Raw genomic sequence first — 72,089 nt, 5'->3', positions numbered from 1 at the left:
ATGTAAAGCCAGAAGTGGAAGAGAATAATATGAGGGGAAAATATGACGAGAAGTTATGGACTATAACGGTGTCATGATTAGTGCAGCAGAGCTACTGGCAGTGAAATGATTAAGGCTGGGAATAGAGTCTGGAGAATGTAAAAAAAAAAAAAATGTATATATCTACATTAAGTTTTCATGGTTAAAGGTGGAATTAAAGGTTATAAGCCAAGTTATGGTCCAGATTAAACCTTTCTATAAATGGCATAGCTCAGGCAAAATCCAAAATTAGCTTAGTGGATCTTATGTTATTCATTGCTGTCGATGGTGGGAACAAATGTATAAAAGTTTCATGAGCATCTGATGTAGCTCTTCCATGACCTAAGGTTAGGTTGCAGGATAAAGTGTGGCTCCCGACGACGGACGGACTGATCACAACTACGAACCAAGTGATTCCTAGGCTGCCGGTAAACATACACTCATAGGCTGCTAGTATACACTGTGCTGGTAATATGTACGTCTGGCGGATTGCATGACGTGGGGGAGGGGAAGGGTCAGTGTTGACTTCGGTAACCTAAAATTTTATTCTTAACTTGTTTAAGGAAGGCAAATGCAGCTTCAGAGACAAATGTTGATTCTACCGACTATAAAATTGGAAACCATCATGAAAGAATTTATTGCTGTAACTTATACTGTTAGGCTCACCACGCGGCAAGGGCAGCAGGACGCATATCTTGAGGTGAACAAGATTAAAACTTTAATATAACCCAAAGAAACAAGGCCACGCAAACACCAACAAAAATCTTTGAGCACAAAGATGGAAAGAGACGAAGAGAGGGAACAACAGACAGAGAAAAGACCTTCAGTGCCTGCAGTAAGACCATAAAGGAACTGACACCTTACCTCCTAGCACGATAAAGTCTCAAGTCCTACGACGGTCGGCACAAGCCAGAATAACGGTAAACCTTCTAGAAAAGTTCCCCACAAGCAACTCGTGACTAATAAATGTAACGACCTTCATATTTACCAGCGTACGAAGACAAGAGTCACGTAAAGATAATAAATCTCTTTTACAAGTTGTTAACGACTGAGACACGACAGAATCATCAGCCTTTACGGATACTTATATTAACATAAGATTTTCTACCACTGGACTCCTCATATGATGCAGAAGTCTAAGTCAACAAGACTGAGAACTTTAATTTGGGTATCGCAAGCAATTAAAAGGCGCTAGATGCAAAACACAAGAATCTGTAAAACACGTAAGAAATAGAGAACCTCATCTCGATGACGTCAAGATGGCCATCTCAAAAAAATAAAATTCAAGAATTCAACCTATCTCACTTACCGTGCATATGGTTAAGGAAAAGCATTTTGGACGGTTTTACTGGTAATGGTATAGATGAACAGTTGTACAACGAAAGGAAAGCAAACCTTTCGAATGAATTGAGGAAACATTACTCTTCAACTCACAATATCACACGAAACTCAAAGAAAAAAGGAAGGCACAGATTGATCAACGAGACTGGAAGAATCTCAAAATGTTTCCAGTCATGTGCAAAACTCAAATCGAGGTTCTCAGGTACCAGTGACCCACTAGGAACATAAAGAGGGCGTCGTACACATGAATGAGAGCGAGGAGGTGAGTGAAATAAGTTGAAGTGTTCTGTGGACTAGAATAACATTGTTATAATTTCTCCCTAAACGGCATTCCCACCATATTACACACAAATGATTTCATCACGCTGCAGGACTTTAAGAGGGACACAGACGGCATGCCCATGTGTTCTGTTCCAGGAACAGACTCTTGGAACTCCGTGTTTTCAAAGAAATGAAAAATGCAATACGTACGACACATACTGTGGAGAGAGAACTTGGACTTCATCGAAATCTAACGAATTTGAGTCCGACTTACGTCGCCCCACTTTATATAGCCTTGGAAGCAAAACAGCTCCAAAAAGCAACTAACCAATTAGCACCGACATTGCACGTCATTAAAATTTTCGAAGAGTTCTAATATGTACGTTTACTGGCTTCATGGCGTCATGTAATCTAAATAAACCAGGGCGTTTCAAGGCAAGAAGATATCTCTCACTTTCTTGATCACTACGGTATAAGTGTAAAAGCGCAGAAACAAAATGCTGACCTTCAAACAGACCTTCAAAAGCCCTTGACAACTTTAACCATGATGTCACGGCGCAACAAAATGCGTAAAATGGGAATAACTGAAAGAGAAGAAATGAATATACAACTTAGGAAGCAGATAACATCTCGTTTTTGTTTATCACGCTATTTTCCCGATGCCTATACGGTAAAAGCTTTTCCTCAAGTAACACTAGCACTTTTAGGGTATCTCATGCTCATTAACACAAACTACAGCTTCATGTCATCCTTAGTTGCTGATGCTGAGGTACGGAAATCCTGCTGCAGGAGACACTAAGAAACTATCTGTGAGCCTTCGAAAACATGCTCTTTAATGGTGGTAGGTTTTAAGTACCCCTTCATGGTGAAGCTAAGAACTAAAACTAGTGCAGAAAACAGGACAAAAACAAACGCGATCATATTTCAAAAAGCCATTGAAGAAGCCCTCGGAGTAATGATTTCTGATGATTGAAACTTCAACGAATATAACAGAGTAACAGTGGTCTATTCTGGAAAGATGATGGGCTGGATATAATTATATGGAGGTAAGACTAATGATTACGCTCTTCGAGAGTCTTGCGCTTCAAACGATAAATCGTTTGTTTTGGTCCTCCCAGGAAGACGAACACAGGACTGAGCTTTGAAAAATCCAAACTACTGGGAACCACTTGAGAGAACAAACGAAAAACATCAGAATGCACATAATGGAAAATCTTGAAAGGCATGGTTGGTTCTCAAGCTATGCCCAAGCACAGTTCCCTGTTGGTCCAACAGTTTCGGACGACTGCAAAACATAACGCTGAAAAAGAAAGGCGTCATAAGCACTCTCAAAGTGTAAACAATAAGGATCTAAAATTTAAATCTAATAAGAGAACCAGACTAGGAAGGATATGGTGGCTACATAGGCCCCCGGGGTGCATTCTCAAACCGCTGACTTTTCAAGAGAGCAAAAGCACAGCTTTGGTCCCATACAGAGATGTGGGGGTGGATAATCCTCCAAGATCGACGTTTCGTCAAATGCCACAGACGTAACCGTTCATGAACCATATATTCGGACGACATCCAACTCGTACCACATCGGTTTACCACACCATAACTGTGCCATATAAGGTATAATCTAGGCAAGTGCACTAGCAATGGATAAGGGAACTCTGCGAGAATCATCAGTTTAAAGGGTGATCGAGCAAGGAAATATTAGCCCATCTTGTATGTCATGAGGCTATGTGACGACCGAAGTGCTCTACTCCCACTGCTTAAAAAATCAGCAAGTTTGGCGATAGGCGAAAAATGAAGCACTTAACTCTTCGTGTATAGTGTAGAGAGTGAATAACCTTCATGGAGAATGTTGTATTATATTCACAGTGGTCTTCACTGTTAGGATTCGTCCTGCCTCGAGCGTAACACTAGTCGATTAAAACTTGACTCACGCATTTCCTTTATCTATCGCTAATGCACTAGCCTACAGTAAACATTATATGCCACACGTACTGGTACCACACCGATCCCACGGATGTGAGGGGAGTGACCCATCAAGTAATGTGTCTATGAAATAAATACATAAGGAATATGACACTACTGTCCATACACGAGTGTACTGACCCAACAAGTGACTTGTATGCGTCTGTGAAATACATACATGGAGTCCTCAGGTCACCTCTTTAACCTAAAGTACATCACTCTACTGTCCAAAAATATATGGAGAAAGGACCTATCCTTTACTGGGCTTATAATATGGGGACCCCAGCCCATCTCTTCATCCTAACTCCTAACTCGTATATCAGGCTACCCTCCATATATAATTATGGGTAATGACCCATCCTATGCTGTTCTTGTATTATATGTTCTTATGACGCCCTCAGCCAGCCCCTGTAACTTGCTTCATTCGCATACCTCTTTATATTCACGTCTGTCTACTGCCTGTAATGTCTTGCTCACGCCATAACATTTGAGCTGGTAATCAAAGGGATTAAACTAGGGTAGTAATTTAGTTTTTGCTGCTCACTTGGTTACAGTGCCGTCCAGGCTCCATCCGTGTGCGGTAGCGAAAAAGGATTACGGAGGTCACAAAGAGTCTCTGTCAGACGGCAATGACTGCCACCATTTACCCAACCCAATACCCATATGCTGGTGCCGTAAATCTGTAAGCACTACTGTGACATGGTTTTTGCATAATCAATTCCTGAAATACAGAAGATGCCATATAAGTAAAACATGGTGTACATTCATTTTCTTTAGTGACACTGTGAAGAGAAACATAAGGATGTATGGCGAGGTCACGGGGTGTGATCTGGCGTACCTTAGGTCGGTGTGGGGAGGGCGAGAGGCGGGTAGATCCTGCCCGTGGCACAGTTCTGGCGGCCTTGGTACCCCGGTAGGCCTGCGGGCCTCAGCCGCTCCTCCTGATTCGCCCAACACCCGTCGCCCTGAACCACACAGTTCACTACTACCACTCGAACCACTCCCTTCCAGACATCGAGCTGCTCTACACAGCGAAACTTTCCATCCTTGTATTAGGTTAAAACATCACTAATCAACTTGGCACTAACGGAAATTGCGAGCGACGAGAGTTTGTGTTTCGTCCGGGAAAGTGAATTGAACACGAATATCACTTCACATGGTCTCACTCGAACCCCACACGATGCTGGTCAACCATCGATACACACGGGCACTGCCGTCACCGCCAGCCTGACAGACGCCAGGCCTGGAGCCCCGCCATGTGGAACACTGCACCAGGCAGGCCAGGGGTAAGAAGCTCAAGCAACGCGTACAGAATACCCACGAGACGCCGCGCCACCCTCCGCTGCGGCCCAGGACACTGCCCTCCCTAAACTGGTGGTGGTAGACGCCCGGCACCGGCGGCCACTGACTGCCGCCTGGGAGAGGCACTGGGACGCGGCACTAATGCCACTCATACGGGTGGGTGGGAGGGCTGGTAAGGGCCGCGGGGTATGCGCCGTGCCCGCACAACCTCACCGCCTCAGCCAGTGTATCCTGCAACCGTCTCAGGTTGTGGCAGCCTCCAGTTCAGTCTGAGATCTTGGCGTGAATTGTTCAGAAAATCAGGAACGCCTTGTGTCATTCAGGGGCTCAACAGTATCTTCATCATCTTTCAACCTCGGCCTATGCCCTCCCAGCAACTTCCTCAGGCAACCTCCTTAGCCAAACAGAAAGTTTGGAAGTCTTGTGCAAATACAAAATGAAGCTATGAGAATCATCCTCGGCTGGCTCAAAAACATTTCAAACAGGAGGAAAGAACTTGGTCTCCCTAGTACAGACACAGAAAAAATTAAAATCAATCTTCTTGGGATGCGGATGCTCAGACTCACCCCAATCCATCCAAAGAAGGCTGCCAGACCTTCTTCTCACATGGGACACATCCCTCTAGATGGGTTACTACAACTGCTAATGAGGTCAGAGTGTAGGGTACGCGAGACAGAAAACATACCACCGCATCTCATGTGAAACTAACCTATTTGACATCGCTTTGCCCCAGAACCCCTGCTCAGATCACAGTCCGAGTCGACGGCGAGTCAGTAATGACGCCTATATCACACTGACATCATCACCACTAAACATGATCTCGTAAAAGGTACTCAAGCAGATGGTGCCCTACAACACACCTCTGATGCTGATGGTTGTGTCGTAGTTGTAACTCGCACTAATGGCTTTTACCAAGAATAGGGAGCCAGGATCAATAACTGGGTCTCCCTACTCCAAACTGAACTGTTTGGTATCCTTATAGTTCCTAAACTTGTTGAAAGCTCCAGGATAAACAGGCTGATTATTAGTGATCATAAGTGTTGAAAATAAAACGTTTGAAAAAAAAAAATACGTATTGTGAGGTGGTTTTATCGAGTAAGTAATGAAAGTGTAAGAGAGGTGAGTCGTAACAAAAAGAGTAAGGTTGAGAGATCAGAAGAGGGTGTGCTGATTGGTTTAGACACTTAAGAGAGAATCGGTGAGGAAAGGTTGACAAAGAAGATACATGTGTCAAAAGAGGAGGGAACAAGGAGAACGGGGAGACTAAACTGGAGACGGAGGGATGGAGTGAAAAAGATTCTAAGCGATCAGGGCCTGAACATGCAGGAGGATGAAAGGCGTGCACGGGATAGAGAGAACTGGAACTATGTGGTAAACTGGGTTCGACGTGCCGTCAATGGACTGAACCAGGGAATGTGAAGCGTCAGGGGTAAACCAAGGAAATGTCTGTAGGGCCTGGATGTGGGTAGGGGAGCTGTCCATTAAACATAACTAGAGAATGATATAGTATGAATACAGTGTGCCTATGGAAGCGCGCGTTTCAATGCAATGTATTCATTGTTCATATATATATATATATATATATATATATATATAATGAGAATACTTCACATCCTTCCCAATTTGTTAGGTCTCAGAGACTGGAGTGAAGCAACAGCACATGACTTCTGCCACAGTACCTAAATCATTTTTTTACGTTCGAGGCTTCAGTCACGGACAAAAGTCCACACCAAGGCCGGAATTTACATGAGATATAGAGAGGTTTATGAAAGGGTACAAGAAGAGACAAGGGAAAGTATTTACGAATTATGGAGGAAGTGAAAAGCTTGTGTTTTAAAACAGGTCAGGTCATAGTTATTGGGGAAGACATGAGAAGGTACAGACTTCCAAAGCTACCCTCAAAACCTTCTGAAGAATCATAAACAATCTTCCTCCAACTGCCTCGCGTGTGCACCGATTCATGAGAAAAGAAGAGAAAAAAAAACTTTAGACATACATAACAAACACACAAGTCCCTGCACTGCAAATAGGGTCTTCATTACGAACCATCTGCTCTCTGATTTTCTACCCAAGGCACAAGTGACCACAGTGTGTGGTAATTTTCTTGTCTGAGACTTACAACATTGACAGTGTTGTCGCCAGACAAGGGAGGAACTTGCCGGGCACCCGAGGCGGGATCTGGGAGCGGTGGGCAGCCACCATGCAGCGGCGTGTGTTGCCCTCCAGCCGGAGCTGGTATACCACATCCCCAAGCCTAATGTTTCTCTTATCGTTTTGTATGGTATGTAAGAGATAATGGATGACAATGGGTGATTGGGCAGCATCATAACTCGTTCAAGGATCATATACATCATCGAATACTCTGATGGAAAGTAGACTTGTTTCAAGCTAAATACGAGATGATGGATCATGGATGTTGTGGACAAGTTCACTCCCGGGTAACAGGAACTTCTCAAATAAGTAAAAAATGTGACATTTTCATATGATTCCAAGTACTCCTCCATTTCGTGTTATTGCATATCTGCTATATCATACAATAGGTTTATTTCAATTCGCTAAGATAACAAGACATATGTCTAGTAGGACTTGCCAGTGATACCGTCAAGCAGATATATATCTGTTCGGTAAGGCTGCTTTTGAATTGAGCAGATGCAAGAGAACAAGAAGAGATATCGTCTCTATAATGTGCCATCTCTTCCTAAGAACTGTAGCGGACATAAGTACAGTGTATGGGCATAGTACGTTAAGGGCAAGCAGTGAAGATAAAGAACCAGAGATCATTAGGCTGTCTGTGGCTGTAATTTTTACCTAATCAAGGCCGATAAGTATGGTGAACAATTCATTTGTAGAGCAGATGCCCAGTTGTTTATTCTAACATTTTTCTCTCATCTGTTACCATTGAGCTTGATCACGACAGAACTGCCTGCCCTTCCAGTGGCAGAGTCGCAAGAACCGTCAGTCTGGAGTTTCTATATATATATGTTCCAGAGCACTGGTCTTAGCCAAGTGTTGAGGGTAAAGACAATAAGTAATTAGTGTCTTTGGTGGATAAGCGGGTGTAGTGACGTCAAAGGGAGTTACCTGCCAGGCAGACAGGAAATGGTGCTGCTTCCTTATTTTATACAAATCATGTACACCAAACATTGTCATGTGGTTGGCTGTTATTTGGATCCATTTAGATTCACTTCTGCCATAGCATATATGGTTTAACAATTCTTTAGAGACAACACTACCTGGATCACCACGCAGAAGTTTCAGTCCTATCATAAGATTGATTTCCAGTATTCTGTCTTTAGTGCTGAGAGTACCAAATTCTTTCTGCATGCCGAGTACTTTAGTGGACTTGTAGAAACCCAAGCCCACACTAGGAGGGCCCGTATCTCACCTCCGCATTTCTATCACAAAATCTTTTTTTTTTTCCGAGGGTGACATCAAAATACCATGATGAAGTTGGCTCGTACGTCTGACATAAACGCTAACGTCACCGTTTACTGACCGAAGATGAAACAAAAGGTTGATCAAAAATATGTCGTTATACTGACGATTGAAATGAATAATACATACTCCGCGCTAGTTCAGGCTAGCCACTTAAGTTACAGAGGCGTGAAATAAAATATGTTAGAGTGCAGAAGAGAGATAACTGTCATACTATAAGCCCGTTCGTGAAAATCGAGGAAACGAAACTATAACTAAGGGTAATACAAGGGGGCTTGCTTCAGCCCGACATAACAAGGGGTTCATACAGCCCACTAGGAATTACAGTGCCCGTCTGTACCCAAGATAATGTTAATGTATGGAAAACTACATATCAAATGGAACATCTGTAATGATCGTGTCAGGAATGAGTCGAAGGTCGTGAAGGATAAGACTCCACCTGAACGCGAAAATGAAAACAAACGAGTGGTTGCCAGAGTGATCAGCGAAGCGAGGCTAGTGCGTGCAGTCTGGCAGGGGAGGTATGGTGGCGAGTGCAGGGTTGTCTCGCAGGTGGGGAACAAGCAACAGGATACCTTACCCTCCACTTGACTGAAAAGTCCTCAAAATCTTAGAATAAGAAGAAATCACTGAGCAGAATAAGGTTAACGACCATCCACAAGCAGACCAATATGGGTCGCTGGCCGTACATGAGACAGACGATAATTTCCTTTTCTCACAATCTTCGTGACGTAAACTCGCGCTCCCTTTTCATAGATTGATTCTTGCAATTTGTTTCCACCAACACTGCAGTTACAGACTGTTCAAGGACATTTTCTGGATTAATCATATAATAGAAGTTTTGCAATTATCGAGATTCTCATGAAAAAATTGGTGGCCGCAGATATCAACAAAGCATTTGACACTGCCCCGTGCCCCGCCATATCCTCACTCAAAAGATACTTGACGCCACACTGCTTACACGTATGTTTTCTTAGATCATCCTTAACACCTGAAGGCGCTAAAGGTTTTTCGGTTGGTGGATGTAGCTTGTCGGTGACGGCCTTAACAATCCTCGCTGTTGATAGGCCTGAAGCCTGAAGAACCGACCAACCAACTTGACACCACCCAAAAATAACAAAAGGTGGTTGGTCAACTTCATAGCTGGACGCCAGATCAGTCTACTCTGCCGTTTCACCTCTAAAATTCTTAAACTCTTAACTGGATTTCCTCAAGGAACAGTTCTTTTTCTAGCTCTCTTCAGTCTCTCCTTACATGACCTCTCATTACCTCCTGCAGACCACAACATGAAAGTCCTCTCATATGCAGACGACCTCACAATCACATCACAACGACACCACAGAAACAACTAACATTCAGAACTACATTATACAACACATTCTACACCTAACATAAAGTGTGTGCATCTTCTCCTCTAACCTCAGACAGACATGAACCAAAACTGCACTCTCCCATCCCCTTGGATAGCCTATCCCTCCCACTCAACAAAACACGAACTACCCTGGCCATCACAACGGCACATGCATGATATTCACTCCTCACACCACAAAGTTCAACACAAAAGCAACAGACTACATATCCTAAGAACACTGCCAGTACTAGATCTGGAGAAGAAAAATATTTACTTAGATTCTACAAACACTGCATGCAGCCCCTCGCCCCTAAACTACGCCTCGCCTGCCCGCTTAAAAGTATATGAAACAAACCTCTAAGCCAAATAAAAAGAGGGCAACGACCATTACCATCCAAAACACATCATAACTAAAGGAACAGACTAACAACCCTAAAAGAGAAATAAAAAAAAAAAGCTTACTTCTGCTTCACACTTCAGCATCCAGTACTCACATCCCAACAAACACATTACCCACAAAACATATGCACTCCCCTGATACATACGAGTTACACCGTCTAGTCAGTGTTCTGGACATCATCCATCCCCACAACACTACAAACTCAGATTAAACATACCTCAAAGACCTTCATACCCACGCTGCAACAACCGCATCGAAGACGCTGAACAATTACTCCTCATTGACCCGCGCTCTTCCTAAGCACATAAACTCCATACATCAATACTTAGCATTTTGACTTGTGTCACGCTCTGTAAGAGCCCTGGGGCAGGAACATATTATGTATATACCTAGATAAATGCTTTTGTAGTCCGTAAACAAACAAAATACAAAGAAATGCATTTTATATGCTGGAATTCGTTTGTCACGTTTGTGGGGGAGGGGGGGGGGTTACCGTAACTGTTAGGACGATAACCACCCTCTTCTGATGTGGAGATTCTTTTAATAGTACCAAACATGTAGCACTCAAAATGAAAACATTGTAACTAAACACAGATCAGGTCAGGGGAAAAATTAAAATTAGAAGCGGAGGGTGGAGAGAGAGCCTTCCGTTCTCCTGCCTATGATTACATGAAAGTCCAGACAAAGACCGTTTTATACGGCTTTCTAATTTTTGTTTCTCACTCGAAAGCGCTGGTGGCGGCTTGACGACTTACTTCAAGCCGCCGACAATGGGCACACCATGAACAGGACAAGGAGTTGAAATATGATAGAAGGTTTAGTGATAACAAGCAGGAACAGCCGTTAGCCACCTCGCGATAACACTACGATAATCAACTTTTCCTGTAAAATGAAATAGTTTCGAGTATCGGTAGACAAACGAAATAGTGACAAAATTAAAATACTGATCTTTTAGCATGAATCGTATGGTAGGAAATTTTTTTACTTAGGGTGAACTACCATTAAGTGGTTCTCTGAAAGTAGTTATTTCTGATAGACCAGCCACATAAAAATGTTTCGAAGTTTTTTTTTTCTCTAGAGCCTCTTTTCATAAAAGCAGATCCTTCGAAGTCTTATATTTCCCTTCCATAAATTTAACAGGGGCATTTTTGTAATGTTCTTGAATGGTTGTTGTATGTTAAAACGTCTTTTACGTTATCAATCTCTTATCGTTTTGGATTGTTTTCTTTTTGAAGAATTATTCTGGAATTTTGGTTGTCGCGTATATGTTTTCACATGCGATGGTTATATTTTTCCTTTGTTTCTAAAGAAAAAATATGGTAGCCTTGCATGGCATTCCTTGAATCATTTCATTATATCGTTGCTGAGCATTTTTATCGCGACACAAACTTCTAAACATGGGTTTCAACAATATGTCAGAGAAGTCTGTGTAATAAAATCATCGTATGGTTCTGGTAAGAGAAACGGACCTCAACATACTATAAAGCTGATATCGGTTCAGTGTAAATGTTTCAATAGAAAGTTTGCTATTCTTGCCATTATCATCACAATTCCAGGAATCTTTGCTAACTGTCGTGACCCTTTATCCATCAAAATCAGAACAGAATCATGCCTCCATAAAGTGTAATAGGTTCATTTCCCTTCAACTAAGCTAGTTCGGTATTTGCGCTAGTCTGTTATCAGTCACATGCGTCTTATTTCTGCAAAACATCTGGTGTCCTGAGATTTGTTTCTTATCTAGATATGACAACACAAGTAAAACAAAATGAATCCATATGCACGGAATTAGACTAAGTTTTTTTTGGTTGCAATAGAACTGTTTCCGGACGTTGGCTAACAACTTGTTCACAAAGTGCCTCGTCAGCGACAACGACTTGAAAGTTTCGTTCGTAAGGGAATGTTGATCTAAATTTCGCAGTGTTACTTTATAAAAATCTGCTCGCTACAAGGACTGGTATGTCAGGTTGGGTGGGTTACACATATATATATAACGTATGAACCAAGAAATATCAACTCATGTTTCTTAATCCTGCGCACTACCCGATAAACAGCTTACGGGTGATAAGTGTTAACAGGGTAAATCAATCAAAATAAACGATGCGTATTCCACTGTATAGCTATTAAAGCACCCATTACTTAATGGAAATATTCTAGACATTCAGTTATTTGACCAACCATTTTGATGAAAACATACATCAGAGAAAAAACAAATAATTCACCATTATACAGTACGGTAATTTGTTACAACTGGAGTGTACCTACCTTACCTGAGTCCTGGGCCCTTCATCGGTCCTGCCAAGACGCTCCTCCACAAAGACCACCTCAATCCATACACCCTCTCCCGGGTCAACGAGCACAAGTTTATACCCATAACATTTGTATTATAGACAATATGCCTGCCAAAACTTAGCACTCACCACAACACAAGCACCACTTGACCAATGACCGAAATGGGAGGTCGGCTCGCTTTTTGCACTTTGCGGCAAGGAAGAGTAATTTCAGTAAATTTGCTTTGTTCAAAGTATGATGTCGAATGCCATCTGTATACACAGTGCCATCTAGGGGCACAACACACTGCCTAAAAATGATTAACAGAAAATGGTACAATGCACTGCAGAAAAAGGCAGTGTAGGGCTAACTATAATACCAAATTATTTCTTTCTTTTGGAATGATGGTTTGCGAAATATTATGGTCTTACTTAAAGGTTCGGACTTTAACTGCATGTTGTTTGTATAACTTAGATGTTAGCAGTTTATCAAGGTAATTTCGGATATGTTTACTGTCTTCATTAAGAATGATTTACACATTACTTTTCCACAGTTGTGTTCATTTTATATTTTCTTTCATACTCAAACTTTTGAACAATGAAGTGTGAGGTCGGATTAATCAAGTCTTAATAAAAACAAAATCTCGAGTTAGCACAGTTCTCCATGAGGTATGAAAAATTCTTGCATAAGGCATTTTTTTTTTTTTTCGTAAAACACTTTTAGAACTGTGTACATGTATAGCTTGCCATAAAAACAAATTGGACACGTAAGGTGACACACATGTACCTCTGAAGCCATCACTGTAAGAAACACTGCGAATGAAACAATCGGGGGACAGTGGCGTCCCCATTGGTACACGTCGTGTGAAGTTTGTGAGTTTGAGCTTTCTTGAATCTGTCTTCCACGGCAAGTGACCATATATATTTTTTCAAACTTAAAAGACTTCATATTTTTCGACTTTGCAGTCTGTCTGTAAGCAGAATGAGAACATACCCACTTGATGGAGGGTTTATTTTCATTTTTTAAGTTTTCTTTAATACGTTTACAGGTTACTTGACGGAGAACACGAATCCGACTCCTTAGTGGGTCGATTCCTTGGAGTTACAGTGAATATTGAACAAAGTTAAATAAGAATATTGGGTATGACAGTGGAAAAATGGCGAAGACCATTTTTTTCATGGTTTCCTCCAAAAAGATTACAGAGAAAGACTGAGATTAAGGACCACTTTCCTTGCACCATGTGCTTTTAGCGTTAAACACAGGTTGTCACTGTTGTATCGGTTAGCGTGTCTGACCGTGATGCATTCACCGGCCGTCTAGAGTCGAGATCATGTGTTTGAATCCTGGTTGTAAATGCGGGGGCTGGAAATCCTACGCTCTCGTTTTTTGTTTTTTGTTTTTCCAAAAGAAGGAAAAGAGAAGGGGGCCAAGTGAGGATATTCCCTCAAAGGCCTAGTCCTCTGTTCTTAACGCTACCTCGCTAACGCGAGAAATGGTGAATAGTATAAAAAAAAAAAAAAAAATATATATATATATATATATATATATATATATATATATATATATATAATGTTATTACATATTACTTTGCTTTGTCGCTGTCTCCCGCGCCTGTGAGGTAGCGCAAGGAAACAGACGAAAGAAATGGCCCAACCCACCCCCACACACATGCACACACACACACACACGTCCACACACGCAAACATACACACCCACACATCCCAACCTACACACATATATACACACACAGACACACACATATACACACATGCACACAATTCACACTGTCTGCCCCTACTCACCCCCATCGCCACCCCGCCACACACGGAATAACATCCCCTCCCCCCTCATGTGCGCGAGGCAGCGCAAGGAAAAGACAACAAAGGCCCCATTCGCTCACACTCAGTCCCCAGCTGTCATGCAATAATGCCCGAAACCACAGCTCCCTTTCCACAGCCAGGCCCCACAGAACTTTCCATAGTTTACATATATTTATTTTATTATACTTTGTCGCTGTCTCCCGCGTTTGCGAGGTAGCGCAAGGAAACAGACGAAAGAAATGGCCCAACCCCCCCCCCCCCATACACATGTATATACATACGTCCACACACGCAAATATACATACCTACACAGCTTTCCATGGTTTACCCCAGACGCTTCACATGCCTTGATTCAATCCACTGACAGCACGTCAACCCCGGTATACCACATCGCTCCAATTCACTCTATTCCTTGCCCTCCTTTCACCCTCCTGCATGTTCAGGCCCCGATCACACAAAATCTTTTTCACTCCATCTTTCCACCTCCTATTTGGTCTCCCTCTTCTCCTCGTTCCCTCCACCTCCGACACATATATCCTCTTGGTCAATCTTTCCTCACTCATTCTCTCCATGTGCCCAAACCACTTCAAAACACCCTCTTCTGCTCTCTCAACCACGCTCTTTTTATTTCCACACATCTCTCTTACCCTTACATTACTCACTCGATCAAACCACCTCACACCACACATTGTCCTCAAACATCTCATTTCCAGCACATCCATCCTCCTGCGCACAACTCTATCCATAGCCCATGCCTCGCAACCATACAACATTGTTGGAACCACTATTCCTTCAAACATACCCATTTTTGCTTTCCGAGATAATGTTCTCGACTTCCACACATTCTTCAAGGCCCCCAGAATTTTCGCCCCCTCCCCCACCCTATGATCCACTTCCGCTTCCATGGTTCCATCCGCTGCCAGATCCACTCCCAGATATCTAAAACACTTCACTTCCTCCAGTTTTTCTCCATTCAAACTCACCTCCCAATTGACTTGACCCTCAACCCTACTGTACCTAATAACCTTGCTCTTATTCACATTTACTCTTAACTTTCTTCTTCCACACACTTTACCAAACTCAGTCACCAGCTTCTGCAGTTTCTCACATGAATCAGCCACCAGCGCTGTATCATCAGCGAACAACAACTGACTCACTTCATTTATTATACTTAGTCGCTGTCTCCCGCGTTAGAGGGGTAGTGCAACGAAACAGACAGAGAAAGGTCCAACCCATCCAAATACATATTCATATACATAAACGCACACACACGCACACATACATACATATACATATATACATATGTTGATATTCATACTTGTTGCCTTCATCCCTACATATATCTTTTTCTTTCATGCTATTCGCCAATTTCCCGCATTAGCGAGGTAGCGTTAAGAACAGAGGACTGGGCCTTTGAGGGAATATCCTCACCTGGCCCCCTTCTGTGTACCTTCTTTTGGAAAATTAGAAAAAAAAAAAAATTGAGGGGAGGATTTCCAGCCCCCGCTTCCTTCCCTTTTAGTCGCCTTCTAAGACACACAGGGAATACGTGGGAAGTATTCTTTCTCCCCTATCCCCAGGGATCCTATATATATATATATATATATATATATATATATATATATATATATTATTAGGTACAGTAGGGGTGAGGGTCAAGTCAATTGGGAGGTGAGTTTGAATGGAGAAAAACTGGAGGAAGTGAAGTGTTTTAGATATCTGGGAGTGGATCTGTCAGCGGATGGAACCATGGAAGCGGAAGTGGATCATAGGGTGGGGGAGGGGGCGAAAATTTTGGGAGCCTTGAAAAATGTGTGGAAGTCGAGAACATTATCTCGGAAAGCAAAAATGGGTATGTTTGAAGGAATAGTGGTACCAACAATGTTGTATGGTTGCGAGGCGTGGGCTATGGATAGAGATGTGCGCAGGAGGATGGATGTGCTGGAAATGAGATGTTTGAGGAAAATGTGTGGTGTGAGGTGGTTTGATCGAGTAAGTAACGTAAGGGTAAGAGAGATGTGTGGAAATAAAAAGAGCGTGGTTGAGAGAGCAGAAGAGGGTGTTTTGAAATGGTTTGGGCACATGGAGAGAATGAGTGAGGAAAGATTGACCAAGAGGATATATGTGTCGGAGGTGGAGGGAACGAGGAGAAGAGGGAGACCAAATTGGAGGTGGAAAGATGGAGTGAAAAAGATTTTGTGTGATCGGGGCCTGAACATGCATGAGGGTGAAAGGAGGGCAAGGAATAGAGTGAATTGGAGCGATGTGGTATACAGGGGTTGACGTGCTGTCAGTGGATTGAATCAAGGCATGTGAAGCGTCTGGGGTAAACCATGGAAAGCTGTGTAGGTATGTATATTTGCGTGTGTGGACGTGTGTATGTACATGTGTATGGGGGGGGGGGTTGGGCCATTTCTTTCGTCTGTTTCCTTGCGCTACCTCGCAAACGCGGGAGACAGCGACAAAGTATAAAAAAAAAAAAAAAAAAAAAAATATATATATATATATATATATATTTTTTTTTTTTTTTTTTTTTTTATACTTTGTCGCTGTCTCCCGCGTTTGCGAGGTAGCGCAAGGAAACAGACGAAAGAAATGGCCCAACCCCCCCCCCCATACACATGTACATACACACGTCCACACACGCAAATATACATACCTACACAGCTTTCCATGGTTTACCCCAGACGCTTCACATGCCTTGATTCAATCCACTGACAGCACGTCAACCCCTGTATACCACATCGCTCCAATTCACTCTATTCCTTGCCCTCCTTTCACCCTCATGCATGTTCAGGCCCCGATCACACAAAATCTTTTTCACTCCATCTTTCCACCTCCAATTTGGTCTCCCTCTTCTCCTCGTTCCCTCCACCTCCGACACATATATCCTCTTGGTCAATCTTTCCTCACTCATTCTCTCCATGTGCCCAAACCATTTCAAAACACCCTCTTCTGCTCTCTCAACCACGCTCTTTTTATTTCCACACATCTCTCTTACCCTTACGTTACTTACTCGATCAAACCACCTCACACCACACATTGTCCTCAAACATCTCATTTCCAGCACATCCATCCTCCTGTGCACATCTCTATCCATAGCCCACGCCTCGCAACCATACAACATTGTTGGAACCACTATTCCCTCAAACATACCCATTTTTGCTTTCCGAGATAATGTTCTCGACTTCCACACATTTTTCAAGGCTCCCAAAATTTTCGCCCCCTCCCCCACCCTATGATCCACTTCCGCTTCCATGGTTCCATCCGCTGACAGATCCACTCCCAGATATCTAAAACACTTCACTTCCTCCAGTTTTTCTCCATTCAAACTCACCTCCCAATTGACTTGACCCTCACCCCTACTGTACCTAATAACCTTGCTCTTATTCACATTTACTCTCAACTTTCTTCTTCCACACACTTTACCAAACTCAGTCACCAGCTTCTGCAGTTTCTCACATGAATCAGCCACCAGCGCTGTATCATCAGCGAACAACAACTGACTCACTTCCCAAGCTCTCTCATCCCCAACAGACTTCATACTTGCCCCTCTTTCCAGGACTCTTGCATTTACCTCCCTTACAACCCCATCCATAAACAAATTAAACAACCATGGAGACATCACACACCCCTGCCGCAAACCTACATTCGCTGAGAACCAATCACTTTCCTCTCTTCCTACACGTACACATGCCTTACATCCTCGATAAAAACTTTTCACTGCTTCTAACAACTTGCCTCCCACACCATATATTCTTAATACCTTCCACAGAGGTGTGGGCATTTATGTTTCCTAATGCTACCTGTTTCCTAATGCTACCTCACTAACGCAGGAGACAGCATATACATACATATACATATATACATATGTAGATATTCATACTTGTTGCCTTCATCCCTATATATATCTTTCTTTTTTCTTTCATACTATTCGTCATTTCCTGCATTAGCGAGGTAGCGTTAAGAACAGAGGACTGGGCCTTTGAGGGAATATCCTCACCTGGCCCCCTTCTCTGTTCCTTCTTTTGGAAAATTAAAACAAAAAAAAACGAGGGGAGGATTTCCAGCCCCTCCCCGCTCCCTCACCTTTCAGTCGCCTTCTACGACACACAGGGAATACATGGGAAGTATTCTTTCTCCCCTATCCCCTATCCTCTATCATATATATTCGCCATTTCCCGCGTTAGCGAGGTAGCGTTAAGAACAGAGGATTGAGCCTCAAAGGGAATATCTTCACTTTAGAAGAGAAGTCAGTTTTGATATTCATGTCAAATCTAATCATGTTATGGTCACAAGTGCCTAGATGTTCTCCAACATGCGTATTAGTTACCAAGAACTCTTGGGAACAAAAAATAAATCAATTACATCTGCTCCCCTTGTTGGCTCAGTGACAGTGTGGTAGAAAATATTATCTTCAAAGTTGATAAGTCTAACAGATTCACTCTATACACCTGAGATAGCTTATTAGTTGATTTCTGGAAGATTATTATCCCTAAGAGAGAGAGAGAGAGAGAGAGAGAGAGAGAGAGAGAGAGAGAGAGAGAGAGAGAGAGAGAGAGAGACCCAAGCTCCAAGCAAGGTGATCTACAAAAAAACATAAGCAACAAAAGAAAAGGATAGCAAAGCAAAGGCTCCCTCCCAACCCTCGTCTCCCTCTGGCACAAGCTGGCAACAAATCAGTTAGAAAAATTACCTTGCAGGATTAATAAGGCTGAAGGAAATATTCACAGTAAAGTCATCAGGTAGAATGAGCATGAATATGTCATGCATCCCATCATCATCGACATGTATCCCTTCACTTTTTGTTTTGAAGAGAGAGAAAATAAAAGGTCATATATTTTACACAGGGTATGCTGAAAAGTAGGGAGATTTTACATGTGCTATCTATTTGTGATTAATGGAGAAAATACAACAAAAGGTAGACATATAAAAAAGATTTCCAATATCATGGGACTTAACATACACAAAGTTTTTAAACTAGTTTGATAATACCAACAAAGTTTTTCAAAATAAGTATGTTCACAAAAAAGTATAAGGCAATATCTTCTTACTTCTATTTCAATATAATCACATACTTATTCAAAGATAATTAACTATTTGTTCAAAATTTGTACAGTATCACAATGCATTTGATGGAGGTTAAAAAAAATAGCCATTTTCTTGAAAAGAAAAAAAATTAAAGGTTAGCTTTAACTCTATCTCTCAACAGTATATCTTGCATTTCCAGAAGACTCTGTTCAAGAGCCTCACGGAAAGTGGCTGAATCAGTTTCAGGAGAGGAGTTGAAAGCTGAAGTCCCGAAGAAAATTGCATCACTTCGAGGATTGTAACAACACCCATAGCCGTCAGGTACAAGTGGGCCAAAGCACATAAAGGCCTCACAACGAGCAGGAACCTGAACCCAAAAAATAATTACATGATTAAAATGTGAAATATAAAAGGCTCTCAACTACAGTACCATCAAACAACAAAATCCATTAGGTATAATACTGCAGATAACATAGAATCTTCCTCTCAACCAGTGCATTTCCGCTGCGTTTCTTCAGTTATAGTAACCTATCATATAAGCAAACATTGCTCATCAGTAACTTAAGTTTTTTAGAATCAAATCGCTACACTTGAGCCTGTAATTTTGTGCTCATACATAAACAATTATGAAGTGTTTGAATATCATACAACCTATCTGCATGTGAGATGCTTCTAAAAGCATATACTGTGCAGTCTGTGGCCACTTGAGAATTCTGTAGACAGTGCACCATATAATGATTTGTAGTGTTTAAAGTGGATTTAATAGGGTCGATTATACCATGACATATGTGACATATCACAGTCTGCATCAAAAAACAATTCCTGAAGTTTTATTGTGCTGAACAAAACACAGAAAGTCTAATTTTTTCTTTATGTTGAAGGCTCCATTCAGAGACAAAAGTCAACATCAAGGCCAAGCCATAATTGAAATATAGAGAGAATGATTATGAAACAGAGAAAGACAAGGGAAAGTACTTACGAATTTTGGAGTAAGTGAAAGACCTGTCTTTTGAAATGTGCTAGATCATAGTTATTGGGAAAAAACATGAGAAGGTATAGAGTTCCAAAGCTTCGATGTGTAGGGAAAGAAGTAGGTGTCAAAACTGCTCACCCTCGAGTTGCCGATGGCCACACAACAATCATGTGATGCAGCAGCGTGCCAAGTATTGCATGGTCTGGTAAGTGGGTAATTGCTTCGGCTTAGGGCAAGGGAGTCAAGTTTGAAAGTTAGCCTGGGACAGTTTATAAGTCAGATCGCTTTCGACTAAACTCTGTCAAGAAAGGATACACAGCTAGAACCACCCCAAATGTGAGAGCAATAATTCATACAAGGACGAATCAATCCCTTGTATACATAGAGCAACTGTTCAAAAGAGAAGTTTCAACATCCAAAACAGGACACCCAGTTTCTTAGAGGCAGACTTAGCTGTTCCTGTGATGTGGGGTTTCCAAGAAAGACTGGATGTTACAGTAATACCAAGTATGTTCACTGAGTCAAGAGGTGGAATTACAGAACCATCAAAGGAGAGACGAGAGTTGTGAGGAGTTTTTGATGGAGAGATGGGAAGAAATTGGGTCTTGGAGGCATTGAACTTTTCAAGATTTTGTCTAACCCTTTTGAGATATCCTGTCCAAGTCTGAGTTTATTCAGGAAGCTGTGTCAAGATGCAGACTGATTAAGAGAAGAGGGAACAGCATTGAAGGATGTGGATAAATGTTGTGTTGAGTCGTCAACGTCCGAGTGCACTGGGTTATTTGTAGAAGAAAGGAAATCAGTGAGGAAAAGGAGAAAAAGTGTAATGGACAGGACTGAACCTTGAGGAACGCCGCTGTTGACTGAGAAAAGGGAGATGACTGATCCATCAACAACCACAGAGATACATTGGCCAGAGAGGAAGCTAGATATTGAGCAAAGTGAGGGAGAAAAGCTAGAAGGGGGGAGTTTAGAGATGAGATCCCAATGCAAAACCCTGTCAAAAGTCTTAGATATGTCAAGGGCAACTATACATGACTCCCCAAACTCTTTCAGGGATGATGACCTGACATTAGTAAGATAGGAAAGAATATCACCTATGGACCTCACCTTATGGAAGATATACTGGTGATCAGAGAGAGGATTGTGATTTTCAAGGTATTTAAGGATATGGGAGCTGAGGAGGGATTCAAAAACTTTGAAAATGGTTGACATCATAGCAATAGGATGATAGTTTGAGGGTTCAGAACAGCCAACCTTCATAAGGATGGGATGTATCAATGCATGTTTCCAGGGAGAAGGAAAAGTTTTGGTTTTTAAGCAGAAACTGAACAGACGAGCAAGTAAAGGTGCAAGTTCAGAGGCACATTCTTTCAGTACATAGGGATGGATGCTATCAGGACCATAAGCCTTGCTTGAGTCAGAGAGAGAAGTGCTTTCTGGACAGTCCAAAAAAAGATTATGGGGAGGGGCATAGGATTAATAAGAGGAGCATCAGGGGTGAAGGAATGCTAGAGTCATATGAACTGGAGTTAGAGAAGAAACAGGAACCAAAGGGAGTTGCTTTGTCCATGGGAAAGACAGCTATGACACTGTCAGAATGGAAAAGTGAAGGAAAGGTAGAGCGGCAGAAGTTGTTAGAGATGCCTTTAGCTAAAGACAAGAAATATAAGGAGAGGTTATTGCACTTCCACTGAATAAACAAAATCTTTGCTTCACAGTTAATGTGCTTGCAGAGATTATGGGCAGTGATAAAAGCTGAATGGAAGTCAAAGGAAGGAGAGTTTTTCCAAGCCTGATATGCCTGATCCCTTGCCTGAATATCCTCAGAACAGGAAAGTTGAACCTTAGATCGGATGAAGAGTTTGTCTTGAAGGAAGAGGGGATAAATGCTTCCATTCCCACAAGAGTAACCTCTGTTATGCATTTTGTGGAGAGAGAAGCATCACCAAATAAAAGACAGTAATTTACCAAAGGAAAGTCAGAAAAGTTACATAAGTTATTCTAGTCAGCTTTGTTGTGGTGCCATTATCTATGCTTAGAGGGGGCTACTGAAGATACATTTATGAGAGTGTGATCTGATGAACCAATTGGGGTGACTTTATGTACTTGTACTTACAGCAGGAAGAGCTACAGGAGAAAAACACATCCAGAATATTATGTGGTCACAGCAGTCAGAAATATGGGTTGGGCAGGAAACAATTTGCTCTACATCATTGAGAATGGAGAACATGAGGTCTTCAATCCCTCCATCATCCATATGGGAGGAATTCAACCATACCCTCTAGTGAATGTTGAAATTCCCGAGTGAGAGGATGTCACAGTCTCATGGCAGAAGTTGAGATAGTTGAGAAAGATATAAGATTTGGAGAATTAGAAGAGCAATAGGCAAAACAAAGGAAAAGTGTGGTGGTTGAAAGACAGACCTTGAGGCACATAACATCAAAGTTTGGGGACTCAGGGTCCTTTAGGTGTGCAACAGTTGTGTTGATGTTGGAATAAGCACAAACACCACCTATGAACTGGAATCATAAGTGGAGATTATAGTTAGATATGACCAAGGGACTAGTGAGAACATCATTAGACAACTCTGTCTAAGACAAAAGTAAGATATTAGGAGAGCTACTAAACAGATGGAGTTCAACAGAGAAGTTACCAGAGAGACCACAAATGTAGGCATAGTGAACAGAAATAGAGGAAGGTCTAACAATATGAGAAAAGTCATGGGAGGGTCCAGTACTACTCTTGTCAAAGCTCTCACTCTCTCATTGGCACTAGAGTCAGGTGGGAACCCAGAGATTCTTAGCACTCCATGATACCAGGAACATGGAGCCATAGAATTGTTTGACTCCGTCATGATAATACTTAAAAATGTTTGAGAGGACAGGAGTTGGCAAGAGTACTTATATAGGGAAAAAAAATGGCAGGACTAGCCCAGTAGTCCTGTTTTGACGAGTGAATATGGAGTGCTAGCTTTCAATATGTTTTCATTGATTAGATGAGATATTTAGTGTTATTTAGTTATTTAGAGTTTGAGCTTTTTCTCTGATTTGTACTGATGATGATGGTTGTGCCTGAGTTGGTTTCCTTACTTTATGAAGTATGTAACATGTGTGAAGAAATTTGGGTTATATTTTTCTTACCCCTGTTTATGCTTTTTGCTGGCTTAGTAGGAGATGCTGATACAACATGAGACTGCAAGATCTAGGGAGGAGAAATCATCTATATTGAAATTTTGGAGCTTAGTCTCCAAGTACTGCTTTCCTACAGTATATTTCAGTTTTACGTGGTTTTGCTGCCTGGATGGGTTGGATGGCATGTCATGATGACTAAGTGGTCAAAGGACTGTTTGTGTAATATGGCAGAAGTATTTTACATGATAGCTTGATATGCTGTCAGGCCTGTTTCAGTTCTTTAAGGTTTTAATTGTACTACTCGTTCAATGGGAGTAAAATGTGGGTAGGAAGTTGTTTCTGAATGGATTTTCTGTAGGTTTTTCCAGCTTAAGGGCGAGGTTGGTCTGTGGGTGATTTTCAAGTAGTCTCTCTAGTCTATGCTTCTGTGTTCTTTGAGAGAAGGGATGCACTGGAATGGGTCAGGAGTGCTTCATGAGCAAGGACTGGAGTGGCAAGTTAGTATGGATCTTCTTTACTGCGTGCTAAAAATGGTTTCTTTGGGTCTTGTGGAGCACTGAGCTGAGAATAGAGTGCCAATTTTCAGTTTCTTTCAGTGATTAGGTTAGCAATGGTGTTATTTAGAGATTGAATTTGTTCTTTGATTTCTGCTGATGGTGAGTAGGTTTAATCTGAGCAGGTTTCTGTACTTTATGGGGTTGTTTCTTTTTATGTTCTTGTGGTGTGTTTTTTGGCTAGGTTGGAGCCACACTTTCTCATCTATGATCTGGACATCATCCAACTGTTCATTGCTACAAACTGATTCAACACATCTCAGAGCCCTTCATGCCCACGATACAACTACCATAATGAAGACACTGAACACTTACTGCTCAGATGCCCTGCAATCTTCCCACTTTCATACACACACACAAAACCAATACACTTTATATCCTATGGCCCTATCTTGAGGATGTGGCTGGCTTCACGAGTAAGTAACCAATTACTGATCAGCCCTAAGAGGAGGATGAACAACAACTTAGTTGTTGTGCTGTAGTGCTGTGCACAAGATTCAAACCTAGGTGGGCTCGTATGTGACTCATGGTTAGCAATGCTCACCAGTAGCTACATGATAAAGGCCCTCAGAGTTTTGTATGCAGTGAAAATGAGGAGAAAGATACCTTAACATCCAAAAGAAAAAGAAAATTTGTGAAAGGAGCATAACTTACAACCAAGACTATAAAGACTATATCATGCCTACTCTTGCTATCATTCCTTGGATCCTCACACCCTCCACCACCCAGCAGCGTATGTTCCCGAACTTCACAATATTCTTGTGGGGTGGGATTTTGATACAAAATCTATCCTTGCAATGTACATCTTTTATGCTTCTACTCCTGAAATTATTAATGTGGCCTTACTGATGATCCCTGTGAAGCCAACTTCTGTTTCTTTATATATCACAACCAAGTTGATCACATACACCAGAAATATAATTAAACAATAACTGAAATAAGGAAGCTAGAGGGGAAAAATAAAGAAACAAGATGGGACTTTTGCAACCACCTAGTAATGAAGACAAAAGATTCTCCTTGGTTTAGCACTGATCATGGCTTGTATCTCAAAAACAGAATGAAAGATTGATGGGTCACAAAATCTCATGCCAAAGATTCACTCTCTTGAAATCTTGCAATTCACATATTTTCTGGAAAAAAAACTCTTGAAACCTTGCAATTTACACATTTTCTGAAAAAAATCAAGAATTAGCAGGTACTAGTTGGTATGCAGCCACCAACCAGGTAGGTGCATTATCAGTACTAGCCGCCTAGGTACTGGGAGAGTTCGTCAGTAGTTGTCAAGTTGCACTCCTTTGACCCTAGTGGCTACCTTTTCTTCCTGCCTCACCCACATGTGGATTGCTGTCATTCTGTACTCAAACATACAGCCTCATCTTGTCACACATGACACTTCGCAACACATAACTAACACAACTCTTTCTTTGTAACTCTAATTTTTTCTGCTGTGAGTGCTTTGTGCTGGACCTGCCTTTTAGCAAAATGGTAGGAGCAATAGATAAAAGTAAGTAGGAACATCAGGCAGGAGCATTAGGTATAAACACTCGGTAGAAGTATTGGATAGGAGCACTAACTGGGAGTATTAAGTAGTAGTAGGTTGGTACATTAGTCAGAAACATTAGGTAAGCAATTTAGGTAGTAGTTGGTAAGAACATCAGGCACTAAAGGCCAAGCAGCAGCAATAGAGCTCAACAATGTTGGAGACTCTTTGCTTTGGTCATCCCCCTAAGGGAGTTCCCAAGGGTATGGGCATCAGAGATATACACAAATAGACTCGAGAACATCTTTTAGGGAAATCTTAAACCACTTCCAAGCCCCATAAAGAATGATGCATCAACAGGTCTTTTTCTTTTCTTGTTGTTGTTGTTGGTAATGGCTGAGCTTTCAGCAAGCTTCACTGGTGTGGAATAAGGTATTCTGTAGTGACTACTAATGAAACAGGTATGATCCTTAACATTGATGTATCAATTAATACTGTAGTGGCCCAGAAGACAGTGTGCAATTTAGGGTATGTTGCAGCAGTGGTGCACACATTATTGTCTAAACATTATGAAAAAATTATGTTCCATACCAATATAATTTGTAACCAAGCCCTAACTTAATGACTTCCAATATTTACATGGAATGGAAGAAGAAGGAATTGTTAAGGTAACCTACAGATACAAATACTCCAGTTCAGGGAACTGAAGAGAGATAGCTTCTGCACATTTATAAAGTAAGTCTGCTTTCTAATCACCATACATGAAGCTGTGACAACTGAAAATGGTAAGGTAGACCTGGTTACTATTGAAATTGTAAAGATACCTGAAGCTGATGATGACTAAATAGCAATACTAATTGTCAATGCACTCATATTTTTCCTAAACATATATCATTTGAAGAATGTTGTGAAAGTCTTCTATACAGTATATCATCATGCTTTTGGATATAATCAAATGAAAGCTGTTGAGAGCGTTGGTTGCTTCTTAAAAACATAAGTTGGTACAATATCAGTAAACCATGCTTGAAAATATAGTTCACATATTCTAGTGTTCTGCCTAAGGTGATACTCTATTAGGGAGAACATATGATAATAAAAGTTCAAATGATATTCAAGTCTTCTGTCTACGGAAATAGTTTACTGGAGAAAATGTATGATAGATATGGAAGGATGGCAAACGTGGAGAGGTACAAACTAATCATGAGGTTTCAAAAAAATACTGAATAAGCTATTTACTTACTCATAAAGCATGAGCCCTTTTCATGGGGATCCTGCATTGCAAAGAAAACCAACTACATCTACCGGTCAGAAACATAAGTTAAGAAGTGCAATGATACAGTGTGTTTGTCTAGGTGAGGTGAGTCCAAAGCAGCTTAGGAGTAAGTGTTCTGTGTCTTTGATGAAGAAAATGCTTCTTGGATGTGAGGAGTCTCGTATTATGTTGAATCAATACTTGTAATGTTGAAGAAATGGGTGTTCCTCAAGTAAAGATGACAAAGTACGACTCATAAATTTCTGGAAAGTTTAGTTTCACATGGGGCTGCTAATGATGGAATGGTGTTCAAATGTGATTTTTATCCATGTAGTGATTGGTGCGAGTATTTGCTGCTGAAGCATAAGGCTAGGGTATGAGCTTTTTATTTCTGTACTGAGGATGTTGGATAGTTATGAAGTAGATTGGGTAGAAAGCATTTAGTGATGTCACAAAAAATAAAGAGACAAGCCAGTTGAAGTGGGAATATTTTGCCAGTATATCTGTTTCATTGTTTTCATGGTTTGAGCTGTTCCAAAGACGAAAACAGCATAACTATTGTAAATACATGAATGAATAGGTAAATTCTTTACCTGACTAGTGGACAGACGCATATGTGAGCTGCGTAAATACCCAACATCCATGAAGAGGGTTGGTACATCCATTCCAGCTTCAATAGCAGCTAACTTCAGCCCAAGAAGGTGGCGGTCAACTCCAAGTCCATTCACAGCCTAAAAGGTCCATCTAATTGTTTATGAAAACATCATGAAAATTATGTTAAAGAAATATTTTTTCTACTGCAGTCACCTCCTCACATACCAGTTTTAAATAGCAGTCACCTCCTCACATACCAGTTCTAAACAAAGTCTTTTTTTTTCATACTTGATCACCATTTCTCACATTAGCAAGGTAGTGCCAGGAAACATACAAAGAAAGGTCACATCCATTCTCTAACTGCCATGTGTAATTCACAGAGGCCACAGCTCCCTATCCACAACCAAAAACCACGGATCTTTCTGTGGTTTACACCAGATGCCTCACATGCCCTGGTTCAGTCCACTGGCAGCATGTCAATCCTAGTATACCACATTGTTCCAATTCACTCTATCCTATGCGTATCTTTCACCCTCCTTCATGTTCAGACCTTGTTTGCTCAAAATCTTTTTCACTCCATCCTTCCATCTCCAGTTTGGTTTCCCCATTCTCCTTGTTCCTGCCACTTCTGACACATATATCCTCTTTATCAACCTTTCCTCACTCATTTCCTCCATATGTCCAAACCATTTCAACACACCCTCTTCTGCTCTCTCAATCACACTTTTTTATCACGACACATCTTTCTTATTTTCATTACTTACTCAATCAAACCACTGAACACCATATACCATCCTCAAATAATTCATTTCCAATACATCCACCTTCCTCTGCACACCTTTATCTATAACCTATACCTTACATCCATATAATATTGTTGGACTACTATTCCTTCAAACATACCAATTTTTTACCTCCCCAGACAACTTTTGTCTTTCCACAGATACTTCAGCGCTCCAAGAGCCTTTGCCCCCACCCCAACCTATGACTCATCTCTGCTTCCACAGTTCCAATCACTGCCATGTCCACTCCCAGATATCTAATACAATTCACTTCCTCAAATTTTTCTCCATAATAAACATCACATCTTTCTTGAAAAATTACTTATTTTGAAAAAGTTATAGACTGAGAAGGTTGGTGAGCATCTTTCTTTGTAATACAAAGTGAAGACATTCTACAGAAAAAATGTCAGAAAATAAGGCTTCACATTATGAAGAGAATAGCAGCATGGATGGTTATGTAAAAGTACAATAACTGCTATGCATTTTCTAAAATATAACATGGAATTGGAAGAGCAAACAAGAAGAAATATAGAAACTTAGGGGACATAAAACCGAAGAGGCAAACAGATATAAAAGATATGAAGTGGACCATTCATCTACTTTCTATATAAGCTGCTCACGGAACAAATATGATAATATCAGTACTTTCCTTTTTATGTCCAATCCTACTATCATGAACAGATGTCCTCATAAAGGCGAAGCATCAAATGAAACATTAACTGGGTTAACTAAATGATTAAAAAAGACAGAATGAAGAATCATCTAAGAGAACAAAAGGAAGTGGAAAACCTGCCTTTTGGAAATGGGCAGGCTGTAGCTGTAACAGTTCTTAATTTAGTAGTGTAGTGTGAGAAACTGACATCCCAACAGTCTGCCTGAGTTGTCAACAGCCATGCTGTAATCATGCAGTGAAGCAATCTCCTGATTAATATTCAGTAGTCAAATGGTGCGAGTCACGAAGTGAAAAACAAGTAAGACTGTATCAACTTACATGGGAACCTAAACAGACTCCAAAGTTGGTGTGATACTTAGTTTATGAAATTCAATCCAAACAAATGAAAAATAATAATAATAGGACAGGGAAAGAAGGCTTAAATATAATTATCATCAAGGAGAACTAAGCTTCAGGATTGTGTGTGTGAGAAGGACTTGGGAGTCAGCATTATCCCTAAGCTGCTGCTAAAGTCCTACATAAGAGGAATGGTAAAGGAGACTATGTCTTCTGGCAAATATCTGAGCAGCCTTCAAGTTTATGGATAAGGAAATATCTAATAAATGGTTTATGTCTTCTGGCAAATATCTGAGCAGCCTTCAAGTTTATGGATAAGGAAATATCTAGCAAATGGTTCATATCATACATGCTGCTAAAACTAGAATATGCTCCTCAAGTTTGGTCACAGCATCTGATGAAGCACAAAGAGCTAACTAAGAAGGGCCAGACAAAGGCAACACAGATGGTACCAGTATCAAGAGAGCTAAGTTTTATGTAAAGGACAGAGGCTCTAAAGTTGCCCAGCTTGAATGTAACAAGAGTGAGGGGTGACATGAAAACAACTTTTACGATTTGAAAACAGATCAATGATGTGGACAGTGAATAGCTATATGAGAGGCGTAAGAACAGAGCAACAAGAGGACAAAAACATGCAATTAAGCAACAAACCAATCATAAAAGATGCAAAGAAGTACTTTTATAGCATACGAGTGGTAAGTGAATGGAAAAGATTGACTAAGGTCACATTTAATACAGAAAGCATACGTATATTTAAGAAGTTTTATGATAGAGAATGTTCAAGAGATGGGGCTAGCCGAGTGTAATACTTCAACTCTGTACAGGACAAATAGGTAATGAAAATATTCTGCATTATTCTGTCATTCAATAACTAAAATTTTCATGAAGTTTACCTAGTTTTAAAGGCTGACATATATAACAACTTTCTAACATTACATTTTTAATTAATAATGTAATTAATTTCAAAGGCTACCAAAATGTTCCATTCTAAGTTTAAGTTGGTCATAGTTTACTCAGTTTTAAAAGCTGTCATAAAGCACTACCATTCTTTTCTTCTCTAATCATATATCAAAAACAACTGCACAAACTTAATACATTTCAAATTTAATAATAATAATAAGAATAATAATAATAATAATAATAATAATAATAATAATAATAATAATAATAATAATAATAATAAAGCTGAGAGTAAATGTAAATAAGAGCAAGGTTATTAGGTTCAGTAGGGTTTAGGGACAAGTCAATTGGGAGGTAAGTTTGAATGAAGAAAAACTAGAGGAAGTGAAGTGTTTTACATATCTGGGAGTGGATTTAGCAGCGGATGGAAACAAAGAGGAAGTGAGTCAGGGTGGGGGAGCGGGCAAAGGTTCTGGGAGCGTTGAAGAATGTGTGATAGGCAAGAACGTTATCTCAGAGAGCAAAAATGGGTATGTTTGAAGGAATTGTGGCCCCAACAATGTTAAATGGTTGCGAGGCATGGGCAATAGACAGGTTTGTGCAGAGGAGGGAGGATGTGTTGGAAATGAAATGTTTGAGGACAATATGTAGTGAGGTGGTTTGATCGAGTAAGTAATGAGAGAGTTAGAGAGATGTATGGTAATAAAAAGAGTGTGGGTGAGAGAGTAGAAGAGGGTGTATTGAAATGGTTTGGTCACATGGAGAGAATGAGTGAGGAAAGATTGGCAAAGGGGATATATGTGTCAAAGGTGGAGGGAACGAGAAGTGAGAGACCAAATTGAAGGTGGAAGGATGGAGTGAAAAAGATTTTGAGCGATCGGGGCCTGAATATACAGGAGGGTGAAAGGCGTGTAAGGAATAGAGTGATTGGAATGATGTGGTATACCGGGGTCGACATGCGGTCAATGGATTGAACCAGGGCATGTGAAGCGTCTGGGTAAACCATGGAAAGTTTTGTGGGGCCTGGATGTGGAAAGGGAGCTGTGGCTGTGGCCTTTATTGTCTTTTCCTGTGCTACCATGCATGCATGCGGGGGAGGGTGGTGCCATTTCATGTGTGGCGGGGTGGCGACAGGAATGGATGAAGGCAGCAAGTATGAATATGTACATGTGTATATATGTATATGTCTGTGTATGTATCTATTTCATTTTATTATACTCTGTCGCTGTCTCCTGCGTTAGCGAGGTAGCACAAGGAAACAGATGAAAGAATGGCCCAACCCACCCACATACACATGTATATACATACACGTCCACACATGCACATATACATACCTATACATATCAACGTATAGGTATGAAAGCCAGCAAGGCAGCGGCTTTGGATGGTACTGCAGTGGAATTTATCAGTTGGTGAGGATATTCAATGTATGTATGGCTCATGGTGAAGTGTCTGAGGATAAGCGGAATGAATGCATATTGCCACTGTACAAAGGCAAAGGGGATAAAGGTGAGTGTTCACATTACAGAGGTATAAGTCTGTTGAGTATTCCTGGGAAATTATATGGGAGGGCATTGAATGAGAGGGTGAAGGCATGTACATAGCATCAGACTGCGGAAGAGCAGTGAGGTTTCAGAAGTGGTAGAGGATGTGTGGATCAGGTGTTTGCTTTGAAGAATGTTTGTGAGAAATACTTAGAAAAACAAATGGATCTGTATGTAGCATTTATGAATCTGGAGAAGCATATGATAGAGTTGACAGAGATGCTCTGTGGAAGGTATTAAGAGTATATGGTGTGGGAGGCAAGTTGCTAGAACCACTGAAAAGTACCTCCCTAACAACCCCATCCAAAAACAAATTAAAACAACCATGTGTGTGTGTGTGTGTGTGTGTGTGTGTGTGTGTGTGTGTGTGTGTGTGTGTGTGTGTGTGAGTGAGTGGATGGCTCATTCTTCATCTGTTTCCTGGCACTACCTCGCTGACACAGGAAACAGTGATTAACTATTGTAAATAAATAAATAAATAAAATAATATTTCATTATACTTGATCACTGTTTCCCCGCATCAGCAAGGTAGTGCCAGGGAACAGCCAAAGAAGGCCCATCCACTCATGTACACATATATATACATAAATGCCCCTACACGCACACATACACATATATACATAAACTGTTTTTTTTCATATATATTTGCCATTTCCTGCATTAGCGAGGTAGCGTTAAGAACAGAGGCCTGAGCCTTAGAGGGAATATCCTCACTCGGCCCCCTCTCAGTTCCTTCTTTTGGAAAAATTTAAATGATACCTGTACACCACATCATTCTAATTCACTATATTCTGTGCGTGCCCTTCAATAATAATTATGATCTTTTTCACACTTGTTTGCCATTTCCCATTCTAGTGAGGTATTGTATTGCCATGAGCAGACAAAGCAGCCTCATGTGCTCTCATCTACTCTCTAGCTGTCATATACAGTTCAATGAAACCTGAACCCCCATCCAGTCATGCCCCACATACCATTTTGTGGTTACCTCAACCAAGTCATATACCCTGGTTCAGCCCACTAACAGTAAATTAAATCCAGTTTGTTCTACCCCAAGCACACCTTTCACCCTCCTGAATGTTTTAGTCCTAACAGCTCAAAGTCTCTTTGACTGCATCTTTCCATTTCCTTCTCAGTCTCGCCCTCCATCTTGCTCCCTCCGCTTCTAACACACATATCCTCTTCGTCTCACTCTGCCCATCCTCTCCAATATGCCCAAACAATATCAGCAAAACCTGATCAGCTCTCTCAATCATACTCTGCATACTATCACACCTCTCTTTTACACTGTCATTCATCATGCAATCAACCCACTGCAAACTACATAATGTCCTCAGACATTTTATTTTCAACATATCTACCCTCTTCCATTCTTTTGAATTCAGAACCTAAGCCTTCCATCCATACAACACTCTCTGGACAACTACATTTTCAAACACACCCATTTTTGCCCTACAAGATAGTCTTCTCTCTTTCCACCCCTTCCTCGACACTCCAAGAACCTTAACCCCCTCACCCACCCTGTGACTCATCTCTGCTTCCATGGCTCCATTTGCTGCCATATTCACTCCCACGCATCTTCCATTGAAAAAGACACCCCCAACTAACTTGTCTCTTTGCTACACTAAATCTAATAACCATGCTTGTATTTGCATTTACTCTCAATCACATCCTTTCACACATACTCCTAAACACAGACACCAACATCTGCAATTTCTAACTAGAATCTGCCATCAGTACCATGTCATCAGCAAGCAACAACTGACTCAATTCCCAAGTCCCCTTATCCCCAGCAGATTGTACATTTAGCCCTTCTATGCAAAACTGTTGCATTTACTTCCCTCATCCTGTCATCGATTAACAAATCAAAAAGCAAGTAAATAAAAGTACTCACCCTATGTCCTCTTCATCTAATCACTGTTCCCAATTTGCCTCCTTCATCAATGTTTGTTCTCTCGTTTTTCTCACACAATTAACCTCCTTCCAAAACCTTTTCTCATTCTCCCTGAATATGCTGATACTTGCTCACCCCAACTTTCATATGCCTGTACTTTCCTCTTGACATGCTGCCACTTTCTTTTATACATCTCCCAATCACTTGCACCCCTACCTCACAAGTACCTCCAATACACCACTCTTCTATTTTACAAGCAATTTTACTGCATCATCCCATCACTCATCACCCTTTCTCACCTGCACACTTCCCACTTCTCGGTAAGTGTATATCACTCTCCCTAAACTAATACAGTGTAACTTCATACACCAACTGGCAGACAAGCAAGAATGTCTAAATGCCAAGTGTCCAATATTATACATGTATGCCACCAGCAATATAATGGACACCTTAACTATGAAGCCCCTTTCACATGCTGATAATAATGTTAAGTACCTGGTGGAAAATTATTATTTAAATAGGGGGCTGTGAACCTTGAGTGTCAAGACTGGTTAGAATTCTCCACGAGAAGCATTTTCATAGGTGTGTATAATACCCTCTAACACAATGTGGTGCTACTCTTTACATTCCACCCAATGGCAAACAAACAAGCATCTCATCTTATACAAGTACATTACCAACAATACAAAAAATATCTAAATGACTACTAAACAATGAAAACAAACTAAAACCAACTTACTATATCACTGATCTCAAGTGGTGACAGAAACATCTACACAAGAAATCACCAACAAACAGTTACTGTTTCAAGATCAAACAAAATATATTTGATAAAATTTAAAACTACAAAGAAATATCTTTAAGCCATGCAGCTGTAAACAAATTGTAAAACTTGAGTGACAGCAAATTATGAATGAGATCATCTTCTTACATGAGTAAATGTATCATGACACTTGGCAATTTACATTACCCAGGCAAGCTAACTATCAGGCATTTAAAAAAGTTCTTAAGGTATTAAAATCTGGACCTCTCACAGATATGCAAATTACCCTGATAAATGTGAGAATACTTAAACAATGGGCAGGTTTGAACCTGGAGTTTCAAGAATTGTTAGAATTCTCAGAATTATTTTCACAGATACTCTAAACGGTGAGCTTAGGTGCAAAGTAATCATTACTCTTGAGGGCCCATGAACATGAGATCATATCCATTCCAATGCAACTAAATGAATTCATATCTTTGCAACTGTTCTAAAAAAAATCAGAAAAGTCATCATATACCTTAGTCTACATATTCTAAAAGATTTATGACCAAACAAGAGGACACAATAATACTTACATCCTTCACATAGTTTTTGTGTGCTTCAATTGCACTACGCAAAGCAGCTGTCTTTTCATTAACTGGGAGCTCCTTATCAAGCATTGCTTTAGCAAAGGTAACAGATTCAACTGAACAAGAGCGGATTGTCTCTGTGCGACCATAAAGAAACTTTCTTGTTGATGCTGATTCATAGTGGGCACCTGGTTCATTATGTATTCTGAAGAAAAGCAAACATAGCACTGGGTATATGCTTCATATGGTCACTCTTAAAATCTATAGTGTTACTCATCAAAAGACATATCAAACTCTTTGGATACTTTACTGAGTAATGTATGAGAGAGAGAGAGAGAGAGAGAGAGAGAGAGAGAGAGAGAGAGAGAGAGAGAGAGAGAGAGAGAGAGAGAGAGAATGAGAGAGAGAGAGAGAGAGAATGAGAGAGAGAGAGAGAGAGAGAGAGAGAGAGAGAGAGAGAGAGAGAGAGAGAGAGAGAGAGAGAGAGAGACACACACACACACACCCCACCACACAAAACCAAGGTATACATGTGAATGTCCCTATTTCTAAACAGGTATTCCAAATCACCTGTCCCTTTTCAACACAGAATTCCACACGAATTAAACATTTCCCTCTCTCCAGTTCTTACAAATGAACAAATGGAACTGAATTACATAGTTAATATTCTAAGGTAATTTTTGTTCATACCTGATTGCTGTCTAATGCATTGGTGAGGTAGGGCTGGGAACAGACCAACAAAGGCAGCATCCACTTACATCCATTCTCTAGCTGTCATATGTAATGCATCAAAACCATAACCAAAGTCTATCCATCAATTATGATTTCCCCAAGACCCATTTCTAAGAGAGGGCCCTGGTGTTACCCAGGACCTTCTTTACTGAGACTCATGCAGCCCAAGGCTGCACTACTTCCAGAAGCAGTGAAATGATAAGACTACACTGGGAAAAGTTCTTTGATGAAACTGTACTCCTATTGATACAGCTTTGCCAAAGGCGACTTTTCACTTAAAGTGTAAATTCATGTAGGCAGAGTCTGGTAATACCTAGAACAGTCTACACTCTGCTACACATTGGTTTAGTTAGGTAATTTAGTGGTGGTTTCAGGGGCTGTTGAAAAATTTCTTTGCTGGAGGGATACTATGCATATTTCGAAAGGATTTCAGAACAGGATATGAATGACAGTACTCTCCCCTTGTTTGTCATATCTAACATTTTCAGTACATAATAAAACAACTAAAATACCTATTTCGTCGTTCTGATGATCAGTAATATGAGCATGTGAAAGCATCTTACCTATAAAAGGCTAACTGGATGGCCATCTGTATAAAGCTGTCTGGACTTAGCTTTTGCGATTTGATGAAGTTCTTACCAAAGCCTGTGAACTTGAAGCAAGTCATCTCTAGGTCACCAACCAAACTGTCAAAAAGAATAACCTTATTAAAGCATAATATATACCAAATTTGCTGGTATGACAGGTGCACTAGCATATAAAATGCACCCTCATTTTAGAAGAAATATTTTGAAAAAATGTAAGTTTTGAATGTTGAAAAACCTTTTCTCTACAAGGTGGTGTCAAGCATGCATGAGAAATACCTCAAGGCTGCTCAGTCTGCTTATGAAGGTTGGGTAGTGAGCGAAGTAAATGTCAGGGTTTTGGGAAGAGAAGCAGGTCTGCAGTATTGCAAAGGATGCTTGAGATGAGTGACATGTTATCGTTTACTGATGACATAGCACTGGTTGCGTATTCAAGTGAAACTCTACAGACATTTGTTTCTGAGTTTGGGAGACTGAGTGAAGGGAGAAAGCTGATGCTGAACATAAGCAAGGTTACTAGGTTCAACACTGGAAAAGAGACTGGTTAGTTGAGGTGCAAGACTGAATGAAGAAGACTTGGAGAAAAAGAAATGTTTTAAATACCTAAAAGTGGAAGGGCAGCGAATGGATCTACGGGAGATGAAGTGAGTTATAGGGTGGGTAAGGGCACAAAGACCCTAAGAGCACTGAGGAATGTGTAGAAAGTGAGGTCAATATCTGCAGGACAAAGATGGGCATGTTTGAAGGTATAGCAGTTCCAACAAATGGATTGATGCATATCTTATTTATCAAAATGTATAGAAGGTGAATCTGCTGAAAATGAAATGTTTGAGCACAATATGTGGTGTAAGGAGGGCTGGTCTAATAAGAAATAACAGGGTAAGAGAGAAGTGTGGCTGAGAAAAATGAAGGTGTGCTGAAACGGTTTGGAGATATGAGACAGAATGAGTGATGAGAGGATGACAAAGATATAAGTCAAAAGAGAAAAGAACAAGAAAGGGAAGACTGAATTGGGATGGAAGGTTGGAGTGAAAAAGGTATTGAGCGCTCAAGGCCTGAACATGCAGGAGGGTGTATGGTGTGCATGGAATAGAGTGAATTGGAACAATATGGTAAAAAGGGAACAATGTGCTGTCAATAAACTGAACTAAGACATATGTAGCAGCTATGGGAAACCATGGAAAGGTCAGTAGGGACTGGTTTTGGTGCATTACACATGACATAGAGAGAATGTATGTGACTGAACAGGGTCAATTCTTCATCTTTTCCTGGTGTTACCTTGCTAACTCCGGAAACAGTGAACAAGGATGGGAAAAAAACAGAAATACTTAACCAACTTAAAGAACATGACATCCACATACCCCTCATCCAAGAAACCAGACTTACATCCGGACCTGACCTCCCTTATGTCTACAACTATACAACCATAAGAGATGACAGACAAGATTTATAAGAAAGGACTAATAATACTCAACCATCAAACCATAACATTCTCCACCACTGACACTACAAAACAACTCAAACACAATGACAACAACCCCCTCTCCCCTCATGTGCGTGAGGTAGCGCTAGGAAAAGATAACAAAGGCCACATTCGTTGACACTCAGTCTCTAGCTGTCATGTAATAATGCACCGAAACCACAACAACTGACTCACTTCCCAAGCTCTCTCATCGACAACAGACTTTCCAGATCCAGGCCCCACAGAACTTTCCATGGTTTACCCCAGACGCTTCACATGCCCTGGTTCAATCCATTGACAGCACGTCAACCCCGGTATACCACATCGTTCCAATTCACTCTATTCCTTGCACGCCTTTCACCCTCCTGCATGTTCAGGCCCTGATCGCTCGAAATCTTTTTCATCTCATCTTTCCACCTCCAATTTGGTCTCCCACTTCTCCTCGTTCCCTCCACCTCTAACACATATATCTTCTTTGTCAATCTTTCCTCACTCCTTCTCTCCATGTGACCAAACCATTTCAAAACACCCTCTTCTGCTCTCTCAACCAAACTCTTTTTATTACCACACATCTCTCTTACCCTTTCATTACTTACTCGATCAAACCACCTCACACCACATATTTTCCTCAAACATCTCATTTCCAACACATCCACCCTCCTCTGCACAACTCTATCTACAGCCCACGCCTCGCAACCATATAACACTGTTGGAACCACTATTCCTTCGAACATAACCACTTTTGCTTTCAGAGATAATGTTCTCCCCTTCCACACATTTTTCAACGCTCCCAGAACCTTCGCCCCCCTCCCCCACCCTAAGACTCACTTCCGCTTCCATGGTTCCATCCGCTGCCAGATCCACTCCCAGATATCTAAAACACTTTACTTCCTCCAGTTTTTCTCCATTCAAACTTACCTCCCAATTGACTTGACCCTCAACCCTACTGTACCTAATAACCTTGCTCTTATTCACATTTACTCTTAACTTTCTTCTTTCACACACTTTACCAAACTCAATCACCAGCTTCTGCAGTTTCTCATCAATGCTGTATTATCAGCGAACAACAACTGACTCACTTCCCAAGCTCTCTCATCGACAACAGACTGCATACTTGCCCTTCTCTCTAAAACTCTTGCATTCACCTCCCTAACTAACCTATCCATAAACAAATTAAACAACCATGGAGATATAACGCACCCCTACCGCAAACTGACATTCACTGAGAACCAATCACTTTCCTCTCTTCCTACTCGTACACATGTCTTACATCCTCGATAACAACTTTTCACTGCTTCTAACAACTTGCCTCCCACACCATATATTCTTAATACCTTCCATGGAGCATCTCTATCAACTCTTATCATATGCCTTCTCCAGATCCATAAATGCTACATACAAATCCCTTTGCTTTTCCAAGTATTTCTCACAAACATTCTTCAAAGCAAACAACTGATCCACACATTCTCTAACTCTTCTGAAACCACATTGCTCTTCCCCAGTCTGATGCTTTGTACATGCCTTCACCCTCTCAATCAATACCCTCCCATATAATTTCCCAGGAATACTCAACAAACTTATACCTCTGTAATTTGAGCATGAGTCATACATATATGCATGTGTGGACATGTATGTACATACATGTGTATGTGGGTGGGTTGGGCCATTCTTTCGTCTGTTTCCTTACACTACCTCGCTAACACGGGAGACAGCGACAAAGTATAATAAGAATAATAATAATGATAATAGAGAGAGAGAGAGAGAGAGAGAGAGAGAGAGAGAGAGAGAGAGAGAGAGAGAGATGCTTGTGTGCTCCATCACTCTCTAGACCATGCAATACTTGCCAAGCTGCTGCATCACGTGATTACTGTGTGGCCACCAGCAACTTAAGGCCACTTTTATCACTGTTTCTTTCGCTTCACCTTGAAGCTTTGGTTCTCTCTTTACCCTCTCATTTCTTTCCCAATAACTACAACCTGAGACATTTTAAAAGACAGGTTTCCACTTCCTCCAACATTTGTAAATGGCATCCAAACATCCAGCAACATCTCCTACACCCTCCTATAAATCTTAATTACTCTCTCCAGCAAATTATGTACAATTTACTGCAACACTAATACAATTTTTATATCATTAGCTATTCTACCTATCTATCTATATTTCTAATGCCTATTCCCAACTGAAACTCTCCCAAGGGGGTGGCCAAGGGAATAATCTCCATAACCAGTGAATTTTAGTGCTGCTTCTTAGTCTTTAGTGTCTCAACTATACTAGGCCATTGGCAAAGGGGAACTCTAATGCAGTGTTTGCTGAGGCTCCTACCTAATGTGCCTACAGACTACTAACTAATGCTCCTACCTATTGTTCCTACCTTCTATCTCCACCCAATATTATTACCTAATGCTCCTGTGTATATGTTCCTACCTACTCCTTCAATATCATTTTTTTTAAATATTAGCCGAGATGGCACGGGCAGCTGCAGCCCTAACCAAGGCCATCCCATTAATGCTATATATACCCTAGCCTGAGCCAGGTACCCATTTTATCGACCAACCCCAAGGGGTGGATGAGCAAAGGCAAAGGCTAACACATAGTGCTCAGTGCACGAAAATTGAGACAAGAAGAATGAGTTGTGTAAGTTAAGTGTTAAGTGTCATACATGACAAGGAGAGACTGTACGTTTGTGGACAGAATGCCAGTGGTCCATGTGTTGGTGACATAGAAAGAAAAAACAGCTACCTGGGTCAAAGCAGTGCAACTTGACAGCCACTGAAATGCTGGCTCACTATGCAGCCATCACTAACCCTTCCAATACCCAAGTGGTACTAACTGGTAATATACCTCCCTGATCATTGGCTACCTACTAACTTCTACTTAACTATGTCATAAGCTGTAATAAATCATCAAACTTGAGTGGCAGAGCACAAAATGTGGTCACTATGGTTAATAAACTATGACTGAGGTCATTTTTTTTGTGTATGTAGAAGTATAACACTTGGCAACTTATGGTTACCACAGAAACCCCACTAGCATGCTTTTAAAAGCAGAAAGTTTAGATCTACAAAAATCTAATGGGTCAGTCAGTTCTACAAATTCAAGTTATCCTTGCTATTTAATCCACATGACATGACTGAAATAAACGAAAGTAAAATTGGTTCTACTGTTAACTAATCAGGTAAAAAAAATTTATAACTTACCTTTCTAGAGCAACTTTTGCCTCTTCGATATCCTGCTTAAGATCAGGATTTATATTAAACATCAAACGTTGGGGTTTTGAGAGTTCTATTGCTGGAAGCTGCAAATCTTTCTTAACATCAGCCCTTGAAATAAAAACAAATAATCACATATCATCATCATGAAAAAATCTCTAGTCATATGCACTACCTTACATTTCCATTAGGTATCACTTTAAAAAGAATTCTTCAATCAGCTTCAATATCCATGAATAATCAATATTTATTAAGATATTCCAAAACAAAATATGTAACATATCAATTAAGATATTCCAAAACAAAATATGTAATAAATGGTGGCAAATCTTCACATGATAATATTTTCTGAATAAATTATGAAATTGATATTATCTTTTAATATGACATACAAGGAAAAACTTCATATGCTGCAGAAAGAGAAAAAACTCAAGTTGTTGCTGAAAGATGTCAATTAACAATTTATTATGAATACTATCCTTTGGATTTGCAGCGAAAAGGGCAGAAAGGATGACAGTCTATCACTACTTACTACAATGAAGGCTGATGATTTCATTATAAACTTACTCTGACTTGTCTCCTCCAGAGTTTCTGTAAAAGAAAATCCAATATGCTCATACTGCTATCAGCTAAAAATAAAAGGTAATTCTAAAGACAAACATAAAATAAAAACAAATCCTTATCCACACAAATAAGTGCACATGCCAGATAACAACTAACTACTATCCATATTACTAGAGCTCAACATAAACACAGATCAGTTATCCATTACATACCAGCAATACCTTTTTGGTGAGAGACTGTCAATAAATAAGTGAATTTCTATAATCTTACTAACATATACAAGTTAGTGGGCATGTAAGAAAGGGTACTGTGTGGTGGGATGAGAAAATTTAGGTGTTAGTAGAGGGAAAAGGGAGTTGCATGGGCACAGGAAAACAATGCAAATGATTGGGAGATGCATAAGGGGAAGTAGCAAGAGGTCAAAAGGGAAGTGCTGGTGCTGAAAAAAAGGGAAATGAGTGTTTGGGTTGGAGAATATTAACAAACTTCAGGCAGGATAAGAAATGTTTTGGAAGTAGGTGAATGGTGTGAGGATAATAAGAGAACAAACAGAAGTATCAGTGAAGGGAGCACAAGAGGAAGTGACAACGATGAAGTGTAGGTGAAAAGGATATGGAATAGAGACATCTTCAAAGGGGCTGGGTCAAAGAGGGTAAATGCCTCCCTTCTGGAGCTATAAAACATAGCAAACTTTTTTCAGACTTGATCGCCGTTTCCTGCATTTGAAAGGTAGCCAAAGAAAGGCTATAATCACACATATCTATTCTCAAGCAGTCACGTATAATGCAATGAAACCACAACTCCCTATTCCAACTAAGCCCTACAGACCTTTCGATGGTGTACCCCAGACACTCCACATGTCCTAATTCAGTCCACTGACAGCATGTCAACTCCTGTACACCACATCATTCCGGTTCACTCTATCCCATGCACACCTTTCACTCTCCTACATCTTCAGGACCAGATTGCTCAAATTCTTTTTTGCTCTACCTTTCCATCCAATTTGGTCTTCCCATTCTCCTTATTCCCTTCTCTTCTGACACATATATCTTCATATGTCCAAACCATTTCAGAACACTCTCTTCAGCTCTCTCAACTACTGTCTAATTATCACCACACCTCTCTCTCTTACCCCTTCATTACATATTCAATCAAACCACCTCACACTACACACTGTCCTAAAGCATCTCATTTCCAAAACATCCACCCGTCTCTACACAGCTTTATCTCAGCCCATACCTTGCATCCATATATTATTGCTTGGACAACTATACCTTCAAAAATACCCATTCTTACTCTCCCAGATAATGACCTCTCTTTCCACACATTCTTCAGCATTCCCAGACCCTTTGCCCCCTTACTTACTAAAGAATAAATATGATTAACATATTTTTACAATCTTTCTAACTCTTAATCCCTTGAAAGGAAAAATAAATGTTTATCTAGGTATATTTTACTGTTACACTAGAGACTAATGAAACATCCTTGTCAGTTTCACAACAATAACATGTTTATAATGACAATATTTTCTCTACTTACAAAAGCATATTAATTTGTCTTTGAACAAACTTCTCTGACTATTGCTATCAGCTTTTTATGTTATCAAATGTCATAAGTATAACTATTTCTAATCGATATCTCTCAAACCTGTTACCACCTGGAACCCCATCAAAGGGGTAGCAATAGCAACGGAGTCTCCATAACTAGTGAACTATAGTGCTGCTTCTTAGCCTTTAGTGCCTCACCTTTTACTGGCCACTGGCAAAAGGCAACTCTAGCACAGTGTTTGCAGAGGCTCCTACCTAATGTTCCAACTGAATACTTCTCCCTTATGCTCCTGCCTTAATGTTCCTACCTACTACTTCTATGTTTTGTTCCTAACAATTTACCAAAAGGCAGGGCTAGCACATAGTTCTCACCATAAGAAACTAGAGTTTTGAAGAATGAATTGTGTGACTGTTGTCAAGTGTTATGTGTAACAAGGAGAGATTGGATGTTTCTAGACAGAATGTGGGTGAGGCAGAAAGAAAACACAGCTGCTTGGACCAGAGGAGTGCAACCCATCACTAACTCTTCCAATACCTATACAAGTAGTACTGGTAATACACCTCCCTGATCATTGGCTGCCTACCAAATACTACATATTAGTAGGTAGTAGGGCATAAATAGCTTTCAATAAATACTAATTGGTGGTCTTATAATACACTTAATTCTGTACATATGCTTTATTCAATTCCAAGAGAATTTAACTATCAGTAACTGAATTAAATATCCAAATAAATAAAAAACTGACAAGTTCTTTTAGGATGCAGAGTGTTCTTACATAACACTCTTGTTTTGAGGTTTTCATTATCATTTTGGTGAGTTCATTATCCCCCCAACCAACGTCACCAAATCCTGGATATGCATCATTGATATGAAGTGAGTATTTCAAAGGGTTGATGAATGTGTAACATAACAATGTGGCATGTTCAAGGTGTGGGACATGAAGATATGCAAAGCAAGAGTATCATGGCAAGTGGTGTAGTGAAAATAGAGATGGTAAATGCCTTGCATTGCATTACATGAAGTGTGGCAAAAAGGCTGGAGAAGATGAGATCACAGTTGAATTTCTCAAGAAATGGGAAAACAGCATTGTTGACTGGTTAGTTAGGATATTCATATGAGTTACGGTGAAATGTCTTGGGGATGGCGGAATGTCTGGAAAAGACCACTGTATAAAGAAAAGCGAAAGTTCAAAACAAAGAGGAACAGTTTCGGAAAAAAAATCCTCTGAAAACCATTCAAAATTTTAAGACTTCATTTATGAAACAGATCTTATTGCTGTACTTGCTTATGGATGAGATTTCATGTCTCACAACATGGTACAATCTTAAAAGTTAGGTGAAGTGCTTTGCTGCCTCGTGTACCTAATGGTACTGAGAGTTGCTGCCTCGTGTACCTTATGGTACTGAGAGTGGAAAGATACATCTCTTGCTTGCACCCCTTGAATTTACTCATATTTCACCCTTTCAAGCAGATAACTTTCCTTTACTAGTAACTAAACATGGGTCCTAAGATTTTTTCTCAGAAAGAAGAGGCCCATATTTTTGATTGGAAGCAAGAAAATGTGTCTGCAAGCTAGATTTCAAAACATTCTGGGAGGGATGAGTTCATCATCAGGTCACCTTTCTTCTTTCTATATTGTTACATCATCCCTCTCCTGGGTCTGGTCAACCTAGGAAGACCAGTGAGGTGACTGATAACCTGATAGGGATGGGTTTTTCTACACCACATACTTCATCAGGTTATTAGTTGCCTTGCTGACCTTCCTAAACTGACCAGACCAGCTTTTCTGGAAGATATGACATTAGAAGGAAGAATAAAAAGTGTCAAGATAATGGACTGAGCCCTGTCAGCAAATCTAAAGATCTTGCTCGGAGACACACTTTCTTGCTTCCCTGCAAGAATTTGGGTTTTTCTCACTAGAACTTCTTGGGACCCATGGTTAGTTTGTGTCAAGGAAAATTAATACAAAGATCAAAAATAATGAAAACATCACTAAACACAAGGACATATATAATAAACTATACTATGAAAGATAAACAATATTAGATTTTAATGGATTAACTCTTTGTTGTTTAACCCCAACTCCTCACTACAGTTTTTTGTAACAAACTAATGAATTTTGTGCTATATCACACCTGGGTGTAATGTACAATATCTCCAACTGATGCAGGACCTCCTGAAGGGACAATATGCCATGACTAATATGCTAAATTCAAAAAAAGAAATGCAGGAATCTGTCACATGATGCTAGCAAAGCTAAAATGGAGGATCAAGAACTGACTGATGTGTACATACAATGTACACTGTAAATGAGTTAAGTGGGGGTTAAAGTTGCATATAACAGTCACTTGCACTCCTTTAGAGACATTTCAAATGATATTCTGAGTGGACTATCAAGTGTATCCACACACTTCATCTGGAACATAAGCTGTATATCAAATAAGGCATTAAACAAACTTAGTTGTCTTTTCTAGTAATTTCAGGGTTTTCCCAATTCTCATATATATCCCATCTTGTTAGTTTTGAGGCTACAGTATTCTCCACTATAAAAAAACTTTTTAATTCATCAGTCAGCTTCTTCAATACTTCCTCATCATCCTAAACAGTTCTTCCCTCTAAATCCCTTAGCTTAATTAGCTGTCCTTTAACCACTAATTCATTCTTGATGAACCAATGGAAAATTCTGGATTATATCTTACCTTGTCCACAATACTCTTTTCAAAGTTTTCCTGTTCCTCCTCCTTATCTTGTGGTACTTATTTCTTCCTCCCTCACACTTTCAAATGCTATGTAGCTAGCTATTGTCACCTGAATCTCCACCATCCTCTTTTGCTGTCTGACGTCTTTTACTGAATGTAGGTTTGCGGCAGGGGTGTGTGATGTCTCCATGGTTGTTTAATTTGTTTATGGATGGGGTTGTTAGGGAGGTAAATGCAAGAGTTTTGGAAAGAGGGGCAAGTATGAAGTCTGCTGGGGATGAGAGAGCTTGGGAAGTGAGTCAGTTGTTGTTCGCTGATGATACAGCGCTGGTGGCTGATTCATGTGAGAAACTGCAGAAGCTGGTGACTGAGTTTGGTAAAGTGTGTGGAAGAAGAAAGTTAAGAGTAAATGTGAATAAGAGCAAGGTTATTAGGTACAGTAGGGTTGAGGGTCAAGTCAATTGGGAGGTGAATTTGAATGGAGAAAAACTGGAGGAAGTGAAGTGTTTTAGATATCTGGGAGTGGATCTGGCAGCGGATGGAACCATGGAAGCGGAAGTGGATCATAGGGTGGGGGAGGGGGCGAAAATTCTGGGGGCCTTGAAGAATGTGTGGAAGTCGAGAACATTATCTCGGAAAGCAAAAATGGGTATGTTTGAAGGAATAGTGGTTCCAACAATGTTGTATGGTTGCGAGGCGTGGGCTATGGATAGAGTTGTGTGCAGGAGGATGGATGTGCTGGAAATGAGATGTTTGAGGACAATGTGTGGTGTGAGGTGGTTTGATCGAGTAAGTAACGTAAGGGTAAGAGAGATGTGTGGAAATAAAAAGAGCGTGGTTGAGAGAGCAGAAGAGGGTGTTTTGAAGTGGTTTGGGCACATGGAGAGAATGAGTGAGGAAAGATTGACCAAGAGGATATATGTGTCAGAGGTGGAGGGAACGAGGAGAAGAGGGAGACCAAATTGGAGGTGGAAAGATGGAGTGAAAAAGATTTTGTGTGATTGGGGCCTGAACATGCAGGAGGGTGAAAGGAGGGCAAGGAATAGAGTGAATTGGAGCGATGTGGTATACCGGGGTTGACGTGCTGTCAGTGGATTGAATCAAGGCATGTGAAGCGTCTGGGGTAAACCATGGAAAGCTGTGTAGGTATGTATATTTGCGTGCGTGGACGTATGTATATGCATGTGTATGGGGGGGGGTTGGGCCATTTCTTTCGTCTGTTTCCTTGTGCTACCTCGCAAACGCGGGAGACAGCGACAAAGTATAAAAAAAAAAAAAAAAAATCTCTTTCTTGATCTCTTTCTCCTATTTGCATTCAACAGTACCCACATTCTTACTCTTTGCAGATTTCACAGAGCCTTCCATTACAAAAGTCTAAAACCTTGCTTATGGAACTTCATTTTCCAATTTGTGCTCTCACTGAAATTGTTCAGCTCAGGGTAATCACCATGGTTACATCTCGAATCATGTTTCCTCTCTGCTCCCATTTTGTTTTCTATTCAACCAAAATGTCAAACTCAAGCATTACATGATCAAATTTGCAAGGTGGTGTATCATACCTGATATTTCCAATATCCATGATAACAATGTAAAGAAAAAGTCTAGCAATGACAGTGTAACAGCCCTACAGACTTTCAAATGCTCAGCAACACAGTAATGTAAGAAATTTCCCTTCACATATTCTAGGAGCATGTCTCTCCAAGGTTACCATCTTAGAGAACATCTGAAAATCTCCCAACCTGTTTCTTTGTAATGGGAATCCCTGACAATCAATACTTTATCATCTTTGAGGCATGAGTGTCCCACTGTTTCATCTGTCATTCTAAACATTCTCCAATGTTTCATTTGCACACTGTTTTGAATTTCTGCAGTTTCTTGAAGGGTTGTAAACCATCAGCAACCCCCTGTGAACATCTTTCCTACAGCAATTCTTCCCATTCTGTAATACCACAATTAGCATTCCTGAAGTTAAATACTATCCATTTTTAACCCTTAAATGCTCAGTCATCACATGATGATTTGTGTAATGAGCACTGGGAGCCATCAAATGAGTGCTACTTTTCAGTCATATTTTGAACAAACCAATATTTTGACACTTCTATACTTGCTATGTGTCTCTTAGTCACGAAAGGTACTTATCTACAAAAGTCAACCACTTTTTGTAAATAATTCTGAAATGTAAAAATCCATGTAAATTTGTAAAAAATGTATCCAGATGAGGAAATGATAACTATAAACAATGAAAATTTTATTTAATGAATGCAAGTCATGATGGTCACCAATCCTACACCCCATTTCCCCACCACTAGGGGAATTATCACCTTTAGAGGTATTTCATAGCCATGTAAGTTGTGTATTTTCACTTGTCTCTACATATCCTTTACATTCACATGAATTCATTTCATAAATAGTGACCTCTGCATCAGAGGCTCACCCCTCTCATCTTCCTTCACCTTCTCCTCACCCCCTCTACCAACCCCCATTAGGGGCTCTGCATTAAAGTCAGCAATACATAGATCCCTTTCCAACCAAAAGAGTTATGTTCCTGGGAAACCCTCTGGATGGCAAAACCACAGCTGTCTAGGTGCTCCCTTATGAGAAACAGGGGGTTTGAGGTGGTAACCCTTGAAAGATATAAAGTCTTGTTGTGAGCACTATAAAATTAAAATCAGCATTTCACACCACAGAAACAACTGTATTCTCCATAGATATAGAGAAATTATGCACAAAACTGTATATAATATAAATAAAGGAATAATACTGTTTGGAACAATGGCAGAACAATCTGCCTTGATGCTCTGTGCTTGGCCTTTGTGTTCCTACCAAGCAGACAGCCAGCTATGCTCCACAAAAGGACACCACTTTTCTCTTTATGGTTCATATTGTTGACTCGGTAAAACCAAAATGCCTCCTAACAGTTGCTCCACTACCATCATGTGCAAGGCATTCAAGTAAATCTACATTTTGCTCTGAAAACTCACTTTCCTTGCCCTCCCTGGAGTAAAACAACTTGCATCACTAGCTTAGATATAAAGACCATATCTAGGGGTTCAAAGTACAGTAATTCCTTAAACAAAATGCATTCAGTTAATATGATTTCCTTATAAACTTAAAAACAAAGTTAGGTCACTTATCAGAATAATGAAAGATAGAGGTGAAGTGAAGAAAGGATTAAGGGACAGAAGAGTCCTCCCAAACAGTGACCTATGCAGCTGATACATAGACATGAAATGAGTCACAGAGGTCAAGATTCCAGGCTGTGGAAATGAGTTATTTGAGAGGAGAATGTGGTAAGACTAGATGGAATGAAGAAAGAAATGAAGGGGTGTATGAGAGATGTTGTATGGCAGGGAATGCAAAGGGAATGAATTGTAGAGTGGCAGAGTGAAACATGATACTTTGGGCATGTGGAATGAATGCAAGATGTGGAGTTTACAAGGAGTACAACAGCACAATTACTGGGGCTTGGTGTGAGACAGACACACTTGGGAGATAGGGATATAGACTGGAGGAGTACTGAGAGAGAGAAATGGTGGAAGATTGCGTGAGAAGGTGTATGTGAGAGAGGCATGTAAGAACAAAGATAAGCGGAGACTTTTGCAGTGGCCACCCCTTTGATGAGAATTCCCAGAGGTAACAGGCTTCAGGAATAGAGATAGATAAAAAGACAGATAGAGAGGTACCTCTTTTACAAAACATGCCATCTAACCATTACTGCGTAGTTAGGATGAGCGATGCATTCACGCTGATTTCTTTTCATTCAAGTTGTAGGGAACGTTTAAAGATGGAAATATGAGCGAGGAAACAATGATGTAAAAATGTCAGAAATGGAGATAAATATGGTGATAATGTAATATTCAGGAAGTCATTAATAGAATTAATATTGGTGGAGGTGGTTATCAAAGATTAAAACTTAGAAAAACCACACAAGAATTATAAAAATGAGAAGTGTAAGAGGCAATGAATGTGCAAATTTTCATAATGAAAATGGTGATTGGTTATAATACTTTAGGAGTCAGTCTTAACATGACACAAAAGTATACTGCATATGGAGAACTAGCAGAGTACATGGCACTGCCTTTGAAAAAAAAGCAGCCTTTGATGGCCTTAAAACAACCAACAGAGCTAATATGTGGCAGCTTAAAAGCTTGTCCAGGTTCTGAAAAAACTAAATCGAAAATTTGGGGCCTTTAAGTCATATGATGTCATATAAAAGTAACTAACAAATGCTTAAATAGAGTATTCTAGGAGTGACTACAAAAACATTCAGAATACCATAAGACTCATGGATGAAGACAATTCCAGATGAACTTAGTACAGATAACTATGCCAGAGTAGCTGGTTCAAAAAGTAGTATTCTACAATAAGCATGACAAGTACAGGAAAAAAGCAAGGTGGTTAAGAGAAACATCATACGTCAATATATAATCAAACTGGTGAGCGTCAGCATGCTAATCCTCCCATCAAGGCAAATTCCTGTTATAGGTGGTCGTAGGTGCACATGTGGGTCTCCCCCAAGTTTTTCCAAGGTTCTCTACAGGTCCTCACAAAGCCTTTCCCAAGTCCTCACATCTGGTTCTACCCCAGTCTTCTCTATGCTTTTGATAATCCTCCCAAGGTCTTCCTAAAGTCTTCTCCAAGTCCTCCCCAAATCTTCCTCAGTTCCTCATCAGGTCTCCTACAAGGCTTTCCTTTCAGGGATATCCAGTGCTACAGTGAAAAAAATTACTTTTTAAAAAAGTCTTATTTGAATATTAATATTGTTGGTCTTCAAATGGCTCTCAAGGCTGGCTAATGAAAAAATGAATTGTGTGATCACTTCTGATAAGAATGAATACCAAGAAGCTGTAGTAATTCTGAACTTTGAAAGGTAGCCTTTGTTGCCTCCTGACTTTGATTCTAAAAAAACCTTCATGGCTTTTAAAAAAAAGTTTTAAAATGAAAATGGCTATCATTGGTGTTCCAATGGCCCTCAAGGCCAACTATTCAAAAAATGAAATGTGTGATTACTTCTGATAAAACGTGAAACTGCAGTAATTCTGAACTATGAAAGGTAGCCTTTGTTGGCCTTTAAAGCCAAGCTCTAGAACCCCTGGATCCTGCCTTTGATTCTGAGGAACCTTCATTATAATCTGAGGCTGCTAGGTTATCTATGTAGCCAGGAATGCCTTTGGTGGCCTCAAAATGGCCTTCAAGGCAAACATACAGCAGCTAAAAACCTTGCCCACATTTTGAAAACCCTGCACCCAACCTGACTCTAAATGTTACATGTACCTGCAGTAAATCTGAACCATTATAAGTGGTCTTTGATGGCTCGAAAGCCAGGTTCTGGCCTTGGATGCTGCTTTTAATCCTGAGGTATTTTCATTACGATCTAAGGGCTGCTAGTTCACCTACTTTGAAAGAATGCATAGAACTAACTGTAATCTATATGTATGAGGTGGCCTTTGATGGCCTTAAAAAACCATCAAGATCAACCAGCAGTAGCCTAAAACATGGCCCAGATTCTGAACTACCACCACATAAAATCTGGACCCTCTAGGTGCTGCAGTTTGGTCCGGAAAAAGGTATGCACAAACATAAAAATATTTGAAATTATTCATAGATATATTCCTTTTCATTTCAGTTATAGAATATCAAACATATAACAAAAAACATCATTTTAAGAAATGTGGTTCCTGTTTGCCTATAACACCAACAGAGCCATGATCAGGATAACTGGACACAATATTCCCATAAATTTCATGCACGTGCAATGAAACTATGTGATGAGATACAAAATAGGCTAAAATCATCTGAAGTAATGGTATGAGTATCTATTACACATTCTGCTTACTATTTATGAAAATAAGCCACAAAACTCGAGATAAACCAAGGAAAATGTGAGATGCATATCAATACTATAAATACATTTTGCACCAGTATTACTACTAAACCCCCCAAAAAATCTGATGCCATGCTTCCCTACTTGGTTTAAAATCTCCACTGGATGTACTTACCTTCAATATATTATAAACAAGCTATGAAATATGGAATATCTAAGCCTACCAAATAAATGACAATGAATTTGTTTTTATACTCACATATAATCCATGATATGATCCATAAGGTTTGCAACTGGAGGTCCTTCTGCTGGAGTGTGTTCATAAGTCATGCCAACTGCACCCTTCTTCCCAATTATGAACTGTCAGACAAGTTAACAAAAGTTATAATCAAGCTTAAAATTGTCTTCTTTTAACAACTTAATTTTTTTTTTTTTTTTTTTTTTTTTGCTTTGTCGCTGTCTCCCGCATTTGCGAGGTAGCACAAGGAAACAGACGAAAGAAATGGCCCAACCCACCCCCATACACATGTATATACATACGTCCACACACGCAAATATACATACCTACACAGCTTTCCATGGTTTACCCCAGACGCTTCACATGCCCTGATTCAATCCACTGACAGCACGTCAACCCCGGTATACCACATCGCTCCAATTCACTCTATTCCTTTCCCTCCTTTCACCCTCCTGCATGTTCAGGCCCCGATCACACAAAATCTTTTTCACTCCATCTTTCCACCTCCAATTTGGTCTCCCTCTTCTCCTCGTTCCCTCCACCTCCGACACATATATTCTCTTGGTCAATCTTTCCTCACTCATTCTCTCCAAGTGCCCGAACCATTTCAAAACACCCTCTTCTGCTCTCTCAACCACGCTCTTTTTATTTCCACACATCTCTCTTACCCTTACATTACTTACTCGATCAAACCACCTCACACCACACATTGTCCTGAAACATCTCATTTCCAGCACATCCATCCTCCTGCGCACAACTCTATCCATAGCCCACGCCTCGCAACCATACAACATTGTTGGAACCACTATTCCTTCAAACATACCCATTTTTGCTTTCCGAGATAATGTTCTCGACTTCCACACACTCTTCAAGGCTCCCAGAATTTTCGCCCCCTCCCCCACCCTATGATCCACTTCCGCTTACATGGTTCCATCCGCTGCCAGATCCACTCCCAGATATCTAAAACACTTCACTTCCTCCAGTTTTTCTCCATTCAAACTCACCTCCCAATTGACTTGACCCTCAACCCTACTGTACCTAATAACCTTGCTCTTATTCACATTTACTCTTAACTTTCTTCTTTCACACACTTTACCAAACTCAGTCACCAGCTTCTGCAGTTTCTCACATGAATCAGCCACCAGCACTGTATCATCAGCAAACAACAACTGACTCACTTCCCAAGCTCTCTCATCCCCAACAGACTTCATACTTGCCCCTCTTTCCAAAACTCTTGCATTCACCTCCCTAACAACCCCATCCATAAACAAATTAAACAACCATGGAGACATCACACACCCCTGCCGCAAACCTACATTCACTGAGAACCAATCACTTTCCTCTCTTCCTACACGTACACATGCCTTACATCCTCGATAAAAACTTTTCACTGATTCTAACAACTTGCCTCCCACACCATATATTCTTAATACCTTCCACAGAGCATCTCTATCAACTCTATCATATGCCTTCTCCAGATCCATAAATGCTACATACAAATCCATTTGCTTTTCTAAGTATTTCTCACATACATTCTTCAAAGCAAACACCTGATCCACACAGCCTCTACCACTTCTGAAACCACACTGCTCTTCCCCAATCTGATGCTCTGTACATGCCTTCACCCTCTCAATCAATATCCTCCCATATAATTTACCAGGAATACTCAACAAACTTATACCTCTGTAATTTGAGCACTCACTCTTATCCCCTTTGCCTTTGTACAATGGCACTATGCACGCATTCCGCCAATCCTCAGGCACCTCACCATGAGTCATACATACATTAAATAACCTTACCAACCAGTCAACAATACAGTCACCCCCTTTTTTAATAAATTCCACTGCAATACCATCCAAACCTGCTGCCTTGCCGGCTTTCATCTTCCGCAAAGCTTTTACTACCTCTTCTCTGTTTACCAAATCATTTTCCCTAACCCTCTCACTTTGCACACCACCTCGACCAAAACACCCTATATCTGCCACTCTATCATCAAACACACTCAACAAACCTTCAAAATACTCACTCCATCTCCTTCTCACATCACCACTACTTGTTATCACCTCCCCATTTGCGCCCTTCACTGAAGTTCCCATTTGCTCCCTTGTCTTACGCACTTTATTTACCTCCTTCCAGAACATCTTTTTATTCTCCATAAAATTTAATGATACTCTCTCACCCCAACTCTCAATTAGAGGTCATAAAGATGACGAAATGATAATTTCAACCCCAGATTTTTGTCTGAAAAATAATCCTTATATGAGGTTTTGAAGGAAATCTCTTTTTCTGAAAAAAATATCAAAAATTGCAGGTAATAGAAAATGATATGTTAAACCCACATTTGTATTAAGTATGAATAATAATCCCTTTTGGCTCTGAGTGAAACGAAGCTCAAGGGATTATTATTCATACTTAATACAAATGTGGGTTTAACATATCATTTTCTATTACCTGCAATTTTTGATATTTTTTTCAGAAAAAGAGATTTCCTTCAAAACCTCATATAAGGATTATTTTTCAGACAAAAATCTGGGGTTGAAATTATCATTTCGTCATCTAAGGGGAAGAGTGGTTTGGAAATGTCTGGGGAGTGAAGTCAGGGGTTAGTGAGAGGACAAGAGCAAGGGAAGGAGTAGCAATACTCCTGAAACAGGAGTTGTGGGAGTATGTGATAGAATGTAAGAAAGTAAATTCTCGATTAATATGGGTAAAATTGAAAGTTGATGGAGAGAGGTGGGTGATTATTGGTGCATATGCACCTGGGCATGAGAAGAAAGATCATGAGAGGCAAGTGTTTTGGGAGCAGCTGAATGAGTGTGTTAGCGGTTTTGATGCACGAGACCGGGTTATAGTGATGGGTGATTTGAATGCAAAGGTGAGTAATGTGGCAGTTGAGGGAATAATTGGTATGCATGGGGTGTTCAGTGTTGTAAATGGAAATGGTGAAGAGCTTGTAGATTTATGTGCTGAAAAAGGACTGATGATTGGGAATACCTGGTTTAAAAAGCGAGATATACATAAGTATACTTATGTAAGCAGGAGAGATGGCCAGAGAGCGTTATTGGATTACGTGTTAATTGACAGGCGTGCGAAAGAGAGACTTTTGGATGTTAATGTGCTGAGAGGTGCAACTGGAGGGATGTCTGATCATTATCTTGTGGAGGCTAAGGTGAAGATTAGTATGGGTTTTCAGAAAAGAGGAGTGAATGTTGGGGTGAAGAAGGTGGTGAGAGTAAGTGAGCTTGGGAAGGAGACCTGTGTGGGGAAGTACCAGGAGAGACTGTGTACAGAATGGAAAAAGGTGAGAACAATGGAAGTAAGGGGAGTGGGGGAGGAATGGGATGTATTTAGGGAATCAGTGATGGATTGCGCAAAAGATGCTTGTGGCATGAGAAGAGTGGGAGGTGGGCTGTTTAGAAAGGGTAGTGAGTGGTGGGATGAAGAAGTAAGAGTATTAGTGAAAGAGAAGAGAGAGGCATTTGGACGATTTTTGCAGGGAAAAAATGCAATTGAGTGGGAGAAGTATAAAAGAAAGAGACAGGAGGTCAAGAGAAAGGTGCAAGAGGTGAAAAAAAGGGCAAATGAGAGTTGGGGTGAGAGACTATCAGTAAATTTTAGGGAGAATAAAAAGATGTTCTGGAAGGAGGTAAATAGGGTGCGTAAGACAAGGGAGCAAATGGGAACTTCAGTGAAGGGCGTAAATGGGGAGGTGATAACAAGTAGTGGTGATGTGAGAAGGAGATGGAATGAGTATTTTGAAGGTTTGTTGAATGTGTCTGATGACAGAGTGGCAGATATAGGGTGTTTTGGTCGAGGTGGTGTGCAAAGTGAGAGGGTTAGGGAAAATGATTTGGTAAACAGAGAAGAGGTAGTAAAAGCTTTGCGGAAGATGAAAGCCGGCAAGGCAGCAGGTTTGGATGGTATTGCAGTGGAATTTATTAAAAAAGGGGGTGACTGTATTGTTGACTGGTTGGTAAGGTTATTTAATGTATGTATGACTCATGGTGAGGTGCCTGAGGATTGGCGGAATGCGTGCATAGTGCCATTGTACAAAGGCAAAGGGGATAAGAGTGAGTGCTCAAATTACAGAGGTATAAGTTTGTTGAGTATTCCTGGTAAACTATATGGGAGGGTATTGATTGAGAAGGTGAAGGCATGTACAGAGCATCAGATTGGGGAAGAGCAGTGCGGTTTCAGAAGTGGTAGAGGATGTGTGGATCAGGTGTTTGCTTTGAAGAATGTATGTGAGAAATACTTAGAAAAGCAAATGGATTTGTATGTAGCATTTATGGATCTGGAGAAGGCATATGATAGAGTTGATAGAGATGCTCTGTGGAAGGTATTAAGAATATATGGTGTGGGAGGCAAGTTGTTAGAATCAGTGAAAAGTTTTTATCGAGGATGTAAGGCATGTGTACGTGTAGGAAGAGAGGAAAGTGATTGGTTCTCAGTGAATGTAGGTTTGCGGCAGGGGTGTGTGATGTCTCCATGGTTGTTTAATTTGTTTATGGATGGGGTTGTTAGGGAGGTAAATGCAAGAGTCCTGGAAAGAGGGGCAAGTATGAAGTCTGTTGGGGATGAGAGAGCTTGGGAAGTGAGTCAGTTGTTGTTCGCTGATGATACAGCGCTGGTGGCTGATTCATGTGAGAAACTGCAGAAGCTGGTGACTGAGTTTGGTAAAGTGTGTGGAAGAAGAAAGTTAAGAGTAAATGTGAATAAGAGCAAGGTTATTAGGTACAGTAGGGTTGAGGGTCAAGTCAATTGGGAGGTGAGTTTGAATGGAGAAAAACTGGAGGAAGTGAAGTGTTTTAGATATCTGGGAGTGGATCTGTCAGCGGATGGAACCATGGAAGCGGAAGTGGATCATAGGGTGGGGGAGGGGGCGAAAATTTTGGGAGCCTTGAAAAATGTGTGGAAGTCGAGAACATTATCTCGGAAAGCAAAAATGGGTATGTTTGAAGGAATAGTGGTTCCAACAATGTTGTATGGTTGCGAGGCGTGGGCTATGGATAGAGTTGTGCGCAGGAGGATGGATGTGCTGGAAATGAGATGTTTGAGGACAATGTGTGGTGTGAGGTGGTTTGATCGAGTAAGTAACGTAAGGGTAAGAGAGATGTGTGGAAATAAAAAGAGCGTGGTTGAGAGAGCAGAAGAGGGTGTTTTGAAATGGTTTGGGCACATGGAGAGAATGAGTGAGGAAAGATTGACCAAGAGGATATATGTGTCGGAGGTGGAGGGAACGAGGAGAAGAGGGAGACCAAATTGGAGGTGGAAAGATGGAGTGAAAAAGATTTTGTGTGATCGGGGCCTGAACATGCAGGAGGGTGAAAGGAGGGCAAGGAATAGAGTGAATTGGAGCGATGTGGTATACAGGGGTTGACGTGCTGTCAGTGGATTGAATCAAGGCATGTGAAGCGTCTGGGGTAAACCATGGAAAGCTGTGTAGGTATGTATATTTGCGTGTGTGGACGTGTGTATGTACGTGTGTATGGGGGTTGGGCCATTTCTTTCGTCTGTTTCCTCGCGCTACCTCGCAAACGCGGGAGACAGCGACAAAGTATAAAAAAAAAAAAAAAAAAAAAAAAAATGAATAATAATCCTTATAATGAGGTTTTGAAGGAAATCTATTTTTCCAAAAAAAAATACCAAAAATTGCAGGTATTCAGGGTATTTTTCAGCTCAAAAAACTTATTTCAAAATTAAAACATAACATCTTCAAACACTTTTATGCTTGAAATAATCTTGGAAAATATATCATAATGCTCTCAGTTACCAACAGATACCGAGTAAATACAATGCAAATGATTACATAACCTTTAAAGTTCTCTTCATTTATCAGCTTAATTAAAAGCCATAAAGATGACTAAATGACATTCTAACCCCAGATTTCTATTCAGCATGAAAAATAATCCTTACAATGAGATTTTGAAGGATATCTACTTTTCTCAAAAAACACCAAATACTAAGCTGCCTTCATCCATTCTCGCTACCACCCCGCCACACATGAAATTACGTCCCCCTTCCCCCCGCGTGCACGCGAGGAAGCGCTGGGAAAAGACAACAAACGCCACATTCGTTCACACTCAGTCTCTAGCGGTCATGTGTAATGAACTAAAACCACAGCTCCTTTTTCACATCCAGGCCCAACAAAACTTTCCATGGTTTACCCCAGATGCTTCACATGCCCTGGTTCAATCCATTGACAGCACGTTGACCCCAGTATACTACATCATTCCAATTTACTCAATTCCTTGCAAGCCTTACACCCTCTTGTATGTTCAGGCCCTGATCGCTCAAAATCTTTTTCACTCCATCCTTCCACCTCCAATTTGGTCTCCCACTTCTCATTCCTTCCATCTCTGTCACATATATCCTCTTAGTCAATCTTCCCTCACTCATTCTCTCCATGTGACCAAACCATGTCAATAAACCCTCTTCTGCTCTCTCAACAACACTCTTTTTATCACCACGCATCTCTCTTACCCTTTCATTACTTACTCGATCAAACCACCTCACACCATTTATTGTCCTAAAACATCTCATTTCCAACACATCCACCCTCCTCCGCACAACCCTATCTATCACCCATGCCTCACAACCATTTAACATTGTTGGAACCACTATTTCTTCAAACATACCCCCATTTTTGCTTTCCGAGATAAAGATCTCGCCTTCCACACATTCTTCAACTCTCCCAGCACCTTTGCCCCCTCCCTCACCCTGTGACACTTCCGCTTCCATGGTTCCATCTGCTGCCAAATTCACTTCTAGGTATCTAAAACACTTCACTTCCTCCAGTTTTTCTCCATTCAAACTTACCTCCCAATTTACTAGTCCCTCAACCCTAATGAACCTAACAACCTTGCCCTTATTCACATTTACTGTCAGCTTTCTTCTTTCACACACTTTACCAAACTCAATCACCAATTCTGCAGTTTCTCACCTGAATCAGCCACCAGCGCTGCATCATCAGTGGACAACTGACTCACTTCCCAAGCCCTCTTATCCATAACAGACTGCAAACTTGCCCCACTCTCCAAAACTCTTGCATTCACCTCCCTAACAACCCCATCCATAAACATTTAGTTGATGTATTGGATAATATTCATTTCCCTGTTTCAAAGTCTGTTTTTATTGAAATAATAAAATTGTGTACAAAAGACTGTGTATTTGAATTCTCTCCATAAATCCAAACCATTTCAACATACCCTCTTCTGCTCTCTCAACCACACTCATTTTATTACCACACATCTCTTACCCTTTCATTACTTAATTAATCAAACCATCTCACACCACATATTGTCCTTAAACATTTCATTTGAAACACATCCACTCTCCATCGCACAACCCTATCTATAGCCCATGCCTCGCAACCATGGCAACTCTAGTGCATTGTTTTCAGAGGCTTTATCTACCTAATATTCCTACTACTACCTAATGCTCTATGGTAATGCTCCTACTTACTTCTAACCAATGTTTTTACCTGAAGCTCTGGTCTAACATTCCTACTAACTACTATCTATTGCTCCTACCATTTTGCCAAAAGGCAGGGATAGCACAAAGAGCTCACTGAAGGAAAATCTAGAGTTGCAAAGAATGAGTTGTCAATTGATATTTGTGACAAGGAGAGACTGTATGTTTGTGAACAGAATACTAGCAGCCCACATGTGGGTGAGGAAGACATAAAAGACACTAAAGTTCTCGCTCACTATGCAACCATCAATAACCCTTCCTATACCCAAGTTTGTACAACTTCCATAGTTGGTTGCTGCCTACCACTACTTCCTACAATATGTAAGTCCTGTAAGTTGACTAAACATTTATTTGCTTTAATACCTATCGAAATCTACTCTCTTCCTCAACACAGTGCAGATGTCATCACTTTGTGTTCGAGTTCATCTCATCAGCTTCATATACAATCTATCACTGAAAAGTGAGATACTGAAAAAAAAACTACATCTCTATTAAAACCCAAATAATTCATCTGTTAGGCACTATATCCTGCACCTTACAGCAAGATAAAGAAACAAATTCAACATACCTGAAGGGTTTTATCATACCATCTGTTGCCTGCATACCCTTGAGGACCATAACCATGTACACAGCTCAAGGCTGCATCTGTCATTATGTTACCAGTAGGATTAACAACAGGCCCATCCAATGCCACCAAAAAAATACAGCGTTGTATCTCTTCCATAGAAGCCTTGTTTGTTTTATCTGTCGAAGACAAAAAAATCATAAAAAAATAGTCCTCTTAACATCATTAAATAAAATAAAATATTCACCTACGGGTAAGGGAAAATGCAAATGGATTTGTATGTAGCATTTATGGATCTGGAGGAGACATATGATAGAGTTGATAGAGATGCTCCATGGAAGGTATTAAGAATATATGGTGTGGGGGCAAGTTGTTAGAAGCAGTGAAAAGTTTTTATCGAGGATGTAAGGCATGTGCACATGTAGGAAGAGAGGAAAGTGATTGGTTCTCAGCTAATGTTGGTTTGCGGCAGGGGTGTGTGATGTCTTCATGGTTGTTAAATTTGTTTATGGATGGGGTTGTTAGGGAGGTGAATGCAAGAGTTTTGGAAAGAGGGGCAAGTAAGCAGTCTGTTGTGGATGAGAGAGCTTGGGAAGTGAGTCAGTTGTTGTTCGTTGATGATACAGCACTGGTGGCTGATTTGTGTGAGAAACTGCAGAAGCTGATGACTAAGTTTGGTAAAGCATGTGAAAGAGGAAAGCTGAGAGTAAATGTGAATAAGAGCAAGGTTATTAGGTACAGTAGGGTTGAGGGACAAGTCAACTGGGAGGTAAGTTTGAATGGAGAAAAACTGAAGGAAGTGTAGTGTTTTAGAAATCTGGGAGTGGATTCGGCAGCGGATGGCACCATGGAAGCGGAAGTGAATCATAGGGTGGGGGAGGGGGCGAAAGTTCTGGGAGCGTCGAAGAAAGTGTGGAAGTCGAGAACATTATCTCCGAAAGCAAAAATGGCTATGTTTGAAGGAATGGTGGTTCCAACAATGTTATATGGTTACAAGGCGTGGGCTATAGATAGAGTTGTGCAGAGGACGGTGGATGTGCTGGAAATGAGATGTTTGAGGACAATATGTGGTGTGAGGTGGTTTGATCGAGTAAGTAATAATAGGGTAAGAGAGATGTGTGGTAATAAAAATTTAGTCTCCTGGTTCTACTTGTCTCCAACTGTGACACATACACCCTCTCTGTCAACCTTTTCTCACTCATTCTCTCTATATGTCCAAACCATTTCAATACACCCTCTTCTGCTCTTTCAAGCACATTCTTTTAATTTCCAAACATCTCTCTTACCCTCTCATTACTCACTCAATCAAACCATCTCACACCATATTTTGTCAAACATTTCATTTCCAACACATCCACCGTCCTCCACGCAATCCCATCTATAGCACATGCCTCACAACCATGTAATATTGATGGAACTACTATCCCTTCAAACATAACCATTTTTGTTCTCTGAGGAAGAATTTTCTCTTTCCACACATTCTCCATCACTCCCAAAACCTTTGCCCCCTCCCCCACCTGCAGAATGTCTATTTGGAAAGATAAAGTATTAATCCAACTGCAGTAGCTGCCAACTTCTCCTCCAGGATATTTTGACATGACCAACAAACTATGGATCTTGTAAGATTACTGAATGATTGGGAGCCAAACTTTCAAATGAACAATAAACATTTCTGACCTACTAACATGGTGCAAAAGATATATGAAACTCAAAACTGGAGAATATAAATTATATAAAATCAACCAAATGCAAAGTTTACTGAGTGAACTTCAACCAACTGTAGCAGCCTAGCAGCCAGAAAATGTAGGGCTCCAAACTTCCACCCTGATGAGTACTGAATGCTGACTACCATTTGCTTCCCTTCAGCAAATTTCAGATCACTCATCCCGCATTGAATACAAAGAAACATACATGATACAGATATACTAAATATTGTCAAGCACACAAACTTGAAGTCAAAAACAAGAATCAATGAATACCTTTTCTCAGCTGCTTATAGGCCTTTCCCCACACATTGCGATTCTGCGTTGTAAGAATACCCACTGGAATTGCAGGATGTGTGGAGCGCTCCACCACATTACGCAGCTGATGAACTAACTGACGTACATTCAAAGGTTCCCCATGCTTTCCATACACATCAATCTTGAAGAACTGGTGCAAAGGAAATGTATTAGTTACTTGAGGACCATTAAGAAATGGCTATTCAACAAAAGGCATTGTCACTGATTTCCCTAATTTAAGTAAGTGTAAGCATTTGCACATCTAACACATATCTTTACCAAAAGGATTACCAAGCACTTCCATCTGAAGGATCCAGACAGGGTATGTTACAATGATACAGGTCTTATGCAATAATTTCTTACAGTGTTAACACATTAAGGATAAATTTATATGAAATCTAATACAACTGTAATGATATTCACAAACCCATTCCAGCACATAGTTAAGTGTCCAAATAAAACCAGCAAAAATACATTCAGAAGTTTAAGCATTCAACTAAGCATTACAAAGAGGTAGGGTGTCTGACTGTCCATAATACAAATTCTACTTGTGTTTAATCTACATTCAAATTCCTCATTATATCTACCTTTTCATGTGGAGAAGCACCTTCAATAGGTAATATAATCTTAGTAAATATGTCTGAGAGTGGTAGCCCTGATAAGTAAGGGAGAGAGTTAGGATGTGCTGGAGCAAACACTGATGAGAGACCTGGCACAGTGCACTGGTTTAAAGATTACATTAAGATGATGAGCATGAAACTGACAATTCACCATGACCAAAGCATGCTAGTGGCCAATCAAATAGCATCACTTATAAAAAAAAAAAAAATCACGGGAAGAGAATTCTCTAACCTCTTCCCTTGGTACTGCTACCATGGCTAAAACAAAGTAAGTTACATTTTCAGGATACAGTGCATAAAATCAATTAACAAAACAGATCACAACAGATCTTGGGAGTAATTGATATGAATTCACTTACATGATTATTATGAGCAACTACTATGTGTTTTGGAGGATGCACACTCTGCCCATAAAACTGAATTGTATCTCTTGTTACTCCTGGAATGCGGCATGTACCAAGAATCTTGAAGTACTGGGACATATCTAAAGTGTCTTTTCCCATTCGCTCAACTGGAACAGTTTTCCTGAAAAATGGAGAATTAAACACTAATCTTCTATTTCAAATCTGCACAGTGAGGTAGCTACTGGAATATCCACACTAAAGCTGTCACATTTAAAGCACCAAAATCAGAGCCCTTTATCCACAGACAAAACCTACAGATCTTTCCATGGTTTCCCTTAACCACTTCATATACCCTCAATCAGCCAACTGACAGCACATTGTCTCCTGTATATTGCATCACTACAAATCGCTACCATATAGCAATCTTTCTTTCCACACATTCCCCAGTGCTCCCATGACCTTCAACTTCTCACCTGCCTTATTTCATATTTCAGCTCCCACTTTTTCATTTACTGCCATGTCCACTTTCAGGTATTTAAAATACCTCACTTCCTCTACATTTTTGAAGTGTTCTTTTATTTTTCTTGCGAGTCATGAAAATTTTGCCTATCCCATGCTACCACTGATAATCAACATTATCACAGTACATGTTAACTCACACATCAGTTATCACACACACAGGCTCTCTGTGGAGCGGTATGTGCCACCTTTACTTCCCACTAAGGAACACCGTCTCCCCAAAGCAACACAATTATCTCCCCAGGTAAAGGCCTACTGTTTTCTTGAAGTAAAGTCCTCTGTTAATAACTTAACGAGTAATGATTCTTACCGAGAATGTTGGCGATGACGTAGGTGGTGGTGGATTGGGATCAGGGGGAAGTGAGCGGTTCATCAAGCCTTCCAAGGTAAGTTCATTCATTTCAGTAAGCAACAAGCATTTGTATCCATTATAGGTAAAAACTGTGACCCAGACTCCGCAGAATGAGCTACCACATCTTTATCAGAAAATCACGGCTAAAATGTGTTAGCTACCATTATCTATCCATCTATCTATATTCCAACACTCATTTCCTTTGGGAACTCTTTTTTCTCTTTCACTAGTAACTTTACTTCTTCATCCCATCGCTTGCTACCCCTTCTAATCAGCCCACCTCCACCTTTCGCATGCTACATGCATCTCTGGCATATGCCATCATGGCTTCCTTAAATACCTCCCATTCCTCACCCACTCCCATCTCTTCATTTACTCTCACATTTTGCCATTCTACACTCAATCACTCCTGGTATCTCTTCCAGCAAGTCTCCTTTCCAAGCTCACTTACTCTCACCACTCTTTTCTCCTCGACATTGTTTCCCCTTTTCCGAAAAGCTCTATATATGTTCACTCTCGCCTCCACAAGATAGTGATTAGACATCCTACCAGTTGCCTCTCTCAGCACATTTACATCCAGAAGTCTATCTTTTACATGCCTATCAATTATTATGTATCCTAAATACCCAATGACCATCTCTCCTATTCACATACATATACTTGTGTATATCACTTCTTTCAAAACCAAGTACTCCCAATCACCAGTCTTTTCCCAGTACACATCTCCATTAGCTTTTCAATATTTCCATTAATATCACTGAATACCACATGCACCCCAATTATACCCTCAACTGCCACGTTACTTCCCTTTACATTTAAATCACCCATCACTATTACCTAGCCTCATGAATCAAAACTGCCGACACACTCATCCAGGTGCTCCCAAAACACATGCTTATCATGATCTTTCTTCTCATGGCTAGGTGCATAAGCACCAATAATCATCATCCATCTCTCACCATCCATTTTCAGTTTTACTGGCATTAATCTAGAATTTACTTCCTTATACTCCATCACACACTCCCACAACTCCTGCTTCAGTATTAGTGCTACTCCTCCCTTAAATATAATATATAATTATACGTGATTGGTTCTCAGTGAATGTAGGTTTGCGGCAGGGGTGTGTGATGTCTCCATGGTTGTTTAATTTGTTTATGGATGGGGTTGTTAGGGAGGTGAATGCAAGAGTTTTGGAAAGAGGGCAAGTATGAAGTCTGTTGTGGATGAGAGAGCTTGGGAAGTGAGTCAGTTGTTGTTCGCTGATGACACAGCGCTGGTGGCTGATTCATGTGAGAAACTGCAGAAGCTGGTGACTGAGTTTGGTAAAGTGTGTGAAAGAAGAAAGTTAAGAGTAAATGTGAATAAGAGCAAGGTTATTAGGTACAGTAGGGTTGAGGGTCAAGTCAATTGGGAGGTAAGTTTGAATGGAGAAAAACTGGAGGAAGTAAAGTGTTTTAGATATCTGGGAGTGGATCTGGCAGCAGACGGAACCATGGAAGCAGAAGTGAATCATAGGGTGGGGGAGGGAGCGAAAATCCTGGGAGCCTTGAAGAATGTGTGGAAGTCGAGAACATTATCTCGGAAAGCAAAAATGGGTACGTTTGAAGGAATAGTGGTTCCAACAATGTTGTATGGTTGCGAGGCGTGGGCTATGGATAGAGTTGTGCGCAGGAGGGTGGATGTGCTGGAAATGAGATGTTTGAGGACAATGTGTGGTGTGAGGTGGTTTGATCGAGTAAGTAATGTAAGGGTAAGAGAGATGTGTGGAAATAAAAAGAGCGTGGTTGAGAGAGCAGAAGAGGGTGTTTTGAAGTGGTTTGGGCACATGGAGAGAATGAGCGAGGAAAGATTGACCAAGAGGATATATGTGTCGGAGATGGAGGGAATGAGAAGTGGGAGACCAAATTGGAGGTGGAAAGATGGAGTGAAAAAGATTTTGTGTGATCGGGGCCTGAACATGCTGTCAGTGGATTGAATCAGGGCATGTGAAGCATCTGGGGTAAACCATGGAAAGTTGTGTGGGGCCTGGATGTGGAAAGGGAGCTGTGGTTTCGGGCATTATTGCATGACAGCTAGAGACTGAGTGTGAACGAATGGGGCCTTTGTTGCCTTTTCCTAGTGCTACCTCGCACACATGAGGGGGGAGGGGGAAGGTATTCCATGTGTGGCGAGGTGGCGATGGGAATGAATAAAGGCAGACAGTGTGAACTGTGTGCATGGGTATTTATGTATGTGTCTGTGTGTGTATATATATGTGTACATTGAGATGTATAGGTATGTATATTTGCGTGTGTGGACGTGTATGTATATACATTGTGTATGGGGGTGGGTTGGGCCATTTCTTTCATCTGTTTCCTTGCGCTACCTCGCAAACGCGGGAGACAGCGACAAAGCAAAATAATGAAAAAAAAAAACTGCATAATGAAACAACACAAAAGTAACTTACTGGTCCACCATAATTTTGTAGTCAAGAGTTCCAGCAATTACTTTTGCTGCAAAATTCAACTGATCATCCAAAGTTCTAAATTCCTGAAGGGGGAAGACAAGTCCTGGAGATGACCACACCACTAATGGCCCACGACAGTCTAAGTATGCTGCATTCATCCACCAGTCAGAGAGCTGAAAAAGTCATAAATCAAAATAATAATTGTGACATTAATTGCTGACCGAATTCCCCATAAGATTGCTTTATACAATCAGCTCCATAACATTCCAACAAATATTTCCTACACTTATACCCATAATCTCCACAATTCAGATAAATATGATTAACATTCAATTAAAAAAAGCAAATTTTACATTAAATAATACAGCTTAAAGTAAATGGCCCTGACTTCCCTACGACAGGCAATGGGGTCCTATTGCCACCATCTTGAAGGCCCTGGCCTTCCTTTCACCATTTGGTAGGCCATTGTGCAGCTAGCAAGTTAGGTCCAAAAGATGTGACCTTACAACAAGTGCATCGGGCACTCCTAATACTGGGAGACTCCTTCTTAAAATAAGTAAGCCTCAGTACTCCTAAAACAAGGAAAAGCTAAACTTTGTCAAAGGTAAAACATTCAAAATATTCATTGGTAAAACATATTCAAGATTTTCACTGGAGAATCCTGCACTTAGGTATAACTCTAAAATCAATAAAGTAGTTACTATCTGCTTGAACCAAGAGAAACAGTATAGTTGTGAAAAGAAGCATATGCAGCTGAGCAAGAGTGTCAACAAGGGAAAAGCAGATGAGAAGTGAGAACGATGCCGAAACGGCAAGTGAATCTGAAAATGGTAGACAAAGTAAAGCTTATTCATATTGCAGAATTGGGACAGGAAATGAGTATCAAACCATAAGAAAAGCCATCAATAGCAGAAGTGGCAACACCTAATTCGCACTCACCCAATTCTCTGTTGCTTCTGCTCTGTTTATCAACTTATTTTGTAGCCTGTGAGCAATACCTCCTGAAGCCCCAAACTTCTTCACAATCTCCTCGGTAAGATGGAATTCTTCATCGGTTACAAGCGGTTTCACTGTCCTCCAAAATAAAAGAGTAGAGTCATTACAATGTATAGGGTATCATCTTTGTTATATTCAGTCCAATAACTAAGGAATTTTGCATTTTGGGTGCACATTGCTTGAGAAATTAACTAAAATGGAAAAAATAAGAATGCTCATATCAAAGTAGAGCAATCTGGCAGTGAAAAAGGAAACCCACTAAAGAAAAATAACATACATAGTAAGGCAACCATTACCACTCTACAGAACTCTGATCATACTAATCATCATGTATGATATACACATAGCAATCACCCTCTCACACCACAAACATCAACACTAAACATTCTTAGAACACTTAGTGGTTCCAGTTTTGGACAAGGAAAAGAATCCTTGGCACCTTCTACAACTTCACCTGCTACCCAGCTAGTCATCCACCTTGTCAAAAGCATAATAACAAAACTGCAAACCACATAAAACAAAAATCTCAAAATGATCACAGGCTACTTTACAACCTCAAACAGTCAACACATGCACAAGCTTGTGAAACAATAATAAATCCAATACAATCTCATTCAATATGCTCAGCACCCAATTCTTTGCAACAGCCCATTCATACCACCAAAGCAAAAAAATTACCACAACAATCTATACTTGCAGTTCCCACACCCTTAACATGGATAACATTAACTAAGCAGATACAAGGCAACAGCTCAAACAACCAACCTCCCAACGGTCTTACATTCTAACCCATCAATTACACCAACTCAACACTCCACTCCCTAGGTATGTATGAGTGACACTTTCTTATCTAGGGGATGGCTCTAGCTTTACATCATTACTTGACAGAGCTGAGTCGAAAGCAGTCTGACTTATAAACTCTCCCAGGCTAACTTCAAAACTTGACCTGCTTACTCTATGCTGCAACATTGGTTCACTTTCCTCTTCTACAGGTATTACTTTGGTTTTTGCTCCTGAGGGCTAGATACCTGTGTGCCTCCACCACTAGCAAGAACAAGTGATAGGTGGCAAGCTCCTGCATCAAATGATTACTGTGTGGCTGTTGGCAACTCAAGAGTGGGCCGTTCTGATGACTGCTTTTTCCTTACACACACCAAAGCTCTGAAACTCCTACCCTCTCATGTTTTTCCCAATGACTATGACCTGGCAAAATTTTTAAGACAGATTTTTCACTTCCTCCAAAATTTGTACATACTTTCCCTTGTCTCTTCTTTTTTCATCGCATTAACCTCTCTATATTTCAATTACAGCCTTAATGCCGACTTTTGTCCTAGAGTGGAGCCTCCAACATGAAAAAAATTATACCTTTAGGCATTGGTCCCAGAACCAAACCCTGAAGCACTCCGCTGGTCATCTCAACACATTCAGAGAAAGCCCCTCTGACATGCATCCTTTGTTCCCTCCCACTGACCTAATCATCTATCCAACAAATGAGTTTCCCCCTTATTTCTACTTGGTGACTCAGCTTCATAATCAACCCCCTATGTGGTAGAGTGTCAAATGCCTTCTGGCAGTCCAGCTAGTGACAGTCCACCCAGCTTTCCCTTATGTTCAGGACTGGGCTTACTCTCTTGTAAAACTTCAAGACATTAGTTACACAAGACCATCTTTCCCTAAAACCATGCTGTCTCTCAGGATATTTCTCCCCCCAAAAAAAGTAATTCACTTGTTTTCTGATAATATTTTCTATAACCTTACACACCACATTAATTAGTGATACCAGTTTGTAGCCAAGTGTCTCTTCACGGTCTCCTTTCTTATGTATACAGGTATCCTCATGGCATTGTGCTTCTCTCCAATGACATCTTGTACAGCAATTCTCCTTTTAATATTGTTTTTATCTTTTCCAGGTATCTCGATGATTTCCAAAACCTCCTTCCTATTCTAACCCACAGATGTAGGAGTTATAGTGTGAAAACACTTTTGAGCATGCAGTTCAGTTCCTTACATATCCTTATATCATCCTCTACAATATTTCTCCCTAAATCCAATAGCCAGATTAGCTGCTACTTAACTGACAACTGGCTCCTGACAAATCTATGAAATAGTTCTGAATTTTCAGCACATTGTTCAGTACATTCTTTTCAAAGTTTCTTCGTTCCTCTTTTTGTTTCCTACTACACTCATTCTGTGCCCTCTAAAACCTTGCTAATACTAGCTGGCTTGAGAGCTGTCTATGCCTTAGCCAATGTACATGTCGAAGCTCCTTTGTTTTAATACATCATTCATTAAACCATTCCTTCCAGTTTCTTACCATTCCCTCTTTACTTGAGCATTATATGATCTCTTCTTCCAAATGGTGTATTGCATTTTGTTCGTATGAAAGAAGACAAAGTCTTGTAATGATGGAATGTCAATCCCTCTCATTCTAGTTTGCTCCATGACATGGTGGTACAGAAAATTATCCTGTATAAACTAAATACTTGAGTCTCTATGACTCCCTATCACCATGAGAATCCAAATTCACCTAATCTCTTTATAACTGAAATCACCTAACATAAGAAGTTTATCATCTCTAACTGTTCTGTCATTGTTATCACTGAGTATTTGTTCCAGTTCATTGCAATTCTCTAAAGGATGTACACTAATAACAACACAATGCTCTTCTTCCCTCCAGTTTCTATTCCCATTATGTATTATCTGAATGGACCATCCTCCATTATTTCTTGAAACTTTCAAATCTCATTTACTGAGGGGGATAATCTTCCCCTCCTTTACCTTCCCTATCCTTTCTTGCTATCATGTACCCCTCTTAGCCGAACAGGTGAGAGCTTTTTTCTTTGGTATGCTTAGTATCCAAAACTCCAATAATACCCATAAACAGCTCATCATAATTCTACCAGGAAAAACTAATACAATGAAGTTATGGATGGCATTCATGTTATGCAAAATAAGACAAAATAAATTCAAATATCACAAAGGGAGGTGTACCAAGCTCTGAAATGATCTTGAAACGAATGTTTACCCAATTGTTGGAATGAGTTTCTAATACTTGGATACAATATATGATTGAAACACTGGCTAAGAACAGACTTACTTTAAATACTTGTTCAATGTGTCATCTAGTTGAGGAACAGGAAGACGAGGTAGTACTGCTTGGTCATCATGAAGAGGTCTCAACTGGGAAACCATTGCTGTATTACTTGCTTGAATAATCCTGCCACACCTCAACCCCTGTCAAAGCAATCAATATTTTTCAAGATGAGTAGTGAATAAACTTTTTCATAAAAGGTGACAAATGTCGGCATCAAATGGGCAAAGCAATCCCCAAGTATTGGTGTGCTATGCATGGGACACACCTTTTTCTTGAAAAACTCTAAGTGCTGAAGGGGTCTAATCAAAGAAAACCACTCATTTTAAGGTTATAATCTTGCACTAAATGCAATAAAGTTAATTCACCTGACCTAAAACAGATATTGTGTCCATGTCTACTTATTAGTATCACATAAAATAATCGTGTACATGAAAGGCTCCAGTCATGTATAAAAGTTCACATCAAGGTCAAGGGTAGGTCATATCAGAACAGAAAAGGACTAAAGAGATATATCTGGAGAAAATGAAATATCTTAAAATTCTGAGACGGCAAAACCAGTATAACAGATTCTGATCCTGTGAGGAAAAGATCCCTTAGGCACTAATTTGATCCCAATATTCTTAATGATAACTAAACTAATCCAACATATCTGCAAAAACTTGATTCACTTGGATTCAAACATACATACATATGGATCAATTATATGAAAATTAAGCCATTCTAGAATCCATAGACAATTTTTCTTTTTGAATTTGAGCTTCATTCAGTTGTAAATTGAAACCGTGCCTGTTGGAGGTGTTTTAAAGCAATCCACAGGACAGACTTTTGCGAATGTCCTCTCACATATTCACAAATACTTTGGGATGGATGGGCATCCCTTCTGTTCTACTTGAAAGACTTTAACAAAAGTGGTATCAATTGATTCCTTACGCTGAGAACTGAACACACACAGCTCTTACTACACAATAGCCCTCTAATTCACAGCCCTGCCCACTATATAAGGACTTAAATATATGGAAGCACGTGATTCACCCAGAATCCAACCTCTATATCTAATGGGCTGGCCTGGGATGGATAAGTTAGGTCTGGATGTGTACTTTTAATCATAGACTATAAACCCTAAGCTTACAAGTATACTAACCCACTAATAAGATGACCTCTAAAAATACCTTAATTAATTACCAATAACAGCAATGACAGCTTCAAAACCATATCATTTTCAGTATAACTAATATCTCGTGTAACATTCATTTGAAATTCTCATATCTACTAGTCTTCTATCATTTCCCATATCCTTAATACAGTACCATACAACCCAACATCTCATACTCTGGCGATGCACAATTTTTTCAAGATTTACACACCTGGCGGAGGATGATGGACGCTGATAATGCCATCTTGCTCATTGTCTGTTGTTATCTCACGTCAATATAACTCACAAGCCTTATCAGAGTCAATATCCATGAGCAGAGACCAGTAATTCGGCCAACAGCCTTGAGACTTTAGTGGTAACTGGCAACGCACCCACTGTACCATGCCAATGGTAGCTCGGCTCAGCTGATGTGTGGCTTTGAGCACACTACACACCTTCGTCTTCCCAGGATGAACAACTTGACTTTTTATCACATTACCACTCTCGAACTTCATTCCCTTATCAAAGCCTATCTGGAATAAGATGAAAAATAACATTACAGCTTAGATTATTCATCACCATCTGTGGTGGTCTCCTATGTTAACTAATCGGCTATGAATATTAAGCGACACGACGATGCGTTAGGGGAGGGGAACATCCTCCCTGTCCTCTCTTTTTTTTTCTTTCTTGCCGATACAGTACAATTACAGACTCTTTCACTTATGAGGGAGATAACACATTAAGTGTCATCCCACTTTTGTACTGGGACAGAAAACATATCAATTGTCGTTCCACTCTTACACTGGAGGAGACAACATTCATGTTTCCACTCAGTTTCTAAGAAAAATATCAAAAGGAACCTTCACTTTGTTTTCTTTGTAGGGGACACATGAAAATTGTACACACACACACACACACACACTTCTTTAGTTGAGACAACAGATCAATTGTCCTCTCTTTTTTATATAGCATGAGAAATAGAATAAAATAGAATAAAATATTACTTTTAAGTGGGAGAGACCGTATCAGCCATACCCTACCCCCTCCAATATCCTAA

The 72,089-nt window shown here is 40.3% G+C and overlaps 2 protein-coding genes across 3 annotated transcripts in view; both read right to left on the bottom strand.

Annotated features, from left to right (window-relative positions):
- Positions 1-4,489, bottom strand: part of LOC139766419 (rho GTPase-activating protein 21-A-like) — an 842,055-nt gene extending 837,566 nt beyond the window's left edge. The window contains exon 1 of the mRNA XM_071695368.1: positions 4,418-4,489. The gene's annotated coding sequence lies outside the window, so the exon portion shown is untranslated. The remainder of the gene's footprint in view (positions 1-4,417) is intronic.
- Positions 4,490-19,024: 14,535 nt separating this feature from the next.
- On the bottom strand, positions 19,025-71,705 carry LOC139766340 (carnitine O-acetyltransferase-like). 2 transcript variants are annotated; one of them, XM_071694899.1, is made up of 14 exons: positions 71,265-71,705; positions 69,904-70,040; positions 66,750-66,885; positions 65,811-65,983; positions 62,509-62,674; positions 61,509-61,680; positions 59,533-59,708; positions 51,513-51,613; positions 41,186-41,209; positions 40,607-40,729; positions 35,927-36,049; positions 34,638-34,836; positions 27,173-27,310; positions 19,025-19,553 (listed from the first exon to the last, which is right to left on the bottom strand). In XM_071694899.1, exons 1-14 carry the CDS (start codon positions 71,304-71,306, stop codon positions 19,335-19,337), a joined length of 1,929 nt encoding a protein of 642 aa, XP_071551000.1. In that variant the 5' UTR covers positions 71,307-71,705; the 3' UTR covers positions 19,025-19,334. The 2 variants fall into 2 exon arrangements, with proteins under 2 accessions (XP_071551000.1, XP_071551094.1); XM_071694993.1 differs by lacking the exon at positions 41,186-41,209 and having other exon boundaries at positions 71,265-71,499.
- Between the last annotated feature and the right edge of the window lie 384 nt (positions 71,706-72,089).

This window comes from Panulirus ornatus, chromosome 1, assembly GCF_036320965.1.
Source record: "Panulirus ornatus isolate Po-2019 chromosome 1, ASM3632096v1, whole genome shotgun sequence".
NCBI classification, from domain to species: domain Eukaryota; kingdom Metazoa; phylum Arthropoda; class Malacostraca; order Decapoda; family Palinuridae; genus Panulirus; species Panulirus ornatus.
The sequence above is the reverse complement of the archived record's forward strand: the minus strand, read 5'-3'. Positions and strand labels throughout refer to the sequence as shown.

What these genes read in the sequence shown, in the direction of transcription:
- LOC139766340 (XM_071694899.1), bottom strand. Translation starts at nt 71,306, where the DNA reads ATGAGCAAGATGGCATTATCAGCGTCCATCATCCTCCGCCAG. An exon ending in ACATTGAACAAGTATTTAAA is followed by an intron (nt 66,886 to 69,903) that starts GTAAGTCTGTTC and finishes TTTATTTTGGAG; the next exon opens with GACAGTGAAACCGCTTGTAA. An exon ending in TCTGGAGGAGACAAGTCAGA is followed by an intron (nt 40,730 to 41,185) that starts GTAAGTTTATAA and finishes TTTTATTTCAAG; the next exon opens with GGCTGATGTTAAGAAAGATT.